Source organism: Zingiber officinale, chromosome 2A (genome assembly GCF_018446385.1).
Source record: "Zingiber officinale cultivar Zhangliang chromosome 2A, Zo_v1.1, whole genome shotgun sequence".
Classification (NCBI taxonomy): Eukaryota; Viridiplantae; Streptophyta; class Magnoliopsida; order Zingiberales; family Zingiberaceae; genus Zingiber; species Zingiber officinale.
The window spans coordinates 120,331,229-120,403,317 of record NC_055988.1 but is presented as its reverse complement, the minus strand read 5'-3'; the positions used below and the strand labels follow the sequence as shown (position 1 = coordinate 120,403,317).

At 39.9% G+C, this 72,089-nt stretch overlaps 1 protein-coding gene and 2 long non-coding RNA genes across 4 annotated transcripts; 1 reads left to right on the top strand and 2 right to left on the bottom strand.

The window, feature by feature from the left end:
- Nucleotides 1-42,977: 42,977 nt before the first annotated feature.
- Nucleotides 42,978-43,824, bottom strand: LOC122039957. The gene is made up of 3 exons (XR_006128455.1): nt 43,702-43,824; nt 43,426-43,632; nt 42,978-43,011 (listed from the first exon to the last, which is right to left on the bottom strand). It is a non-coding gene; the product is annotated as an uncharacterized LOC122039957 (long non-coding RNA).
- A 3,709-nt stretch (nt 43,825-47,533) lies between these two features.
- On the bottom strand, nt 47,534-50,281 carry LOC122039956. Of its 2 annotated transcripts, none has more exons than XR_006128453.1 (4): nt 49,849-50,281; nt 49,622-49,762; nt 49,356-49,520; nt 47,534-47,595 (listed from the first exon to the last, which is right to left on the bottom strand). It is a non-coding gene; the product is annotated as an uncharacterized LOC122039956 (long non-coding RNA). The 2 variants fall into 2 exon arrangements; XR_006128454.1 differs by lacking the exon at nt 47,534-47,595 and adding an exon at nt 48,900-48,959.
- A 6,596-nt stretch (nt 50,282-56,877) lies between these two features.
- On the top strand, nt 56,878-58,615 carry LOC122042113 (hydroquinone glucosyltransferase-like). Its single transcript, XM_042602064.1, has one exon. The coding sequence runs from the start codon at nt 56,976-56,978 to the stop codon at nt 58,395-58,397; it is 1,422 nt and encodes a 473-aa protein (XP_042457998.1). The 5' UTR covers nt 56,878-56,975; the 3' UTR covers nt 58,398-58,615.
- The last annotated feature ends 13,474 nt before the right edge of the window (nt 58,616-72,089 follow it).

Sequence of the window (72,089 nt, the reverse complement as noted above, 5' to 3'; positions counted from 1 at the left end):
TGCCAAGGAATTTCAGGTGCCTACAGAGAGCATGAACTCTAAGTTCTTGACAACCCTACCTTTCGGGGAAGTCATGGAGTACAACCAGTGGCTTTGGGCTGTACTAGTCAAAATTTCAGACCGAGAGCTATATGTTAATTTAGTAGTCCTTGCGATGCAGGATTTCGACGTTATTTTGGATATGGATTTCCTCAGTAAGTACAGCGCTTCGGTGGACTGTCGCAGAAAGAAAGTGATATTTAGCCCAGAAGGTGAACCATTCTTTGAGTTTACGGGAGTGCCGAAGAGGAATACACAGAAATTCCTCTCTTCCCTAACAGCTCAACAAATGTTAGCTAAAGGGTGTGCTGGTTTTATTGCACACATTGTGAATACAGAAGAACAAAAAGGACCCAAGCAGGAAGATGTTCGGGTAGTCTGTGAGTATCCGGAGGTATTTCCAGAAGAGCTACCTGGACTACCTCCCAACCGAGAAGTGGAGTTTGAAATTGAATTGGTTCTTGGCACCAGTCCAATTTCAAAAGCTTCATACCGGATGTCTCCAGCAGAGCTGAAAGAGCTACAAGAACAACTCCAGGAGCTGTTTGGCAAAGGTTTCATTCTCCCTAGCCATTCACCATGGGGAGCTCCAGTGTTGTTCATTAAGAAGAAAGACGGATCTATGCGGATGTGCACCGATTATAGAGCGCTGAACAAAGTGACAATTAAGAACAAGTACCCTCTTCCTAGAATAGATGATCTATTTGATCAGTTAAAGGGGGCAACAATATTCTCTAAGATAGACCTGCGCTCTAGATACCATCAGTTGAAAGTGAAAGAAAGTGATATATCTAGAACAGCTTTTAGGACCAGATATGGACACTACGAGTTTGTAGTCATGCCTTTTGGAGTGACTAATGCACCTGCGATCTTCATGGACTTAATGAACAGAGTGTTCAGAGAATACCTTGACAAATTTGTCATCGTGTTCATCAATGACATTCTGATCTATTTAAGAACCCCAGAGGAGCATGACACGCACTTGAGAATAGTACTGCAGACCCTTCAGCAAAAGTAGCTTTATGCCAAATTCTCAAAGTGTGAGTTCTGGTTAGAGCAGGTGGCGTTTCTAGGTCACATCATTTCTAAAGAAGGTGTCCAGGTGGATTCTGCCAAAATAGAAGCGGTCAACAACTAGAGTAGACCCAAGAACGCCAGGGAGATCAGAAGTTTCCTTGGTTTAGCTGGATATTACAGAAAGTTTGTGGAGGACTTTTCCAGGATAGCCTCTCCACTAACAGCCCTAACTAGGAAGAACAAGAAGTTTGAATGGACAAACAAATGTGAGTAAAGTTTCCAAGCATTGAAGAAAAGACTGAACAGTGCTCCCATTCTGACTGTTCCAGAGAGTAACAAGAGTTTTGACATATACAGTGATGCTTCCAAGATGGGCCTCGGAGCTATTCTCATGCAAGAGGGGAAAGTTATAGCTTATGCTTCCAGACAACTCAAAGACTATGAGAAGAACTACCCTACTCATGATCTTGAGCTGGAAATTGTGGTCTTTGCACTAAAACTCTGGCGGCATTATTTGTATGGAATCCAGTGCAGAATCTTCACAGGCCATCAGATCTTGAAGTATTTCTTTACCCAGAAAGACTTAAACATGAGACAGCGCAGGTGGCTAGAGTTAGTTAAAGATTATGACTGTGAAATTCTCTACCACCCAGGTAAAGCTAACAAAGTGACGAATGCACTAAGCCAAAAATCCAGTGCAACCCTGATGCACTTGGCATCATTAGCACTGCCACTGTAGAAGGAATTGTCAGACTTTGGAGTTGAAATTATTGATGGGCAACTCTCTGCATTGACCTTAGAGTTAACCCTGATTGAGGATATACAAAGAAAGCAAAGTGAAGATCCAGATATCCAAAAGATCAAGCAAGGGATACAAAAAAAAGAAAATTCAGAGCTTCGAGTATCAGACAGTGGAATCCTCTATCAGGGGAGCTGCCTTTGTGTCCCCAATGATGAGGAATTGAGAAAGAAGATTCTAGAAGAAGCTCATAGTACACCATACTCCATGCATCCTGGTTCCACCAAGATGTATCAAGATTTGAAGCAGAGATTCTGGTGGTCTAGACTCAAGAGAGATGTTGCAAAATATGTCAGTACTTGCCTGACATGCCAAAGGGTCAAAACAGAGCACCAGAGACCAGGAGGAGTCCTACAACCCCTTCCAATACCATAGTGGAAGTGGGAAGAAATATCCATGGACTTTATAACAGGTCTTCCAAGAACTACTAATGGATATGATGTGATATGGGTAATAGTGGACAGATTAACCAAGTCTGCCCATTTTCTAGCCATCATGGTGTCCCACTCTATAGAGCAGTTGGCACAGCTATATGTTAAGGAAGTGATCAGACTTCATGGAGTCTCGAAGACTATTGTTTCTGACAGAGATGGGCGTTTCACCTCTCATTTTTGGGAGTATGTTCAGAATGCATTAGACACCAAACTCAAGTTCAGCACAGCCTTGCATCCTCAGACTGATGGACAGAAAGAACGAGTAAATCAGATTTTAGAAGACAAGCTCAGGGCTTGTGCATTAGATTTTAAGGGTAGTTGGTGCAAGTATCTGTATTTAGCTGAATTCGCCTACAACAATAGCTACCAGGCCACTATCAAGATGGCACCGTATGTAGCACTATATGGTCGAAAGTGTAGATCACCCATTTGCTGGCAAGAAGCAGGTGAAAGGAAAGAAATGGAAGTGGAGCTGGGCATTCAGACAGAGATGATAGATGAGACCACTCAGGCTATCCAGAAGATCAGACAGAGAATTGAGACTGCCCAGAGCAGACAGAAAAGTTATGCTGACACACGACGTAGACCACTTGAATTCCAAGTAGGGGATTCAGTTTTTCTCAAAGTTGCTCCTATGAAGGGAGTGATGAGATTTGGCAAAAGGGCAAGTTAAGTCCCCGCTATGTAGGACCCTACTTGATCACAGAGAGGATTAGGAAAGTAGCTTACAAACTGGACTTACCTCAAGACATGTCAGCAATACATAATGTATTTCATGTCTCCATGCTAAAGAGGTGTCTTCACGACCCTAGCCATGTGATTCAGCCTCAGTCAGTGCAGATCCAGGAGGATCTTAGCTATGAGAGTAGACCTACACAGATAGTGGACAGAGAAGTTAAGAGACTAAGGAACAAAGAAGTACCACTAGTGAAGGTCATCTGGCAGAACCAGAAGCACGAGGAGGTTACTTGGGAGTGTGAGGACAGTATGAGACAGAAATATCCAGAATTATTCTAAGTTCGAGGATAAACTTTTTATAAAGTATGGGGAATTGTAACAACCCAAATTTCCTCATTTCGAGTCCTAATAGTACTTTAAAATATTTAGAAATGCTTTAGAAATATTCTAGAGAATTTTAGAAATTTCTAGAGTATTTTTATGTAATTTTCGGAGTTCGTTTGGTATTTTTACTAAAAGAAACAAGTTAGAAAAAAAAATAAAGAGGTTGAGCTGAGGTTCGAACCGGAGACCTCTGGTTAAGCAAAGCCTTAAGTTGTTTTGGATGGCCAGGAACCCAGTAGGGCCGTGCTGATAAAATAGATAGCGAAATTAATTTAAGCAATAGTAGATAACAGAATACTCTAGTTATAAAGAAAGATAAAGAGAGAACTTAGGGATTATTTTTCTGAGACCTAATTTCCTCTCCTCTCTCGCATGTGACGACGTTATTCGGGCAGAAGATGAAGCCGAAGCTAGGGCTTCGTCTCCGGCAGTCGGCGAAGGGAAAATCCCGTGAGCTCTTCACGCAATAGAGAACTTCTCGTCGAGGGAATCCGTAGGCACGAAGGAAAGGTTGGATTTTCAAGTTCTTCGCAAACCCTAGAAGCCTTCTTCTTTGGTGGTGAGTCCAAGAACGCAAAGGTAAGTGCTACTCACCTGCGGTAAGGGTAGTTTTGAGCTTCGATTTAGTGTTTCTTTTAGTTTTCGGAATATGCTGTAAAGAATGGTGGATTGCTAGGGATTTAGTTTTCTTTTGGCTTTCGGAATATGTTGTAAAGAATTGGGGCTGCTAGGGATTTTAGAGTAGATCCGAGATTTGCTTTCTCCTTGCATTTCTGCTATAGCATGCTTAAAGATTTCTGTGGCTCTGTAAAGGTATAAGCTTTGAACAAGTTTGCATAGATTTGTTTCCCCTTGCAGTTTTAGAATCATTGATGGTGAAGTTTAGCATTCCAGTACAGACCACTTTGTTAATTCTGAGCATGAACCACTTTAATTCTAAGCTTGAGCAAATGAACCACCAATTGTAGTGCAGATTTATCCTTTACTTGCTGGCTTTGTTTTAGTGTGAACGGTTTTAGGAAATAAGCTTTGTATGCAGATTTGTTAAGCTTTGTATGCAGATTTTTGTTAAGCTTTGTATGCAGATTTTTGTTAAGCTTTGTATGTAGATTTTGTTAAGCTTTGTATGCAGATTTTTGTTAAGCTTGTTATGCAGATTTCTGTTAAGCTTTGTATACAGATTTTTGTTAAGCTTTGTATGCAGTTTTAGAATCTATTTAAGTATTTCAGTTTTTGTACGAGGCATTCTTTTATTAGAATTATTAACAAGAACAAGTATTTTACTTGAAGAGGCTAGTACCCGACTTCCGAGGTTGTCGTTAAACAAATCCAGGTGACCGGTTCCGAGGTCTCGGCCCTGGTAAGACCAAGGTCTTTACCCTTGTAGGACTAGTGGCTCATTACCTCAGTTTCTATTAGGGAGCGCGCAAATAGTATTAAGCCTGGTCCCAAGAGATTATTATGATTATTATTTTGAAGTATAAAAGTATAAGTTTTGAACAAATGGAATAAGCTTCCCATAAGTTTAAAAATTAGCAAGCTTAGTTCTTTTATTCTTACATGTTTAGACTTTCTTATTGCTATTAGATGAGCATGAGTAGCTTTACATGTTTAGCATTTCAGTCTGTTTTGATTTCCTTGCTATTAGATGAGCATGAGTAGTATTTCTTTTAAAGCATTCAGTTCTTAGATTTCTTCTTGTTCATATGCATATCCGAGTTTTGTGAGTTAGATAGCGCTTACTAAGCATTCTGCTTATAGTTGCATTTTCCTCTTACTGCAGATAAAGGGAAAGGAAAGCTATAGTGAAGGAAGGCGACAACGAGATGTGAGATGGATGTGTGATGTCTGAACTATGGAAGCCTTGGGACCTTGCTTAAGAATTTATTAAGATTTTGTATTTAGACTATTGGGATTATTCCTTCATTGTAATGACCCGGCCCTTTGGCCTCTTGGGCGGCCCTTGCGGCGGCCCACTAGCGGCCCTTATGTCGTCGGCCTATTTGGCGACCTCTAATGTCGTCGACCGACGACCCTTTGGTCGTGCCGTTACTCACTAGGACTTTCCACCCCTGGCAATCGATTTTTACCTTCCCCAGGATTCGAACTCTAGATCTCCAGGTTATGTAGTAGAGTTTATGAATCCTGGTAGCCAAGTGAGCGCCACTCACTTGGCTACAAAGATTCATAAACTCTACTACTTAGCCTGGAGGTCTAGAGTTCGAATCCTAAGGAAGGCAAAAATCCACTAGTCAGGGGTGGAAAGTCCTAGTGAGTAACGGCACGGCCAAAGGGTCGTCGATCGACGACATTAGAGGTCGCCAAATGGGCCGCCAGTTGGGCCGCCACAAGGGCCGCCCAAGAGGCCAAAGGGCCGGGTCGTTACAATAAAAGGCGCCTTTTATTGTAACGACCCGACCCTTTGGCCTCTTGGGCGGCCCTTGTGGCGGCCCAACTGGCGGCCCTTATGTCGTCGGCCCATTTGGCGACCTCTCATGTCGTCGACCGACGACCCTTTGGCCATGTCGTTACTCACTAGGACTTTCCACCCCTGGCCAGTGGATTTTTGCCTCCCCCAGGATTCGAACTCTAGACCTCCAGGCTTAAGTACTAGAGTTTATGAATTCTGGTAGCCAAGTGAGAGGCAAATGGGCCGACGACATAAGGGCCGCCAGTGGGCCGCCGCAAGGACCGCCCAAGAGGCCAAAGGGCAGGGTCGTTACAATAAAAGGCGCCTTTTTATTGTAACGACCCGGCCCTTCGACCTCTTGGGCGGCCCTTGTGGCGGCCCAACTAGTGGCCCTTATGTCGTCGGTCCATTTGGCGACCTCTCATGTCGTCGACCGACGACCCTTTCGCCGTGCCGTTACTCACTAGAACTTTCCACTCCTGGCCAGTGGATTTTTGCCTCCCCCAGGATTCTAACTCTAGACCTCCAGGTTTAAGTACTAGAGTTTATGAATCCTGGTAGCCAAGTGAGCGGCTCTCACTTGGCTACTATGATTCATAAACTCTAGTACTTAAGCCTGGAGGTCTAGAGTTCGAATCCTGGGGAGGCAAAAATCCACTGGTTAGGGGTGGAAAGTCCTAGTGAGTAACGACATGGCCAAAGGGTCGTCGGTCGATGACATGAGAGGTCGCCAAATGGGCCGACGACATAAGGGCCGCCAATTGAGCCGCCACAAGGGCTGCCCAAGAGGCCAAAGGGTTGGGTCGTTACAATAAAAGGCACCTTTTATTGTAATGACCCGGCCCTTTGGCCTCTTGGGTGGCCCTTGTGGCGGTCCAACTAGCGGCCCTTATGTCGTCGGCCCATTTGGCGACCTCTCATGTCATCGACCGACGACCCTTTGGCCATGTCGTTACTCACTAGGACTTTCCACCCCTAACCAGTGGATTTTTGCCTCCCCCAGGATTCGAACTCTAGACCTCCAGGCTTAAGTACTAGAGTTTATGAATCATAGTAGCCAAGTGAGAGCCACTCACTTAGCTACCAGGATTCATAAACTCTAGTACTTAAACCTGGAGGTCTAGAGTTAGAATCCTGGGGGAGGCAAAAATCCACTGGCCAGGGGTGGAAAGTTATAGTGAGTAACGGCACGCGAAAGGGTCGTCGGTCGACGACATGAGAGGTCGCCAAATGGGCCGCGCCAGTTGGGCCGCCACAAGGGCCGCCCAAGAGACCAAAGGGCCGGGTCGTTACATTCATGTTGCTAGATTTGTTCATTGAATATTTTAAGTTTTAGAATTCTTCCTTTTATTTGCTATGCACATTCGTTCCGCTATCTGAGTTGTATTATTGTTGCATGCTTGTTCAGATTAATATATAGTTTTAGCATGTTCAAATTAATATATATAGTTTTAGTTGAGAACAAATAATTGAATTGAATGTTGAGATGAGTTATTTATGTTTCCAACTGTTACTTATTGTATCCTTTGAGTCGTTGAGAGTTTTAAGTATTGATATTTACATGTGAGCAACACTAGTTAAGAAAAGTTAATAGTACAGTAACGTCTCATCCTCACAGACTAGTAGAGGGTAGGGTGGGGTGTTACAGATTTAGGGTAAAATTGACAATAAGTTGTCAAACTCAAATCAAACTCAGATCAAACTTAAATCAAAGATTAAACTCAATTCAACTCAGATCAAACATAAATCAAACTTTGATCAAACTCAAATCAAACCAAGTTAAACTCAAATCAAACGCAGATTAAACTTAAATCAAAATATAATTAATTTTCAAACTTAATAATTTTCAAACTTAATTAATTTCAAAACTTAAGTTAATTTTAAAATCTTAACTAAATCTTAATTAATATTCAAATCTTAATTAATTTTTAAATCTTAATTAATTACACAAACTTAATTATTTTTCAAATTTAAATTTAATTTAAAATTTAAACTTAAATATTTTTTTTAAAAATCAAATTTAAATATTTTTTTATAAATTCAAACTTTAATATTTTTAAAAAATATTTTGAAATACAAACTTAAATATTTTTAAATTTAGATATAATATTCTCAAACTTAAAATCAACTTTAAAATTAAGATTAACTTAACTCCATCTCACACAAATTTATGAGCTTAACATGTTTGATAACTTAGAAAGGATGAGATGAAAAATCAGAAAAATATATAATTACTTTTATATATTTTAAACTTATATTTTTCATTCTTGGGCTCTAAGTCCATAGTCATTTACTAAATTTAAAGCTTATATTCCCCTTAAAATTAAGGCAATTACTTAGAGTAATTATATTACTTTAGTATTTACTTAAAAGTTATTCCCTTTTTTTACATTAATTAAGGGGAGTAAAGAAGTTGAGTTAAGTAGTATTTTTTTAAAACCTAAGTTTTTTTTTTTTTTTTGACCTAAGTACTCTTCTAAGTTCCAAGTTACACTTTTTAAAGGGGGCTGAGGATAAGCTAAGTATTTTTCCATAAAGCTAAGTATCTTTTCAAAAGTACAACTAAAGCTAAATACCTTTTTAAAAAATCTTCTGAGTAAAAATTTTCTGAGTAAAAGGAGTTAAAACTAAGTATCTTTTCAGAGAGATTCTTTTTAGATACACATACTTCAAGGAAATTCTTTTAAAGCTAAGTAAAAAATTCTTTTCAAAGCTATATATTTAGCCAAGTTTTTTTGTGTGAAAAGAAAAATAGAAAAGCTAAGTATTTTTTAAAGAAGAAAAGCTAAGTTTTAAAAAAAAATTAAATGACACTTTTTAGGAGGCGCTTAAAGTTAAATTTTTAGAAAAAGATTAAAAGTTAATTTTTTTAAAATTACGTACTATCTTTACAAGTTAATAACTTTCTCTCTACTTAGTATTATATATATGTGTGTGTGTGTCAAAGGGGGAGACAAAGGTTAAAAGTTAAGAAATATATAACTTAATAAATATGTTTTTTCAAAAGATTGAAGGGGAGAGTATTAAATGGGGGGGGGGGTATTTTTACTTTGTTAAATTGTCAAATTATTTTACTTATCGAGTATGTAGGATTTGCTAACTTGACGGGTCAAGAGGACCTGGCACCAGGCAGGAAGTCCATATGTGGGATTCTGGCAGGAGGTCAGAATGTTTAATTTTCAATGGGAGGAAGTCCAGATGTACTATTCCGGTAGGAAATCGGGATGTTCGATTCTCGGTTGGCGAAGTACAGATGTACGATTCTGATATGAAGACCTAGTAGGTCATATTAACATCAAGGAGGTAACTTGACACTTGGTAAATAAAGGTATGTCACTGGAGAAGAGTGACTCTATGAAGATGCATCCTGGTTGAGGGGACAATAGGCGTCGGTAGAATTTAGGTCCATTTCAAAAACCTAAATTAAGACTCTGATTAGATCCTGGTCTGGAGGATAGGGTTTAAGTCATAAATCAATCATATTATTGTTGTGCTAATCTTGTTTTTCAGGTTAAATATTTTTATATTGGACTAACACATTTTGCAGGGCAAAGGGAGCACAAAAGGCCTTGGGTAAACAGTACTTTAGACGCCTACCAGGCGACGGAAGGCTCCTTGAACTATTCATGGAAGGCGTCTTTCATTGGATAAAATCAAACTTCATCGACGATAAGGAGCGGGATTTTTTGGAAAGATTTTTGCCTATGGAAGGTGCCTTCAATGCTATAGAAGGCGGCTTCGACACCTTATAAAAGACCATCTCGACCAAGGCTTTCATACCATCAATTCTATAAGCTTCTATGTGTCCTTTTGGCATTCTAACTGCTCCGATTTCCTGCTACGCTCGACTGCCATTGAGAATCCATCCAACATTGAACGTAATCTAATCATCCTCATAAGTGTTGGGTAACAAAGTTCAATTCTGTACTTAATTCTTGAAAATGGAAAAGTGTAGTGTGTTACACTTGTTCCTACTCTTTTTTTATTCGATCCCCTCTTCCGATGGTTCCAAAAGAGGTTATTAGTAGATTACCCATCGATAGGTTCACAGGACCTGGGTCTTGGAGTAGGAGTCACCGAAGGCTCCGAACCAAGTAAAATCGAACGTGTGTTTCTCTTTTTCTTGTTTTCTTATTATTCTGCTACATTCATACTTAGTTTTAAAAAGAAAAAGAAAATTTTTTAAAACCACATGATTCACCCCCCACGTCCGTCTCTATCTAATAAGTGATATTAGAGCAGGTTTTGCTCTAAATTGGTGCAACCACCAATCAAGTTGGGGGAAATGTTTTATTTTTCGGATTTCAATTTTTCATATTTTATTTAAATTGGTAAAGTTTACCTCTTCAAATAACTCTTTCTCGTTTGATTTTAACTCAAAATTGGTACAACACCACTCAAGTCTTCGATATTTCTTTTTATCTCAAACTTTGCTAATCCAAGACCTAATCTTAGGACATTGTTTCTCTTCTATTTTTTTCAAGATAAGTCAAATGACCCAACTTGAGGGATACAGCACCGCTCGCCTTCCTCTCTTCAATGGAAATGATTTTTCATATTGGAAGAAGAGAATGGAGATCTACTTGAAGATAGACATCAAGCAGTGGTTCACCATCCGGCAAGGGTACCAGTTGCCTATAGATGAAGCAACTAAAGTACCCCTCGATCGAGAAAGATGGAACTCAAAAGATAAGAAGAAGTCCTAGATTGACTCAAAGTCATTGAACACGGTCCAGTGCGGACTCATGAAAGAAGAACTCAACCAAGTCGGCCCGCACGAGAACACAAATGAGTTATGGGACAAGCTCGTTGAATTACACGAAGGAACGAACGATGCCAAGGTAACTAAACGAAACCTATTTCTAAATTCCTTATTTAATATTTAAATTCAAGATAGAGAAACCGCAAGCCAACTATATGCAAGGATCAAGGATATCCTCAATGGCATACACATGATCGGGCATCAACTTGAGAACCGAGGAGTTATCAAGTACGCTCTAAACTCATTTCCTCGAATCTCACTATGGGCATCGATCATAGATACCTATAAGGTTTCAAGGAATCTTTCAAACTCAAAATTGGACGAGTTATTTTGTGAATTGGAACTGTATGAACAAACTAATGCCATAAAGGTCGAGAAAGGGATTATTTTTCTTGCAGGTACTTCGAAGGGGACAAAACCTGAGGTGAAAACTGAGTCTGACTTGGACTCAGATGAAGAAGAGTAGGTAGTGAACATGGTAAGGAAGATGCTCACTAGACGCAAGAAAAACTTCACCAAACATGACATGAAGAAGATGTCCAAGTCTGCATCCAACTCAAAGGCAAACGTCACATGCTATGGCTGCAACACGAAAGGGCACTTCAAACATGAATGCCCGAACAAAGACAAGATTAAGAAGACAAAGTAAAAAAAAAAAAAAAGAACTCAAGGTGACTTGGGATGAATCTTCCTCGAACGGATCAAAAGTTGATGAACCAAAGCAAGCAAGCTACCTAGTGATGATGGCAACTGGAGGCAAATCGGATCAAGAAGAAGAGTCCGAATATGAGTCAAGCAACGGATCCGCATCCGATTCCAACGAACTAACTGGGATAAAATTTAATTTTATTACAAAATTTTTCAAAAATATTTGTTGTTTAAATAAGAAATTAACAAAAACTGAGGAACACGCTAAACTCCTCCTTAAGGAAATAACATCCTTAAGGAACACTTGAGCTTGATATCCTTAATTGACCAAGTTCAAGACAGAAAATTAACTCAAGTTATAAATCTTGAAAAAGAAAATTCTATCTTGTAAAGTCAAGTTAAAGAGTTAAAAGAATAGTTAAAAAAAATACCTCAGGATCTAAGTATCTAAACATGATACTTGGATCACAAAGAACTGTGTACAATAAATTTGGACTTGGATACAAGTCTAACTCTACCTTTAAATCATTCCTAACTTTAACTCAAAATAAAAAAATAACTAAAACATGGGTTCCGAAAGCATGTCTAACCATGCAAGTAAGACTCAATCAGTATTATGTACTAAAAAATAAAATATGCTACCTAAAACCAAATCAAAATAACTCAACCTTAATCTCTAAAATTAAACCCTCTAAGCTAAATTCAATAAACTCAAATAAATCAAAAACTAAACATAAATTAAATAAATATGAAATTAATCTAAACTCAAACTATAACTAAGTTTATTATAACTATAAAGCAAATCGACATAAACCTAAAACCTAAACCAAAAGTTCAATAATTTAGGGGGAGACTCCAAATTAGTTGGCACCTCCAAAATAATAGCCTACCCATCTAGGTAATTAAGAATAGGTTAAATAGGGATAAAAATTTAACTTGATAAATAGTACTGGAAAAGTTTTAGATGATAGTAAATTAAGAAACCTCTATCTATACATGTATAGAAAGATATGGCTTCGACATGGTGTATTTAGCTTAGTGGAACTAACTGAAGCTACCCCTTACTAATCCTAACTGATTAGACCAAAGTTTTATACTAAGTTTAGTGGATAAGAGTATTTGGAACATTTTGAAGGTGTGGTTACTCTAATGATGTCCAGGTAACTCACCACATCTTAGACGTTTATCCAAAGAATACATGTTTGTTGAACACAAAGCTAAACTTGAATATAGCACAAGTTAAAGCAAACCCTAAAATTTAATTTAACTCATCTCACAAAATTATAGAATTTTCCTGATTGAAAATATAGATCGAGTGAGATGATTAAGATTTAATTAAATTAAATTAATTAATTAGTTAAAATAAATTAAATAAATTAAATTAAATTAAACGAAGTTAACACTTGAGCTAAATTTTTTTCTACTCTTTGTATAAATCTAAATGGATATTGGACAGTGGTTGCTCCTGACACATGACCAGGGATCAAACAATGTTTACAAAATTGACCTTCAAATGACTAGAAATAGTTGTCTTTGAAAATAACAACAAACTTAAAGTAATTAGAATAGGTAATATTGAACTGTAATCTAATTTCATTATTCATAAAGTACTACTTATTAAAAAATTTTAATTTAATTTACTTAGTGTTAGTCAGTTATGTGATTCAGAATATAAGATTAAGTTTACATCCACTGAATGTCTAATTAAAAATATGAAAGACCCCATAATAAAATTAAAAGGGTTTAGGAATAATAACATTTATACAATTAACCTAGCCAGCTCCTCACTTAAGTGTCACTTGACACAAAAGGAGGAAACCTGACTATGGGATAGAAGATTATTTCATACTCATTTTAGAAATCTCACCAAACTAAATGAATTAGTTAGAGGACTATCAAAACTATCCAACTTATACTCAACGATTTGTAATGCTTATCAACAAGGAAAATAGATCAAATCAACCCACAAACCAATTAATCAAACTCAAACCAATTCAACACTTGAATTATTACACTTTGATTTATTCAACTCACATGAAATTAAATCCATTAATGGAAATTTATACTATCTAGTAATAATTGATTATTACTCAAGATTCACTTGGGTAAAATTCTTAAAAAATAAAGATGAAACATTTAAAATATTTAGTACTTTTTATAAACAAACTGAAAATGAAAAAGGCTTAAAAATTAAAATAATTAGGAGTGATAACTGTGGAAAATTTAAAAACCATAGGTTTACTAAATTTTGCTTAGAAAATGAGTACCATCAAGAATTCACATGTCCTAATACACCTTAACAAAATGGAATAGTTAAAAAAAAAATCCTCCAAGAAGCCACTAGGACAATGCTTAATGAATACTAACTATCCAAATATTTCTAGGTAGAAGCTATTAGTATAGCCTCCTATGTATAAAATAGAACAACGATAAATAAGAAAATAAACTTCCATTTGAAATTTACTATAACAAATTACCTAATATCAAATATTTTAAAGTATTTGGGTATTCAACCTACATATTAAATACAAGATAATACTGAGAGAAAATTTACTTCAAAGTAGAAAATAGAATCTTTATAGGGTACTCCCTAAATAGTAGAGGATATAAAGTTTACAATAAAACTACTCTATGAATTAAGAAAACAACCAATGTAAAATTGGATGAAATTACTAACCCTAAAGAATCCAACTCAACCTCTATAACAACCCAAATTTCCTCATTTTGAGTCCTAATAGTACTTTAAAATATTTAGAAATGCTTTAGAAAAATTCTAGAGATTTTTAGAAATTTTTAGAATATTTTTATGTAATTTTTGGAGTTCATTTGGTATTTTTACCAAAAGAAACAAGTTGCAAAAAATAAAGAAAATTAGCTGAGATTCGAACCTGTAACCTCCGGCCCAACCAAGCCTTAAGCGAATCCGGTTGACCAAGTGGTCAAGCAGGCGATTCTGTTTAGAAAAGGTAGCAAAATTTATTTAAGATAGTTAACAGAATATTGGATTATAAAAGGAATAAGTTGATGTTGGATTTGTCTGTTTAGAAAAGGTAGCGAATTTATTTAAGATAGTTAACAGAATATTATAAAAGGGATAAGTTGATGTTGGATTTGTCTGTTTAGAAAATGTAGCAAATTTATTTAAGATAGTTAACAGAATATTGGATTATAAAAGGGATAAGTTGATGTTAGATTTGTCTGTTTAGAAAAGATAGCGAATTTATTTAAGGAGTTAACAGAAATATTAAGTTATAAAAAGGGATAAGTTGATACTCTGTTTTCCCATGACTTAAACCATTCTCTCCTTCTCTTCTGCGTACGATGGCGGAGCTCGAGGAGTTAGGGCATCATCTCCGGCGGCCGGCCAAGGTCCTAGAAGCCCTTTTTGTTCGGTTGTGAGTCCAAGAAGCAAGGTAAGTGCTTCTCACCTGCAGTAGGAGTAATTTCGGACATTTGTTCTCCTTGAATTCGAAGCATGAGAAGCGCTTATAATGCAGATTTTTAATTAAGCCTATAGTGCAGATTTTAATTAAGCTTATAGTGCAGATTTTTATGTAGGCTTATAGTGCAGATTTTAATTAAGCTTGTAGTGCAGATTTTTAATTAAGCCTATAGTGCAGATTTTAATTAAGCTTATAGTGCAGATTTTTTATAAGCTTATAGTGCAGATTTTAATTAAGCTTATAATGCAGATTTTTATGTAAGCTTATAGTGCAGATTTTAATTAAGCTTATAGAGCAGATTTTAATTAAGCCTATAGTGCAGATTTTTAATTAAGCTTATAGTACAGATTTTTAATTAAGCTTATAGTGCAGATTTTTATTTAAGCTTATAGTGCAGATTTTAATTAAGCCTATAGTGCAGATTTTAATTAAGCTTATAGTGCAGATTTTTATGTAAGCTTATAGTGCAGATTTTAATTAAGCTTGTAGTGCAGATTTCTTAGAGCTTAAAATGCAGATTTCTTTAGAGCAGATTTCTTTAGAGCTTGTAGTGCAGATTTCTTAAGAGCTTATGGTGCAGATTTCTTTAAAGTTTATAGTGCAGATTTTTAGTGGAACTTGTAGTGCAGATTTTTGGTGGAATTTATAGTGCAGATTTTTGGTGGAACTTGTAGTGCAGATTTTTGGTGGAACTTATAGTGCAGTTTTTAAAGAAAAAGATTATAGTGCAGTTTGGTTAAGTATTATAGTGCAGAATTTATGTTTGCATAGTATGCAGAAATAGTGTAGCATAGAATGCAGAATCTTGATTAGTATAGTATGCAGAATTTTGATTAGCATAGTATGCAGATTTTTGTTTATGCATTTCAAAGTTAGAATTTGTTTAAACATTTCAGTTTTTAAAGAAGCATTCTTTTATTAGAGATATTAACAAGTATAAGAAAGATAAAGAAAAGAAAGAAAAAGGTCAAGGCCTTAAGTAGATCCCAAAGTCAAGACTTTAGGGATTTTGGCACACAATGTGCTCGTTAAAATGCCAAGACATTTAAAGAAGAAGTAATTAAAGATAATAAGTATTTTACTTTATTTAAGAGGCTAGTACCCGACTTCTGAGGTTGTCGTTAAACAAATCCAGGTGTCCAATTCCAAGGTCTTGTCCCTGGTAGACCAAGGTCTACTCTTTTAGGATTGGTGGCTCGCTACCCCCAACCTATTAGGGAACGCGCATAAGATGGTACTACGCCTGGGCCCAAGAAGAAAGTTGATTATTATTTTGAAGTATTATAAGTATAAGCTTTTGAACAAGTAAAACAAGTTTTTACATAAGTATTAAAGGATAAGTTTTAAACAAGTGAGATAAAAGAATAAGTTTAGAACAAATGAATTAAGTTTCACTTTGTTTTAAAATCAGCAAGTTGAGTTTTCTTTTATGCTAGCATGTTATTTAGATTAGTTTATTGTTCTTTGCTATTAGAAGAGCATGAGTAGCTTTACATGTTTAGCATTTCAGTATGTTTGTGAGTTAGATAGCGCTTACCAAGCAATTTTGCTTATAGTTGCATTTCCTCTTACTGAAGATAAAGGAATGGAAAAGTTATAGCAAAGGAAGGCGACAAGGAGGTGCGGATGGATGTGTGATGCCTGGACTATAGAAGCCTTGGGATTTAGCATAAGAATTTATTAACAAAGAGTTGAGTAAAATGTATTAGATGAGTCATTTAGTTTTCCGCTGCTAGTTAATTACATGTTTAGAGAGTCTATGTATTGATCTTTACATGTGAACAACCCTAGTTAAGTAAAGTTAGTAGTCCAGTAACGCTCCACTCCCTCACGGACTAGTAGTTAGGAGGGTGGGGTGTTACAGTTGGTATCAGAGCAGTTCTTATTCTCCAGCATCACACATCAGCACCAACCTTGCCGTCTTCAAGTAAGAAAGTACTTAAATTATTTTTAGTATGCTTTTCTTTTTTTGTAGTAAAGAGAAATCTTTAGAAGTATTTGTTTATACATGCTTAAGCTAGATAAAAGTTCTTGTGTGAGGAACAGCATGAGGCAGAAATATCCAGAATTGTTCTAAGTTCGAGGACGAACTTTTTATAAGGTATGGGGAATTGTAACAACCCAAATTTCCTCATTTTGAGTCCTAATAGTACTTAAAAATATTTAGAAATGCTTTAGAAAAATTCTAGAGATCTTTAGAAATTTTTAGAGTATTTTTATGTAATTTTTGGAGTTCGTTTGGTATTTTTACCAAAAGAAACAAGTTGCAAAAAATAAAGAAAATTAGCCGAGATTCGAACCTGCAACCTCCGGCCGAACCAAGCCTTAAGCAAATCTGGTTGACCAAGTGGTCAAGTAGGAGGTTCTGTTTAGAAAAGGTAGCAAAATTTATTTAAGATAGTTAACAGAATATTGGATTATAAAAGGGATAAGTTGATGTTGGATTTGTCTGTTTAGAAAATGTAGCGAATTTATTTAAGATAATTAACAGAATATTATAAAAGGGATAAGTTGATGTTGGATTTATCTGTTTAGAAAATGTAGCGAATTTATTTAAGATAGTTAACAGAATATTGGATTATAAAAGAGATAAGTTGATGTTGGATTTGTCTGTTTAGAAAAGGTAGCGAATTTATTTAAGGAGTTAACAGAAATATTAAGTTATAAAAAGGGATAAGTTGATACTCTGTTTTCCCATGACTTAAACCATTCTCTCCTTCTCTTCTGCGTACGATGGCGGAGCTCGGGCAGAAAACGAAAGGGAGTTAGGGCATCATCTCCGGCGGCCGGCCAAGGTCCTAGAAGCCCTTTTTGTTCGGTTGTGAGTCCAAGAAGCAAGGTAAGTGCTTCTCACCTGCAGTAGGAGTAATTTCGGACATTTGTTCTCCTTGAATTCGAAGCATGAGAAGCGCTTATAATGCAGATTTTTAATTAAGCCTATAGTGCAGATTTTAATTAAGCTTATAGTGCAGATTTTTATGTAGGCTTATAGTGCAGATTTTAATTAAGCTTGTAGTGCAGATTTTTAATTAAGCCTATAGTGCATATTTTAATTAAGCTTATAGTACAGATTTTAATTAAGCTTATAATGCAGATTTTTATGTAAGCTTATAGTGCAGATTTTAATTAAGCTTATAGTGTAGATTTTAATTAAGCCTATAGTGCAGATTTTTAATGAAGCTTATAGTGTAGATTTTTAATTAAGCTTATAGTGCAGATTTTTATTTAAGCTTATAGTCAGATTTTAATTAAGCCTATAGTGCAAATTTTAATTAAGCTTATAGTGCAGATTTTTATGTAAGCTTATAGTGCAGATTTTAATTAAGCTTGTAGTGCAGATTTCTTAGAGCTTAAAATACAGATTTCTTTAGAGCTTGTAGTGCAGATTTCTTAAAGAGTTTATGGTGCAGATTTCTTTAAAGTTAATAGTGCAGATTTTTTTTGTGGAACTTGTAGTGCAGATTTTTGGTGGAATTTATAGCGCAGATTTTTTGTGGAACTTGTAGTGCAGATTTTTGGTGGAACTTATAGTGCAGTTTTTAAAGAAAAAGATTATAGTGCAGTTTGGTTAAGTATTATAGTGCAGAATTTATGTTTGCATAGTATGCAGAAATAGTGTAGCATAGAATGCAGAATCTTGATTAGTATAGTATGCAGAATTTTGATTAGCATAGTATGCAGATTTTTGTTTATGCATTTCAAAGTTAGAATTTGTTTAAACATTTCAGTTTTTAAAGAAGCATTCTTTTATTAGAGGTATTAACAAGTATAAGAAAGATAAAGAAAAGAAAGAACAAGGCCAAGGCCTTAAGTAGATCCCAAAGTCAAGGCTTTAGGGATTTTGGCACACAAGGTGCTCGTTAAAATGCCAAGGCATTTAAAGAAGAAGTAATTAAAGATAATAAGTATTTTACTTTATTTAAGAGGCTAGTACCCGACTTCCGGGGTTGTCGTTAAACAAATCTAGGTGTCCAATCCCAAGGTCTTGGCCCTGGTAGACCAAGGTCTGCTCTTTTAGGATTGGTGGCTCGCTATCCCAACCTATTAGGGAACGCCCATAAGATGGTACTACGCCTGGGCCCAAGAAGAAAGTTTATTATTATTTTGAAGTATTATAAGTATAAGCTTTTGAACAAGTAAAACAAGTTTTTACATAAGTATTAAAGGATAAGTTTTAAACAAGTGAGATAAAAGAATAAGTTTAGAACAAATGAATTAAGTTTCACTTTGTTTTAAAATCAGCAAGTTGAGTTTTCTTTTATGCTAGCATGTTATTTAGATTAGTTTATTGTTCTTTGCTATTAGAAGAGCATGAGTAGCTTTACATGTTTAGCATTTCAGTATGTTTGTGAGTTAGATAGCGCTTACTAAGCAATTTTGCTTATAGTTGCATTTCCTCTTACTGCAGATAAAGGAAAGGAAAAGTTATAGCAAAGGAAGGGGACAAGGAGGTGCGGATGGATGTGTGATGCCTGGACTATAGAAGTCTTGGGATTTAGCATAAGAATTTATTAACAAAGAGTTGAGTAGAATGTATTAGATGAGTCATTTAGTTTTCCGCTGCTAGTTAATTGCATGTTTAGAGAGTTTATATATTGATCTTTACATGTGAACAACCCTAGTTAAGTAAAGTTAGTAGTCCAGTAACGCTCCACTCCCTCACTGACTAGTAATGAGGAGGGTGGGGTGTTACAACCTCTATACCAACTAATCGATTTTGTTAGAGCTAGCACTGATCTATGGAGAGCAAGTGAAAACTTAAATAAGTAGATGAACACGAAGATGAACAAAATCTACCACAAGAAAATGATCAGATACAAATTAAATCTAGAACAATAAGAGTCAACTCAGACCACCCAATTGAACAAATAATATGTGACCCAAAACTAAGGGTTCAAACTAGATCATCATTTAGAAACTTAAGTCAAATATCTTTAATATCTAAAATTGAACCCAAAGTAATAAAAGAATCTCTACTTAACTTAGAGTGGATAATTGTCATGCAAGAAGAACTAGCCCAATTTGAAAGAAACGAAGTCTGGAACTTAGTTTCTCTATCCAAAGATAAAAAATTTATTGAAACCAAATGGGTTTTCAGGAATAAGTTAAATGAAAAGGGGGAAATTGTTAGAAATAAAGTTAGACTAGTAGCTAAAAGTTTTAGTCCAGTAGCGAGACTTGACTATGATGAAATCTATGCCTCAGTAGCCATATTTGAGTCCATTAGAATGCTATTAAGCTATGCAGCTCATAAAGGATTTAAACTCTACCAAATAGATGTCAAATTAGCCTTCTTAAATGGGTTAATAAAAAAATATATGTACGTCAACCACTTGGATTTGAAAACTTAAAACACCCTTATTATGTTTTCAAATTAAAAAAAAAAAGGTCCTATATTGTCTAAAAAAAGTATATAGGGCTTGGTATAAATGATTATCAACTCATCTGATTTCAAAAGAATTCAAACAAGGTCGAATTGATCCAACCTTGTTTGCAAAAACCTTTAAATCTGATATTTTTGTCATCCAAGTTTACGTCGATGACATAATTTTTAGATCCACAAATTCAGACTTTCTACAAGAATTTATAAATCTAATGGACAAGAAGTTGAAATAAGTCTAGTAAGTAAATTAACTTTCTTTTTAGACTTACAGATTAAACAAACTAATAAAGGTAATTATGTATATCAAGAAAAATATACAAAAGAACTACTTAGAAAATGTAGAATGGAAAATTCTAAAGAAATAAAAGCACATGGCAATAAATAAAAATATAGATAGTGATCCCAATAGAACACTAGTAGATCTAAAGTATTATAGAAGTGTTATAGGTATTCTGCTATACCTAACTACAAGTTGACCTAACATACTATTTAAGTTAGTATGTGTGTTAGATATCAAACCTGTGCTAAGGAATCCCATCTGAAAAATATTAAAAGAATTTTTTGTAACGACCCAATTTTCCCTATTTCAAGTTCTAAAAGTCCATAAAATATTTGGAAATACTTTTAAAATATTCTAGAGATTTTTAGGAATTTTTAGAGTATTTTTACGTAATTTTTGGAGGTCGTTTAGTAGGGTTACAAAAAGAAATAAGTTTTAAAAAAAAATGTTGAAGGTGAGATTCGAACCCACGATCTCAGGTCGGACTGACCCAAGCAAAACCGGCCCAACCAGTTGAGCTACACGGTTTTTGTTAATCATATATGGAGTGAAATGTATATATACAGTAGTTGGAACGTTTAAGATAAATTGGAATTAAAAGTGCGCGGCTGAGGGATTGAAACCGAGACTCGTTGATTCGGTAAAAGGCCAGCTAACCAACTGGGCTAGCAGTTGTTACTTAATCAAATAAAGGGAGAATTTTATTTAATGAGTAGAAGTTAATAACAAGAATTAATGGGCAGAAAATGGTTGCAGCCGAGTTTCGAACCCGCAACACGAGCCTTAAGCAAAACGCAGCCAACCGACTATGCTAGCGATCGTTTGTTATTAAAAAAGGAGAAAAATTCCATTTAAGCTATAGTTGGAAACGAAAATAACCTTGAGTATAAGATTTAAATCCTTTTCCTAAAACCTAAAATTTCTCCTGAAATTCCCTTTCTCCTCTCTCGCGAACGGCGACGACGGCGGCGACTCCACTGTTCGGGCGGAGAAGGCGACGGAGCTAGGCCATTTTTCCGGCCGGTCTTCACTCAACCGTGACCTTCTCACCGTGGAGAGCACGCGGATGCAAAGAAGCCGCTGGGGATCTTCATCTCTCCGAAACCCTAGAACCTCTCTTTCTCGGTTGTAAGTCCAAGAAAACGAAGGTAAGTGCTTCTCACCTGCAGTAGGAGTAGTTCCGAATTTTCGTTCTTCTTGTTTTCGAGTTTTCTTCTCGATTTCGAAGCGTGCGGTGAAGATTGGTATATTAAAACTTGCTGCCGTGAGTCTTATGAAGAAAAAGGGAATTGTTTAAATGGGCTAAAATTGTTGTGGTTCTGGGAGGGTTCAGTGGATTGCAGTGCTTCATCTAGACCTGACGTTTTTTTTTTATTGGTCAACCTGCTGTTAGAATCTTGTGTGGTTGGTCCTGTACATACGGTTTTAGATCCATTGATAGTGTAGATTAGTATTTAAATTTGAGATTCCTTTATTAAATCTGAGCATGAAACCAATAGAAAGATTGTTAACCTACTATCATGCACAAATAGATTTTATGCTCTAGATATCACAGGCCATAGATGAATGTAGTTAGTGAAAGAATCGGATAGTAGATTTGATATTCTATTCCACTTGTTAGTTGTAGATTCTGAAGTTTAGATTGTATTTATCTGCTGTTAGATGTACAGCTTTCGGTTTCTATTAGTTGAACAGTTTTAGTTTCATTGCTATCAGTTGAGCATGTGTAGCAAATTTAGTTTATATGGATACTCATGAGCAGTAGCAAATTTAGTTCGTATAGAATAACATGAGCATGATTCACTTGCAGTAGTTGATCTTGTAATTGAATTTAATTTCCAAGATGTATTAGTTCTTAATTCTTTAGTTTTCAGCCTTTAGTTATTTACAGTTTCAGATTTCATTAAAGCATTTAGCTTTAGTTTTCTCTATATATGCAGAATTTTGTTAGCTTGATATGCAGAATTTTGATTAGTATAGTTAGCATTTCAGATTTGATGTATTTTAGCATGAAGAATTGATATACATGTGTTGGTTAGCTTTTAATAGTTCTCTAATCTAAAGCATACCGTTAGATGTCTTTGCTATTTCAATGAACCTGAACAGCCATTAACTTAAGCATGCACGATTTAGCTTTCCTTGCTACTTAATGAGCATGCACAATTTGGTACCTGACATGTTTGGTTAGATCTTTTATGCTATGCATAGGGCAAGAACATCCCTCATTTTTAAAGTATGCAATTTAGATTTAAGTTTCTTTACTACCTCATTTAGCATGAACAGATCTACTTTTGGATTTAGTTATGATTCTCTACTGAATTACCAAAAGATAAGTAAAAGAAAGATAAAGAAAAGAAAGGAAAAAGGCTAAGGCCTTAAGAAAAATCCCGAAGTCAAGACTTTAGGGATTTTGGCACACAAGGTGCTTATTAAATGCCAAGACATTTTATTATAAGAAGTATTTAAAGATAAAAAGTATTTTACTTTTAAAGGGCATGTACCGGACACAAGGTCCAAGGGATGGGCTCCAAGATGCCCCTAGGCACAAGGCCTAGAAGTACCTTAGTAGTTTCGGGATTAGCTACCTCGACTCTTATTAAGGATGCGCGCAAATTGGTAAAATACCAAAGTGGTACAATGTCGGGCCCAAGAGAAGTTGATTATTATTTTGAAGTATAAAAGTAAAAGTTTTTGGAAACAAATGAAACAAACATCAAATATGTTTAGAATTAGAAAGTTTAGCTTCTTGTTATTTGAAGCATGCAGTATCAGTTTTCATTTGCTTCCTTATGAGTTTATTTGAGCATGACTATATGTCTTATCATTTAGTTGATTGCTTGCTATTAGATTATTTAGCATGATTAGCTTTATTTGCTTTTCAGCATGCAGTTATAGTTTTATTCTTGTATAGCATGAGTAGCTTTACATGTTAGCTTTTCAGTTAATATGATTTCTATGCTATTTATGAGCATGATTACATGTTTAGTATTTCAGTTAATCTGATTTATTTACTAGTAGATGAGCATGAGTAGCTTTCTTCTAAGCATTCAGATTTAGCATGTTTTTCGTTATATACATGCATATCGAGTTTTTGTGAGTAGGCAAGCACTTACTAAGTTTTTAGCTTATAGATACTACTTTCCTCCTACTGCAGATAAAGGAAAAGCTAAAGCATGAAAGGAAGGCGACAAGGTGGTGGTGATGAAGGTGTGTGATGGCTGGACTGTGGAGAGATCATGAGTTTGCTAAGGAAACTGTCAAGACTCCTTCTTTGGAGTTTTCTTTCCGTTATTAAATTGATAGAGATTGTTTTAGTAGTTTCCCTTTGTCTATGTTAAGTTTATTCCGCATTGTAGTTGAGTTATTTCCTATTGTTGGAGTTCTTTTGTTTACTATTGCTAGGATAGTTTATTTTTAGTTATATATAAACTGCGTGGTGATGTTATTGCTTTGTATATGTATGTACTTATGATTATTGTCACCGGTACAGGGGAGACTCTGCCGAAATTTTTCGGTAGGGATTCCTTGTAGTTAAGTAGCGTACCGGTTAAGTAGAGTTAGTAGTTAAGTAACGGTCATCCTTAGAGTGTAGTAGCAGTAAGAAGGGTGGTCGTTACATTTTTAGATATCTAAAAAGCACACAAAATATAGGAATGTAGTACCCTAGAATAACTAATTTTGACCTTTTAGGATATTCTGACTCAGACTATGATGGTTGTAAATTAGATAGAAAAAGTACTAGTGGATGTCAATTACTTGGACCATCACTTGTTAGCTGGTTTAGCAGAAAATAACATTATGTTGCTTTATCTACAATTGAGACAGAATACATAGCTATGGGTGAATGTGTAGAATAATTATTATGGATGATGCACATTGATCCTATCTAAAGGCTGAGGAGATAATGTGCTGGCTCGGGTGGATGGTTTGCTGATGAATAGGTGACTCTTTGATCTGGGATGAAGCTCCTCAATGATCCTGCGCACAATCAACCGATCCCACAAACAACGCTAAATTTGATCATGTCTGAAGGCTGAGGAGATGGCGCGCTGGCTCAGGTGGATGGTTTACTGATGAAGAGTTGACTCTTCGATCTAAGATGAAGCTCTTCAATAATCCTATGCACAATCAGTTGATCCCATGAAGTGTTAGTTGCCAAAGATCAGGGAAGGGCTCCTTAGCAAGGTCCTCCGATGCTCAAGTCAGTACCAGGAAGAAGAACAATAGTGGATGCATGAATAAAGGTTTTATATGCGAAAATTGTGTACCCTACCAACAGAGAGGACCCCCCCCCCCCTTTTTATACCACCTCCCACGATCTCCGTGACCATGAGGTAGCTTCGTGTGTCAGAGTTTGTTAGGTAGTTCCTCAAAGAGCTTCTGAGGAATCTTTTTTATACCCACAGATGTACCTCTTTTGTTGTTTATAACTTAAACCTTTCCTGAAGTCATTGAAGGGAGATGTCATTATAGATGAATCATCAATGAGAAACCAGATAGACTCTGGATGAGTTTTCAAAGGAATATTCTCTAATAATTATGTCATATTGTTAAAATATTGTCGGTTGTTTGTCTGCTGAATATATCTTAGACAGTTTGCAAGGCCGACTGTATTACTGTCATTGTATTCTATCATATTGTCTTGGTCGGTCCATAAGGTTGACCGCATTCCTTGTCATTGTATCAATCTGTTCTGTCATATGTTAAGTACTATAAAGATTCGTTTAGAGATTAATATAGTGCCTATAGGATGTCAAATCTTTATTCAAGAAGTTATATGATAAATTATGTATATTAGAGCTCTATTTCAAGGACATTGTGTCATTGGGTAACTTAAACTTGGTAGACCTATGCTCGACTGAGTGGATATGTAGAGTTTCCTAAGGATAAGTGTTTTTAAGCCCGTCCGATCTTTGCTCATCTGAGCAAACACAGATATCCTTATGCTAGACTGGCTTCTATTCGGCTAACCTTATACTAAGAACTTTATAAGGCCAAGTATCCTTCAGCCCACCCGGTCTTTACTCGGTCGGGCATGTACAGATAACCTTGTGCTCGATTGGCCTTCATCCGGCCAATCTTATACTAAAACTTTTATAAGGTCAAGTGTCTTTAAGTCTGCCTGGTCTTTACTCGATCGGGCATATACAGATAGCCTTGTACTCAATCAGCCTTCATCCAACTGATCTTATACTAAGATTGTTATAAGACCAAGTGTCTTTAAGCCCGCTCGGTCCTTACTTGGTCGGGCGTGTGCAAATAGCCTTGTGCTCGATCAACCTTCATTCAGCCGATCTTATACTAAGAGTTTTATAAGACCACGTGCCTCTAAGTTCATCCAGGCTTTACCCGTCTAGGTGTACATGGAGAGTCGCATGTTTAATCGACCTTCATCCGGCAGATCTCATACTAAGAATTTTTATAAGGCTACGTGTCTCTAAGTCCGTACGAATTTTACCCACCTGAGCGTACATGGAGAGTCGTATATTCGATCGGCCTCTATTCGGTCAGTTTTATGCTAAGAGGTTTTCAAAGAGTTTAAGTGTTTAGAGCTCGGTCAGAATTTTACCTGGTTAAGCTCCATTACATTCATCTAGCTACTTGACTAATCAAGTATATTATTTCTTGATTTTCAAAGTAAAATGCTAGAGCCCTTATATCCAATCAGTTTTATAGCCGGTTGGCTTTATTTGAGCATCCTACTTTGTAACCACTAGATTATGACCCTAGAATTTTATCGTGGGGCGATCGACAAAATCATATGAGAAGTGCTCCCTCATTCTGACTTTGACCACCACCTTACCTTAACTTTGACCATCATGTCATTCTCGAAATCCGTTCGCTATAACTCATATCACACATATTACAAGACTTTAACTTAAATTTTAAACATACAAAAATCTTTATTGATAACATAAGTTTAATAAATTTAACCAAAAATCCAGTGCACCATTCAAGAACTAAATATATAGAAGTTAAATACCATTTTATAAGAGATTATGTAGCCAAAGGAGATATTGAACTTAACTATATTGAGTCAAAATTAAATTTGACTAACATATTTACTAAATCATTATCCGAACTTGAATTTAGCAACTTAAGATGAAAATTAAGAATGTATGTGATAGATTAGGACTATTATTTTTCAAAATAGCTTTCAAATGGTTTGCAAATTCTAGGAAAATTATTTAAGAATATATTTTCCAAAAATTATCATTTCCATAGTATTTCAAAATATGTTTTGGCCTTAGTCTACATCGCACCCATAGAAAGTATGATCCTATAAATCTAGGTAACGAGCATCTCACAAACACACTAAGTCTACCTTGATTGTGGATTCAAAAATTAAGAATGGCTTGAGATGCATAGGCCTATTGCCTGGATTTCAGATGCTTATATCAGTGCATCACCATAATTCTGGGTGAAAAATACCAAAATTACAGTGATCAGGTTAAGGAATTTATTTTAGTCGAACACTAACTGGATATATTTTCTTAACTTGACTAATCAAGTGAACAGTGAACACTAATATTTTTTGATAATTAATTAGTAACTAACAGTTAGACATTAGATATATATATATATATATAATTTTTATAATAATGTCAAGTTCAAGGGGAGGATATTTGAAAATCATTTTCAAAAATTCATTTAAAAAAATATTGATTAAAAATTCTTTTGAAAGCATACTAAAACTTACTTCTGAAATATTTTCAAAACTATTTTGTTCAAAATGATTTCAAACTTTTCTTTAAAAATTTACTTTGAAACATACTATAAATCAAATGGAAGTGTTTTGAAATTTGCTTAAAAATACTTTTAAAAAAAAATTGAAAGATGGTTTTAAAAATACTTAAAAAGTTTTTAAAAGTTTTTCTTTAAAGGTTAGTCTTTCACCTTGAAAACTAACTTGTGTTTATTTTGAAAATAACTTGTGTTTTCAAAATAACTTGCGCTTTGAAAATAACTAATGGTTACAAATGGTTTGTTTTGCAAAATCAACCTTCAAAATGTTGAAAACCTTTTGAAAATTCATAAATTTTTGTCTAAATTACTTTGAAAATATTATTCAACTCCTCCCTCTAATAGACATGTAAGTTTACTTTAAACAATTTATTACTTGCTTGTGTATTTACAATTTCATAATTTGGTATCTACTTAATTTGATGAATACCAAAGGGGAAGACTTAGGGTTTAAGTAAGAATACCAAAGAAAATCTGAAAAACTTAACCCTAAAATGATAAAGAGATTAAACTTAACATCATTTTTTATATATTTTGCATATTTTTCTAACTTTAACTCAAGTTGTCATTACATCAAAAAGGAGAAGATTATTGGTGCATTTGGCACAAATGATCAAACCTGAGTTTTGATTAATGACAATTGGATTAAAGTTAAATGTGTTGTTGATCTAACCTTATTATCGAGCGTGCAAGGTTTACCAACTTAACAGGTCAAGAGGACATGAAACCAGGCAGGAAGTCTAGATGTGGGATTCTAGCAGGAGGTCGGAATGTTCGATTTTCAATAGGAGAAAGCCCAGATGTGTGATTCTGATAGGAATCGAGATGTTCGATTCTTGGTTGGCGAAGTCTAGATGTGCGATTTCGGCAGGAAGACCTAGTAGGTTAGATTGACATCAAGGAGGTAACCTGACACTTGGTAAGTGAAGGTAAGTTACTGGAGGAGAGTGACTTTGTGAGGATACATCCCAATTAAGGGGGCAATAGACGTTGATCCAATTTAGGTCTATTTTAGAAATCTAAATTGAGACCCTGACTAGATCCTGGTCTGGAGGACAAGGTGTAAGTCATAAATCAATCATATTATTATTATGCTAACCTTGTTTTGCAGGTTAAATAATTTTATATTGGACTAACACATTTTACAGGGTAAAGGAACCACAAAAGATGTTATTATACCAATTCTCACTAAGAACGAAAAACTGTAAACAAACAAACAAAATATAAACAAGCTTGATTGGAGGTTGCATCAATTTCAAGGATCTCACTCTGATACTCATTGTCGGATCGAACAAAGCGTTAGAGGGGGTAAATAGCACTTTGTACGCATTCAAAAATCATTTAAAAAATAAAATCATGCAATAGAAAGATAAAGACTAAATTGAAAATGACACATTGGTTTTACTTAGTTCACAACCTTATGGCTACTACTCCAAGGCTTGCAGTCAGTTTGACCACTTTTGTTGAGTAATGACTATTAATCTTCTTCTCAAAAGAGAAGAAGGTTCATTTCTTTTACAAAGATAGGGTGTGGTAGTAAGTTTACTGATCCTTGAAATAAAAGTGTACAAAAGAAATGATAGTATGAAAAGAAGAAACCAACTATGTGTTACCAAAGGCTAGGCATTATTGGTGCAGAGAGTACCAGATGATCGAACTTGTATTTTGATAATGGCAAAGGGGTTCAAAGTTAAGCTATATTATTGTCTAACAAGTTGAACTAAGTGTACAGGAAAGTACTGAGTGATCTTAGGCAAAGGAAAGTCCTAGTTGCGGTTAGGCAGGTAGAAAGTCCTAACTGCGGTTAGGCAACGAAGTCCTATTCCAGGGAATTGGGTGAAGTCTTGGCGGGTTGAGGACATTGGGCAAAATCCTAGAGTCGAGGACTCTAGATGAAAATCCTGGGGGTCGCGAACACTAGGTGGAAGACTGGACAGGTCGTGGATTGGGCGTTCAACATGAAGACATGAAGTCTTGGACGCTGAACAAAAGTCTAGATGGTTTGAAGAACCGATTTGGTAAAAGATAATTTCTCCTGAGAGAAGTAGATGAGGGCGCGTTCCCCGAAGAGGAAATAGTAAGCATCAATCTGACCTAAAGTTTCAGCCAAACTTAAAGTTACGACCGGACAGTCAGAATGTTGTCAAAATCATACCTTATTTATAGCATTTTTCCTTGACTAACTTTATTTTATAGAAAACGTTCATTGTTGGAAAAAGTTGGTCTAGGCACCCGGAAGGAGTCTGGGTGCCTAGGAGACCTTTGTTGAGCTGCATCTTGGGCGAGGGCTAGGCGCCCTTACGGTCCTGGGACCCGGAGCTGGTCCGGGCACCCGGAGCTGGTCTGGGCACCCGGAGTTGGTTCGGGCACCAGGACTACCAAAGTTTATCTGCTTGCCAAGATGGAGCGTGCTGATTGAATGATTCTACGTCACAGTCCAAGCACCCGAGAGTGGTTTGGGTGCCCGAAAGTGGATAACTTTTGTCGATTGACTTTTGGCGAGAGCACACCATGTCAACACAATCCAAGCACCCAAGATGGGATCCAAGCGCTCAGAATAGGATATAAAAGTAGGATTCTACTAGTGGCTTCATAACAACATTCTGAACAACTTCCGCTTCTTCGGGCTACTCAGAAAATGCCTCCTCGGCAGCAAAAAGCTACTCCGATGACAACTGCACTAAAGATTTGATTATCCAAGTTATCTGTATTGTTTACGTATAAATTTCATGTACTTAAGTTGTAATTATTCTTATAATCATTGGATTGATTAGTATTTGTCCATCGAAAGCACTCTCATGCGCGGGCCTTGGAGTAGGAGTCGCTACAGGCTCTAAACCAAGTAACTCTTGGTGTGTTAGCGCGCATTGTCTCTTTCTTTCTTTCTGTCTTTATTCCACTTCCATTTTACTTGATCGATTCTAAATGAACGTGAAATTCATAAGCACTATTCACCCCCCCTCTCTAGCGCGCATCGATCCTACAGACTTGTTTGAGTTCATAGTGGCATCACATCGTTGAAGCTTGAGTGTAGAAATTATAGTATGAAAAGAAGCAACCAACTATGCATTACCAAAGGCTAGGTTTGTTTGAGTTCATAGCAACATCGCATCGTTGAAGCTTAAGTGTAGTTGCAGAGTCTCATATTCGGAGAGGTGTAAGAATGATGTCATTATCGTCAGAGCTTTGGAAAGAAGTGGAAGAGGCACAAAGGATATCTGAAGCTGCTATTCAAAGGCCTTTTTAAAGGAGGTTCCGGGTGCCTAGATCAGCCCCGGGCACCCCTAGCATAGCTTATCTAATCCACCTCCGTTGGTGAGTTAGCCAACTCTGTGGCTCTGGATCCCTTCCAGATACTTGGACTGTTGATGTGGCTGCATCTAGACGAAGCCTATTCGCACCGAATTTATCCCTTCCCGAGCACCTGGAGTCCTTCCAGGTGGCTAGAAGTTTATGTGCACCGCCTAATCACGATGTGCCACATCATCTAGATGATAGCTGGATTTTGAGCAATATGGGCGCCTGGACTCACTTGAGGAGCCCGAACGTCCGATCACCTGGATCCACTCTTGGCTCCCGGAGTTCTCTATTTCTGATGAGCTCCCATTTGTTGCTTCCTGCATCACAGTGTTATCACAGGCATAATAAAAGTATGATTGATAGTTTTTCAGCTGTCCAATCTCAACTTTAGTTCTCTCGTGAAACCTTAGGTTGGACCAATGCCTACTACTCTCCTTCTAAGAGCATGTCCTCACCACTCCACTTGCAAGAATTTACTTGGTGTCAAACCTTGATCCACCTGACTAGACCCAATCTCGATTCAGAACCACCAGTTCAATAGCTCTTGGGGATTGACCTTTAACCCTAACTGTCCAAGACAGTTATGATTAACGATTCAAAATTGTCGGTTCACGGTTCATGTACAGTTCATCACAGTTCTCCATAGTTCAATATTATTGTATTAAAAAAATTCAAATGGTAAATTTATAAAATAAAAAAGACTTGTACATATTTAGTTTGTCTATGTATCTGCTTAGGGTAAAGGAGAATCAAAGCTCATGTAGCTATCTTACATTTTTACTCTTTTATCTTATGAAGTGACATTGTTAATAAGTCATTTGTTAGATTTCTTTTGATTGTTAATGAAGATAGTGTGGAAATAATGAAATGAACTTCTAATTCGAATTTAGAGAATAATGAATACTAAATCATAGTCATTAATATAAAAAAAGTAAATAATCTCAATCATTAATATATATATATATATAGAATTTTGATCTCCTGCGCGATGCGCACAGTGCGCGACTGTGCGCGTCGCACAGGAGATCAATTAATAATTTTTTAAAATTTTTTTTAATATTTTAAATTAAAAATAATTAATTAAAAAAATTAACATTTCCTTATATAAATTTTTAATACATTAATATATCCCCTCAACATATTACAATACTCAATAAATACTTAAATTAATTTTATTTTAATACTTTTTTAAAACCCAAACACTATAACCTAATTGGGAAGCCTAACCCCTAGAGGTAAAATCTAAAAAAAAAATAACTTTGATACTATAACCCAAAGCCTGAACCCTAGAGGTAAAATCTAAAAAAAATAGCTTTGATACTATAACCCAAAGCATGAACCCTAAATAGCTTTAATACTATAACTCAAAGCCTGAACCCTAAATAACTTTAATACTATAACCCAAAGCCTGAACCCTAGAGGTAAAATCTAAAAAAAAAATAACTTTAATACTATAACCCAAAGGTTCAACCCTAGAAATAAAATTTTTTAAAAAATATTTTAATTATTTTTTTTTAATTCAAAATTTAAAAAAAAAAAGAAAATAAAATCAGTGATATCCTGGGCGCGCGCACAGTCGCGCACTGTGCGGGCGCAGGATATCAACTTTGTGTGTGTGTGTGTGTATATATATATATATATATATATATATATATATATATATATATATATAAAATTCATTAATACATATCAATATTAATTTTATGTTGTTTAGTTGGTTAGGAGACTTCACCTTCTAAGAGAAGATCCAACGTTCTATCCTCCAATTAAACTACCGGTTCACGGTTAATTGTCTCGTTGAACTATAAGTAGCCTGGCCCCCTACCAGGTAGGCTACAGTTCAAGCCTGGTAACTGGGTCAATGGGTAACTGGTTCATTGACACAGTTATGAGCCTGGGTCGGGTCCAGTTCAGATCCTTCCAGGGGCAGGTCTACACCCGTTCTGTTTGGACTTTTGCTTAGTTTGATCTTGACCTTCGGGATTTTCCGCTAGACCTCCGATTCTCAACCCGTCTAGACCCTGGAAAAAGAAAATAATATATATTATTTTTATAATAATAATAATAATGAATAATGCTATTTCCATTTATTTAATCTAATACCCACAAAAATAAAAATTTATTCATTTCTAAATAGTTTCTTATTTAATTCTATCCAAATCCAATGGATTTGGATAGAAAAGGATAATACATTTACATATTTACCAAAGAGAATCTTTTTTTACACCTAAAAAGATTCAATGTCCTCAACCCCCCGGGCTTCCTGCTAGATGTCCACAATTTACCAAGACTTCCTGCCAATCTCTTCAATCAGGACTTCTTTTCCTAACCTTAACTAGGATTTCCTTGTCTAGTCTCAACGAGGACTTTCCTGTAAACTTGATAAGTACGTTAAACTTCAAACAAACTTAACTTTTAACTATTTGTCAACATCAAAAACTTATGTTCAATTGTATGATGCTTCTTACACCAATGTTGAGTCCTAGCTTTGGCAAATTAACAAATAAATTTTCATTAATGAATAGTTGACTTGAGAATATTTAGTTGACGGACTGCCCATTGCAAATACTTTTTGATTTAACATAGTAGCTGGTGGAAAACTTCCATAGGACCAAATTAGTGAATCTCATAATTAGTCGACATAAGTTAGATACTTGATGTCAACTAAAAAAGAGATAATTTAAAAAGTAATACTTTTGATTCCAATAAAAATAAACATCTTTTGATTTTGGGCAAAAGTCAAAATAACATTTTTTTTTACAAATCATCAAAAAGGCATCCTATTCTTATTTTTTACCCAAAAAGGCACCCCATCTCACTATTGAGCCATGTATAATTACCTAACTGCCTGATCCGGCGGTAAGAACAGGGGACCCCCGTTCTGGGGAGTCAACGCCACGTGGAAGTCAAAGGGTCAGGTGGCCGACCGGAGATGGGTGGGTCGAACGCGCGGTCGGCTGACCGGTGTCTAACTGATGGCAAAAGGCGCCCCAGCAGGAAGCTGGGCCCCGGCGCTCATGTAACAGGATTGTAGGGCCGAGCGGAGGGCGGCGGTAAGAAAAGGGGACCCCCGTTCTGGGGAGTCAACGCCACGTGGAAGTCAAAGGGCCGGGTGGCCGACCGGAGATGGGTGGGTCGAATGCCCGGCCGGCTGACCGGTGTCTAACTGATGGAAAAAGGTGCCCCAGCAGGAAGCTGGGCCCCGGCGCTCATGGAACAGGATCGTAGGGCCGAGCGGAGGGCACACTCGGCCGAAGACATGAGGTAGCATACTGCTAACAGTCTCCACAAAGCACATTACTGAGAATCTCCCAAGTAGACCACTATATGTGTCCGGCCGAACGTAAGGCAGAGGCTGGCCGGCCGGACGCCTGGCCGGAAGCAAGGGGAAAAGGACAAGGGACATCTTTTTCTGACAGCGGGCATGTTCTACGTTTAGGCCATACTCCAAACCTTACGATAGGAGGTTCCGCTGTCCCATCAAAGACGTGCTTGGACTGTAGCAGTATGGGGTCAGGTAAGCTCACTAACAGACCCTTACTGGGGTATGGGCTGAGGACACATGTACACCTCGGTATGTGTGCACTCGCTTCTCCACAGCCCTATATAAAGGCCCTCATCCTTCGCCGGAGGTACGCGTTCTACGATTCTTGGAGCCACTATCTTGTCGTTGAGCTTCGCCTGACTTGAGCGTAGGAGGGTCATCGCCGGGAACCCCTTTCCGGCCCGACTTCTGTGCAGGTTCACCGGAGGTCCGGGCGGATAGTCGGGAGATCTACGTCAGCCGCTGGGAGAGCGCCACGTGCCCAGCGTCTGTTGATCAGCTTTCGAACAGGATTAATTTGGCGCCATCTGTGGGAACGCTCCTGCATCCGATCGGAAGCAATGGACGAGGCTGGACGACCGCACACGGTGATGCTCTCCACGAAGGAGCCCGACGCTCTAATCAAGGCAAAAGCAGCTAAGCTCGTGGAGCAACAGAGAGAGAATGCGCAAGCCGAGCGGCTGAGCAACAAGCGACATCAGCATCAGGGGGTCGAGCGGAAGCACCGACTGCCACAGTCCCATTTCCCTCAAAAGCAGATACTTCATCTCCCGAATTCAACTTATAGCAAGCCCCTCCTTCTGGAACCTCAAGAGCGGGAGTTTGATATCAGGCGATGGATCGACCACATAGGAGGAAGCTGGGTGGACGAGCTGCCGAGCGGAGGAAGATGGATTGGGACTTGGATCAACCATGAAGCGCAAATTATCTCCAGCCTTTCCGGGGCAGGGTGAAAGGTGCGCTAATGTAATGTATACTGTGTATTTTCCGTTTGGCTGTATATTCGAAATGCAGGAAGCAAAATGTTAAAAACGCAATTGGCATTACCGGTCGAGCGGCCTATCTCCATGATATATAAGATCCAAGCCACCGACTCAATGGCGAAGACCCCGTGCCGATCGGCCGGGCGTATAGTTACACATCAAAAGCTCGATGGCGAAGACCCCGTGTCGTTCGGCCGGGCGTAAAAATTATCCGAGCCAAGTCATCGAAGACGAAGACCCCCTCGCCGCTCGGTAGGGCGTATATTGGCAGTGTTAAAATTAGTCTTAAAGACCGTCGAGCTCCGACGTTAAAAATCGAGAGACGAGTCGGCGTCTATAAACCCTCCAAGCGGAAGACCGTCGAGCTCCGACGTTAAAGATCGAGAGACGAGCCGGCGTCTATAAACTTCCGAGCGGAATACCGTCGAGCTCCGACGTTAAAAATCGAGAGATGAGCCGGCGTCTATAAACCCTCCGAGCGGAAGACCGTCGAGCCCCGACGTTAAAAATCGAGAGACGAGCCAGCGTCTATAAATCTTCCGAGCGGAAGACCGTCGAGCTCCGACGTTAAAAATCGAGAGACGAGCCGGCGTTTATAAACCCTCCGAGCAGATGAGGCCAATAAAAATGACTGCAAGTGTCCAAGAAACGCGTCGTCAATATCGTTCGACCGTCTCTACGTTCCGCTCGGCCCAGTACCTAAAGGTACTTCATCGGCATCTAGCGAGAGATCTCTGCTATCAAAGCGGAATATTACATATTTAGCCGAGCGGAAGGGTCACGCCAAATACTTCGTAAAAATCCCTTTCGGATGCTAGAGGTGTGATAATAGATGAGCGGGCAACACATACATTGCCTAGCAAAAGGGCAAAGTACGCGAAAGGAAAGCATTGCATTAAAAATAAAACTTTAAGCCGAGCGGCTTAAGTACAAAAAAGGATCATTTTTTGGCCAAGCGGCCTAATTACATATAAAAACGTCTACTCAATATAATCATAAAGGTCCTTGGGAATGTTGTTCAGGAGCGCCACTTGATCGCCGGCCGGAATAGTAGTAGAGTCCGGAAGAAGACCCTTAGACTTCAGATACGTAGTGGTGGCGGTAATAGCCAGGTCGAAGGCCGTGTACATCCACTCGCAGACTTTCTCCGAGAATTCAGGCGAGCAGATGTAGCTTTGTCTTAGGGCAGCTACCCGACTCAGCTCGGCCTCTTGGTATTCTTTGAAGGCCAATTGAGACGCTTCGAGGGACTCCTGAAGAGTTTTCAGCTCGTCTATATGCTTCAGTGCGTCAGCCGAGCGGCCTGCTTTCTCGCCATCGAGCTGGTCCATCAGCCCCTTTACCTTCTGCTCTAGGCCCCGAGCCTCCACATTCTTTTTCTCCAGATCGGAGATGGCCGTGTTTTTTCGAGTGGTGGCCAGGGTTATTTTTGTGTCGAGCGACTTGACCTGTCGCTCGGACTCGGCCAAGGCGTGGGCCTGATCGGCCGTCTTCACTACAACAAAAACCCTCATAGACATCGATTTTCCACCGGTGTCTATTACATTTTCGACCGATGTCTATGAAGGCGATGTAAAAGGTCTGCCATTTTAGACATCGGGTTAAAACCGGTGTAGTATCACTTAACGACACCGGTGTTTGAATCGGTTATTAACCGGTGTAGTATCACTTAACGATGTCGTTTCATCAACGGTGTAAAACCGATGTAATATTACATGTTAATAACACCAGTTTTAGCAACGGTATATGATCGATGTAATATTAGTTAATGACACCGATTTTGCAGCGGTGGAAAACCGATGTAATATCAATATTTTTTAACAACACAAATTTGATTTCTAAAATAGTGATAAACTGACAGTAACCAAAAAAATACACAAATATTCATAAATTACACAAATATTCTTCATTCAATAGTATCCATAAAATACATAAATATTCACAAATTACATAAATATTCTTCTTACAACAGTATCCATAAAATACACAAACATTCTTTTTACATCAAAAGCTAATAGATATCATAATCAAGGTAGAACATTCTTTTAACAACACATCAAGGTATAACATCATGAGTCAAAAATCAAGCTAAGGCTACATTAAATTATGAGAATCAAAATCTGTTCAACTTGCTATACTGCTCCATTCTTCTTGCGCCTTTCATTTCCCTAATCTCACCGCTTTTCACTTTCAAATGCACGCCTAGTTTTCTGAGTTAAAACATCCACTGTTCTAATCTGTCAAACAAAAGTATCATTTGGTCTACTTAACTACAGCAAAGAACAAAAATAGAAGAATTATACATGCTGCAAAAGTCCTAGAATATCACCATCAGAAAGAAATTGACATGGGACAATATACGCAATTTACATTCCATGCAAATGCATGCATCATCCAAAGTTTTTAAAAATCAAATGCCTTTCCTACTCAAATGTAATCTAGCATGCATTCAACCCACTCGAACCGCACTTCATCAATTTCAAACTCTGGAGTACTTGAGATTTGTAAACTGTAAAAACACATAAATAATATATTAGTAAACCAAGATAAAAAATCATAGTTGAAAAAGTAGTAAGAGCACCAGGTAACAAGATGACTAATTTGAATGCTTAAAAAGAGACACATTCATCATTTATCTCAACCACATCATATAGTGATAGATCTATCATTCCTAGGAATTTTAAGAATGCAACAATAAAGCTCTATGTTTGTCATTGAAAGCAAGATAAAATTCTCCCTACACTAATAGGATACCTCAACAAACGTGAGCAACTACATAAATATAGAACCAGATAAAACATAACAGCATTACCATATAAAGCTATTCATCAATTCACAAGATTTCTTTACATAAAGAACTGTTGAATATCCAAATCTAAGAAGTGATCTGCCTCAAAATAGTTAACTAGACCAAAATGATATTACAAGTATTACACTAAATTTGTATATAATAAGAAAAGCATAAAATCTTAATGCAGGTATTACACTGTTGCTCACTATGTAAAGAAAGAGAGAGAGAAATCTAAGAGAAGCATAGTGTAGTAATAATCATATTAAAATTTAAATCCAGAATCAATCCATCACAATCTTGGATGAAATTTTTATTCTGATTTCTTGAAGGTTGAGATGAGATCAAATAAACAAGGATGCATTTTGTTTAAATTGCATGCAAGCCTATATATAAGAGCTGATAAATAAAGCAGATAGCCAGACACTCAGACAACTTCAGGTTATAGTTGCACTCTTGTTCCAAAGGCATCTTTACTAGAACTTAGACACCAATTGCTTGAAGAGAATACTGATGTCAAAAAAGGGGATGTTGAATGTCAAATCCATAATCAGTAAGTGACTAGAGGTTGTAGTTGCTTGCAAATGATTTTCCCATGGAGGGTTGCTCCCATGTGTCACTAATTATAGTTATTATAGAATGATTGAATGGTTTTTTATGTTTTGATGATTTGGATGCCTTTTATTAAGTTTGAGTTGGACAAATATTTCTTATTGTGTAGTTCAGCTTGGCTCAAATTTTGGGTTTTTTTATTAAATTTGATTGGATTTATATATATTGTACTGATTGGATTTATATATATTGTACTAGATGACAACAAGGAAAACAACATAATGATCCTCTATTGATGTATCATTCTAGAAGCATCAAATTTCAATCTAGAAAGAAGAGGACTATAAGAATGCCTAGAAAAAAAAGTAAAAATAACTGTTACGTTGAAAACCAATGAGATCAAAAGACCACATTCAATATCAATGAAAAAAGAATTTTAAGGGGATCTTGGCCAAATTACTTACTCAATCTTTCCATCTTCTCAATTTGCTCTCGAATAGTCTCAGGATCCTTTTTCAAGATGTCAATCTCACGGACCTTCTTCCTTTCTTTCTTGTTCTATCATAGAAAATATGTTAAGGTTAGAATAATAAATACAATCATAGGATTTAAAAGATGACTGTTTATCACAGTCCACACTATAAAGTCAAATGAAATAAAATGACAAAGTCGAGAGAGGACTCAACCATAGAAAAATTACATATATAGACATGTACATATAAATATACATGCATACTAAGTAGGAATAACCATGTACGACAAGATATTAAACTCATTTGATAAATTTATAATATTAATTAACAGAAATTTGAGTCTTAGAACAAAACACGATGAGAAATAACCAACATGATTATTTGTGGTGGTTTAATGTCAGGGCAAAAAACTAGTACTTAAAATAATAAATAAAAACATATCATCAAATAATTTTTAGTTTTTCTTTCTAAAATCTTTTATGATATTTCTCTTATAATTAATATTTATCCCATGCACTTAAATGACTATGAAATTTCAAACAGCAAACCTCCATCACTTTTTCCTATTTTATCTATTAGTTAACAGGCACGAATGATATTCGATATCACAGAGGCAAACAATATAACTAGCAAGTGGTGTTAGCCATTAATGACTGACAATGCAAGTGGTGTTAGCCATCAAGCACCTTTATCATGAATTATCTCATAACCAATCAGAACTAAGAAGCTAAGACACTCTTCTAAATTCTAGACTAAGAGAATTACCAGTTCACCGCCTATTTGCTTCATGCAAATCCCATCTTTTGGTTTGTCTCTTTCATGTGAATTCTGATAACCTTGTTAATCCTCTCAAAGAATAACGCAATGACTGCAAACCAAACCTAGACCACAAAGTACAAGCAATAATAATGATCCAAAGTTTAAATGCTTATAAGTGAGACTCTGGTCGATGAAGAGATGAGACTCGCATGAAGTGTAGGTGAATTGGTGAGACTGTTATCTAAATATTGTGGTTGAGATCCACAAGATAAAGTACCTTCTGATTCAGACTCTTGGTTTGATTTCAAAGGCATAGGAACATAGTCAAGGATGTCTGATGAATTTAGCAGCACAGTTGACGCGCAGGAGGTGCTGGCGATGGACGAGCTTTTAACCAACAGTTTATGGTGATCATTTTGTTTAGGAAATTGAACCACTGAAGATGAAGCATGGAAAGAACGTTTAGCTGCTTTAGGAGAATCATTTGCTTTCACCGCAACCAGACTGTGGCTACTCATGCTTCCGACCAATGCCTCTTACTCAAAAAGCTGTTGAATCGAGTCTTCCTTGAAGCTATGAATATGCAAAAACAACCATGTACTGTTTATAAGCCAACCAACACCGAAAGAGAGAAGAGAGCAAAAATAGCAAATACAGTTGCAGGATGATACACAATAGAAATAGGAGGCAATTTTCCTTTCAGTTTAAGAAAGTAATCTTAAATACAATAGTAGCTTAAGCATTAATATATACATCATCGACTATGGACATGACAGTCATCTAACTTGGCTAAGTTTCTTAAGCAAAATTACTGGGAAGTGGCCTTGTAGTCGTGTGTTTTAGTCTTATTCTCCCCATAGGACAAAAAAACTACCTTTTTGAGGTTCCATTAGGATCCCATCTTCCCATTATCGGTCTTCCTTTCCTACAGAATCCCTCTCAGTCTTCCTTTCCTACACGCAACATCAAAATAAGATTTTTTTGTAAACTTGCTGGTTCTTGAATAGAGCATCATGCTCATCTATCGGAGTCGTAGCCAAATTGCTATAGCTCATGGGTTTCAAATCAAGAAAGGTTCAGTGGGAAAAAAAAACTTCCTAATCCTTTTAGTCACGCAACATCCAAGCAAGATTTTTCATGAACAATTGAAACACAATCACCTTTCTACCTGTAAACTTGCTGGTTTATCATAGTCGTGGCAGAATTGCTATGACTCGTAGTTTCAGATCGAGAAGGGTTCATAGTGGCAATAAGCTTCGTGATCTCTCAGGAACCCAAAAAAATAAAAAAACAAAAAACAAAAAAAAACAGAGAGAAAGAATAAGAAAGTCTTACAGTTCTCAGAAGTTGGATCCAAAGTTGCACGTGCTGCAAGAACTTACAGATGGTCGAAATCTTGCAGAAATGAAGACAAAAAAAATGCGTCTTTTTGTTTTACTCACCTTCTTCTTGTACGAAGCAGCCTCGTTTTGATGTCGTTTAAAGGATAAGCTAGATCCGATGGCACTAAAAGGAAGGGAGACCCTGAGGTCGAGAATGAACTAGCGAAAATGGAACCAAATCGTGTTTCTTACCTGTTTGATCTCCTTCCTTATCTCCTTCCGGTAGGCATCAGTGGGGTTCATCACCTTTCCCACTTTGGTTGTCTTCATCTTGCCTCCCTCCACCGCTACTACTCTGAGATCCGACGACAACAAAATCCTAGAAATTAAGACCAACTCATCACCGCTCCTTTCTCAAAATGTGAAGAAGGGCTCCTCTTCTCACCCAAAGGGAGGAGGTGGAGGAGATGCGGTGTGGTTGGATGGAGAAGCAAGGGCGTTGTGTCTTGATCCTGATCAGAGGAGAGGAAGGGGTGTCGATCTAGGAAGGGGAAGAGGGAGATGAGGTTGAGAGAGATGGTTGGAGGTTTAGGTTTAGGTTTAGGCTGAGAGAGATTATCCGAGGAAGGGGCGCGATATAGATTTAGGTTTGGAGGAAACTTCACAGTGTTGTAAATTTTGGCTGGTGGAAAAATTAAAATATTTTATTTTGGTTCATTAACACCGGATTTTAAATGTCACGCCCCAGGTAGTCTCTGCCAGAAGAAATTTCGGCAGCATCTCCCCTGTACGGCGGACAATATGAATCTCAGTATACATATATCTCTACCTCGGCCACACTCGGCCGGAACAATACACACAAATAGTAAACAATCCACACAGTTATATTCAACAATTCTACACAGATATAATATGAACAATCCACGCAGTTATATAAGGAAAAGATGATATAGAAATCAACGAAGATATACGTACACATCCTACTCCACTACAACGAAGAAATGAAATCCACGAAGTAATGAAATATTCGCAGCGGAAAACAAAGTAACAAACCCAAATGTTCGATATAAAATCCACAATACAAACCTACATCACAAGTATACGGATAAGAGTGAATACAGAAAACGATATCTAGAAATCCTCACGACAAGGGGGCTAGCGACTGGAATCTCTCCTGACGGCCTCAACCTGAAAAAAAATAGTAACAACGGGGTGAGTTCAAAGAACTCAGCAGGTAATCCAATCGATATGTACAACAATATATAACTACTAGCAATATCCTAAGGTACAGTCTCCTAAACCATAGGATCTATAGTACAGTTTCCTAACGGTATAACAGATATGCATAGCTGAAATAAACTGTAATAACCAGCAATAGGCATAAAGTACAGTCTATAGCAAGAATAGTAAGAAAATGCATAACTGAAATAAACTGTACTCACCTGCGAGGCTTGTGCAACTGACTGTGAACATACACAGATAAAAATAGTCAGAGCAAAAGCATATAACCTGTATGCATGTCAATCATATGCAAGCACCAAAATGCATCAATCACAAATAACGCAATCTGTGCATATGATGCAAATGGCATGTCCTGGTCACCCCTACTGCCATGCTCAGTCGTCTCACACGCAATGGCGAGACCGAGTGGGTAGGGCTATGACAACCGTGCACTCTGCCGTCACTACCCCTGATGAGTGACCGACTGGACGGGATGCTGTCGGAGTACACCTATCCTCCTACCCCAAACATAGTGAGGGAGCGTAACGCTCTCATCTCCCGGTACGCAATGACGGGGAGGGACCCCGGTGTGCTACCACGCTCCTGTCACGCTACCCATGAGCGTCCTAGCGGAGCACTACCGGGCAATCTACCCTACACACCCTGAGTGATGTTCCACTACCCATGCAGTGAACACGTTGTGTGCGGGTCCATGTAGCCGGCCGACGAGCTCAACAATAATGGAGTCCTCAATCGCCCAGCATGCAATCATGCAATATGGTGCATGCGGCTACAGTATGTCATACCTGATCATATCCTCCTCCATATGTGTAGGTGCCAAAAAGATAAACACATATATAACAAGGATAATAAACCACATGAATCCAATATCACATATCCAATATATCTATCAACTAATCCAGTATAGAGGGAAGCACAATAAATACCTCTATCTCTATGAACACAGATAACATAGCCAGAAAGAAAAGCATACTAAGGTATAGCAGCTAACAGTAGAACCATGTATCAGGTATCAACTAAACTAAAACCCGGGGAAGTACTAAAACTACCAATCACTAGTAACCGCCTACAAGTATCGAATAAACTATAACCAAGGAAGTGATAAATCTACCAATCACTAGTAATTATATATAAAGTGCACATATTATAAGACAGTATCAAAAGATAAGTCAAAGGGTACCCGCCTCCAATAGAAGGTACAGTCAATCCAAATCAGAAGCCGAGACGCCCGTCTCGAATCAGAGTCCTGTGTCAAACAATATATATATGTTTTATTTAGCTAAATCCAAATGAAATAACTAAATAAAATTCCTAAAACTAAATTAGGACAAAACCCTAATCAACACAACCTCAATCTACCTAATTAATTTAATGGTTAATTAGGATTAGTTACCTAATCCTTAATCACCTATTAGCTTAGAAATCCAATGGTTGACTAGGGTTAATTACCCTAACCATAACAATTCCATTAGATTAATTCTACACAAATAAATCCAAACATAATCACTAACCATCTAGTAATCATGTAATCCAAATCATACCTAAATCTACACATCAAGTATCAACCTAAATTCCACTAATCAATGTGATCCAACTCATCTCTAATTCATCAATACATAAACCTAATTCCTCAACATGTAACAAAATGCCTACACTTTACCTCGATCAAGCTTCTGGAATGGGGTTGCTGTCGAAACAGGAACACACAACAGAACAGAACAACCTACTGGGATCAACTCCTCTATTCGGATCAAACTTGCTGCTGGCAACAAGAGAAGTTGCTGAACTAGAACGCTGCTGTAAACCACCTCAATGACCACAATTCCAGCATCACAGCAACACAACCTCGCTGCTAAAATCCTTCCTACTGATCAGATGAAGATAACATCTCAGGCGATCAAGAAATCAACACCATAGAAATGGAACAGAACCTCACCTTGCTGCTATCAATCGGATCAAGCAGGAATCCAGCAGGAAGACTACTGATCAAGCACAACCATAGCTCAAGAAAACCTCTTCAACTGAATCCCCACAGAACAGACTCATTGATCCCCTCCAATCCGTGACCTAATTCAGCCGTAAAGAAGAATGAGGATCAAGATCTGATAGGTTAAACATCTAGCACCAATGCGAAGGGGCAAAGCACCGGCAATGGATCTAGGGCATGGATAGCAACAAGAACGCAACCACAGCGAGAAAGAAGGTTTGATTGCTTACTCGTGGAACCCTAATTGTCCCTTCACGCCGGTGATCGGCGATGGGACAACTTGATCTAGCGGCACCGAACCTCGTTCCTCACCGTGCCCTAGCCACCAAAGGGTCGTCGGATCATCCGTGAGAGAACAGAGAGATCAGAGCGAGAGGAAGAAGGGCTTCGGCAGGATCGGAGCTCAATGGATGTCAGTGCCGGGGAAGAAAAATCACCGGAGCTGGAGCATCCCTCGCGTCGGCGTCGCTTGTTCGCGAGAGAGGCATAGCAGAGTCGGGGGAAGGAGAGGGTTCGGGCAATCGGCGTTTTAGGAGAGGAAATAAGGAAAAAGAATTTATATAATAAAAACATTTCCTCACTTAAACGGGTATCCCAAACAGACTTTATTTGTACTCGGAATTGATCCCCTCAAAACTCGTCGTACGAGCTCCGAAAAATTCCCAGAAAATTTCTAAAAATTCCGGAAAAATTCTATAAGGCTATTTTCTCAAATAACCCTATTAATTAAATTTTTCGAGATCTCACATTAAAAATCGCTGTTAAAATCGATGTCTATTAACGAAAAAAAGGCGCTCATAGACATCGCCTAAAAAACCGATGTCTATGAGCGAAAATCTGTACTCATAGACACCGGTTTTTGGAAAAACCGGTGTAAAATACTCAAAGACATCGGTTTTTGCTTAAAACCGTTGTTATTCCACCGATGTCTATGAGGGTTTTTGTTGTAGTGCCTCTTCTGCTCGGCCGCCAACAAATCTTGAGCTTTCTTCAGCTCCTTTTGCAGCTCGGCATATGAAGGGCCTTGAGAGCCGGGCGGACCGACTGCCGCCTTCAGTTGCCTCAGTTCTTCATCTACCAAGGCCAGGCGGTTGGAGACAGCAATCTCCTCCACCCATCTCTGACAAAAGAAATAAGAAGTTGTTATTGGTCGATCGGAAGGAATGCATACTAAGCTTGGGAGAAAATAAACTTACCCCCGTGGCCTGCTGCATATGGCTATTGGCCAAATTTCGGAGGGGGATCAGCGCGACGCGTGCCTGAGCGTCGGCCCACATCTCAGCTAATGGGCCCTTCAAAGTGATAGTGTGCTCGGACGCTGTCGGTTGGTCGGCCTCTGGCAGCAGCTCTTTAGTCAGAAGATGAAGAGTGACTCGTATCGTGCGGCCATGACCTGGGGTCGTCCGACCGGCGGTCGGAAGAGGATCAGAAGCCGGCGCCGAAAACTGAGATCGAATGGTCGAACGCTGGACTGGTTGAGGAGCGGGCGGAAGGGAACTGACTGGAACAGCCTCAATAGGGGCCGCCGGCTCGTCCCATTCCGAAGGAGTCCGATCGGACGAAATGGCTTCGACCTCCGGAGCCTTTCCGCGAGCACTTGCAGTGGCTCGGGCAGAGGGTTGAACAGCAGACGTGGCTGATCGGACGGGAGTCTCCACTGTTAGGACCAAAAGTAGCTAGAGGGGGGGTGAATAGCTCGTCGCGTTCGCTCGGTGCTTGGCGTTGCTCGGCGTTGCTTGGCGTTGATTGTTTCTTCAAGAATATGCAGCGGAAAATACAGAAACAAATACACCCACGCTAACACTAGGATTTTACTTGGTATCCACCTCCAAAGGAGGTGACTAATCCAAGGATCCACACCACGCACGCACCCTCCACTATGAAACACTCCTTTTCGGTAACTACCGAGGGCGGAGAAGCCCTACAAGACTCTCGGTACAAGAAGAAGGAAAGGGAAACAAAATACAAGCACAAAGCTTACAATGAGTGCAGAAAACCCTAACCCTAGCTTCTCTTCTTACCTTTGATCCGCCTCTTGACTCGGAGAGCTTCCAAGAACCTTCAAGAACTGGCGATCACGAGCTTTGAGAGTGCTGTGGAGGAGCTGGCGAAGATATGAGATGAAACCATGAAGTGATGCCGCAGCCATCACACGCCTGCAGCTATAAACGACGCAACGGTGGGATCCCGATCGATTCGAATATTCCCAATCGATCGGAGGCTTTGGATCGATCCACGGATCGATCCATACAGTAGCAAACGCGGTCGATCCACGGATCGATCCGGCGCTTATCGCGCGAAGGCACCCCCAATCGATCCATCGATCGATTGGGACCTCGATCGATCCACGGATCGATCCGGAGGCTCTCTTGAGAGCTCCGATCGATCCATCGATCGATTCAGAGCCGGATCGATCCATCGATCGATCCAAAGACTTGATTTTGTCCAAAACCAAGTCCCAAACCTCCCAAACCAACATCCGGTCAACCTTGACTGTTGGTATGTCATGCCTAGCATCTAGTCACCCTTGACTGCTAGGACTCCCTTACCAAGTGTCCGGTCAATCCTTTGACCCACTTGGACTTTTCTGTGCCAAGTATCCGGTCAATCCTTTGACCTACTTGACTTTTCTTTCATGCCAAGTATCCATCAATCCTTTGACCTACTTGACTTCCCAACACCAGATGTCCAATCATCCTTGATCCATCTGGATTTTCCCTGCCCGGCTTCACTCACCAAGACTTTCACCTAGCTTCACTCACTAGGGTTTTCCATCCGCCTAGCTTCACTTACTAGGACTTTCACCGCCTCACTCACTAGGATTTCCATCCGCCTAGCTTCACTCACTAGGACTTCCTTCTGGCTTCACTCACCAGGATTTTCCATCCGCCAGCTTCACTCACTAGGACTTCCTTCCGCCTGGCTTCACTCACTGTGACTTTCCTTCTGCCTCACTTCACTTTCTTCCTCGCTTCACTCACCAGGACTTTCATACCGCCTAGCTTCACTCACTAGGTCTTCCTCGGCTTCACTCACCAGACTTTTCTTCTGCCGCTTCACTGGACTTTCCTTCTGCCTGGCTTCACTCACCAGGACTTTCATACTGCCTAGCTTCACTCACTAGGTCTTTCATTTTGCCTAACATCCCAGTTAGGACTTCCCAGTCAAGTATCCGGTCAACCTTGACCTACTTGACTCTTCTTCAATCAATATCTTATTGTCAAACATCTAAACCCAAACCAAGACTCAGCTTGGTTACCCAGGTCAACCTTGACCTGAGGGATATTGCACCAACATCCACTTGGTGCCTTTTCGGGTGAGGCTGTTCTTCTTCCGGAGCTGAGCCGTCACCCCGAGCGGAGGGCTCTTGGATGATGGTTGCTCTTGTCACGCCCCAGGTAGTCCCTGTCCGAAGAAATTTCGGCAGCATCTCCCATGTACGGCGGACAATATGAAGCTCAGTATACATATATCTCTATACCTCGGCCACACACGGCCGGAATAATACAATACAAATAAGAAACAAACCACGCAGTTTATATCAACATTCCACACAGATATAATATATGATTAATCCACGCAGTTTAATAAAGAAAGACGATATAGAACCTCGAAGATATATGTAAACAGCCTACTCCACTACAACGAAGAAACAAATCCACGAAGTAATGGAAATACAACCGCAGCGGAAAACAAAAGTAGCAAACCCGAATGTGCAATGTAAAGTCCACAATACAAACCCACAATACAAGTATATAAGATGCAAAAGCAAAATATAATCCGACAAAGGAAATCCTCGCGATAATGGGGCTAGCGACTGGAATCTCTCCTGACGGCCTCAACCTGAAAAATAGTAACAACGGGGTGAGTTCAAAGAACTCAGCAGGTAATCCAATAGATATGTACAGCAACATATAACTATCAGTAATATCCTAAGGTACAGTCTCCTAAACCATAGGACCTACAGTACAGTCTCCTAACAATATAACAGGTATGCATAGCTGAATAAACTGTAATGAGTAACCAGAAGCATGTAATACAGTTTACAGCAAGAATAATAAGAAATGCATAACTGAAATAAATCAACTCACTGCGAGGCTTGGGCGAATGACTGTGGACATACATGATAAAGATAGTCGAACAAATACGCATGTATCCTGTATGCATGTCAATCATGCAGTCATCCAAGTGCATCATCCAATATGCAACAATCACAATAAATGCAATGTGCATATGATGCGATATGACATGGTCACCCCGACGCTAGTCAGCCGTCTCACACGCGATGGCGAGACCGAGTAGGTAGGGTTGTGACACCGCACTCTGCGTCACTACCCCGATGAGTGACCGAGTGGACGGATCTTGTCGAGTACACCTATCCTCCTACCTCAAACATAGTGAGGAGCGTAACGCTCTCAACTCTACACGATGACGGGAGGGATCCTCGTGCTACCACGCTGCAGCACACTACCCATGAGCGGACCAGCGGAGCCCTGACAGATGCCATACACACCACAGGTGCCGTGCCACTACCCATGCAGTGGTCACGTGGTCCATGTAGCCTACCGACGAGCTCAACAATAATGGAGTCGTCAATCGCCAAAGATGCAATCATGCAGATGGTGCATGATGCTAAGTATGTCATACCGAACATAGCCTCCTCCATATATGCGGGTGCCCAAAAGGTAAACGCATATATATAACCATGATATAAACAGCATAAACTCAAAGATATCACATATAACAATGATGTAAGTATCATGAATCCAAGAGCATGTATCCCACATGTAAAGCAACTAATCCGGTAGAGTAGAGCACTATAGACATGCATCTCTATGAACATATATATACATGGCAAGAGGTAAATATCCAATCCTGAAGTAAGGCAACTAACAGATGAAGCATGTGATAGGTATCAACTAGCTAAGACCAGGGAAGAAATAAATCTACCACCTATCACTAGCAACTATATATAAACTATACATATCATAAGACAGTATCAAAAGATAAGTCAAAGGGTACCCGCCTGCAGGTATCGAATAAACTATAACCAGGGAAGTGATAAATCTACCAATCACTAGTAAGTATATATAAACTGCACATATCATAAGACACTATCAAGAGATAAGTCAAAGGGTACCCGCCTCAAAGAGAAGGTACAATCCAGTCCTAATCCGAAGTCGAGACGCCCGTCTCGAATCAGAGTCCTGTGTCAACAAACAATGTATATATTTTATTTAGCTAAATCAAATGAATAGCTAAATAAAATCTCTAAAACTAAATTAGGGCAAAACCCTAATCACATCAATCACAACTTACCAATTTAAATCTAATGGTCGATTAGGGTTAGTTACCTAATCCCTAACCACCAATTAGATTAGAAATCCAACGGTTGATTAGGGTTAATTACCCTAACCCTAACCATTTCATTGGATTTATTCTACACAATTACATCTACGCAATTTAACAACTAGTTACAACATGTATCAAAATCCCTCCACATAAACCACTAAGTAAAACCCTAATTCCAATCTAGAACAAGATCATCTAGAATTCAACTCCGAAACATGATCTACAACAAGATCAATTATCCTATTCCTTACCTCAAATCCAGTTGTTGTTGTTGCTGGATGGTTTACTGCCGAAATCAGAAAGTTCACAAATAGAACAGAGCAGATCGAACCTACTGTTGATGCTGGATTGAGGTGATTGTTACTGCCAGAACCAAACACAATTCCACAGCAAGAATGGAACCTCACCTCCCCTCACTGGAATCAATTGGATCAAGAAGGAATCAAAACAAAGATCACATATCAACATGAAATGATGATCTCTGATCAAGCAACACATAATTTCAACAAGAACTCACCTTCAATTCGAGACCTCAATCAACAGCAAGGAGGTGGAGGTCCACTGATCCGATCAAGGGAAAACCTAGCACGAGTCTGATCTGATTCCTTCCCCTAATCCAACAACACCTCCCTGATTCCAACCTCTCCAAATCCGTGACCTAATTCCACCGCCAAGAAGATGAGGATCGGTAAACAGAGAAGAAAACCGAAGCTCTAATATCCACAGCTAGGTTTAATAGATTACCTTCGAAACCCTAGGTCATCTTCAAGCCAGTGATCGAATCGGGGAAGAAAGGATCGGCAAAACCCAGAAGGATCGGGGAAGGAAAGGCTCGGGGAAGACCTGAGAACATGAGATCAGGAGGATCCGCCTCCTTGTTCGACCTCTAGCAAGGTTCCGGCGACCTCCTCCTCAGGCGGTGAAGACGATTGCAAGCCCCGTCGGCGTCGAGTTGTTTGCGAGGAACAGAGAGAGGAAAGGGTCGGGGAAAGAGATGTCAGCAGAGGGTGATCGCCGGAGCTGAAGCCTTGCTCCCGTCGGCGCCGATCGTCCGTGAGAGAGAACAGAGAAGGAAGCGAGATCGGCTTCGAGCAGAGGGGAGATCCGGGGAGGAGGAGGAGAAGTCGGGGAAGAAGTGAGGGATCGGGTTGGGTTCAGCGTGTGGGGAGGAAAAAGAAAAAGGAAGTTTATAATTAAAAACATTTCCTCACTTAAACGGGTATCCCAAACAGGCTTTATCCGCACCCGAAATTGATCCCTTCAAAACCCGTCTTACGAGCTCCGAAAAATTCCCAGAAAATTTCTAAAAATTCCGGAAAAATTCTATAAGGCTATTTCTGAAATAACCCTATTTATTCAATTTTTCGAGATCTCACAGCTCTAGCCACTGACTCTGGGAGAGAAGCCTGAGTGGCCGACTCCCCGGCATGTGTCCCGCTCTCTTCTTCATGCGAGCCGACCGGTTGGATACCAAGCGCTTCCATTTCTTTGGCTGCCGCGGCTTCGAGCACCGCCGCCTTTCTCTTCAGAATGTCGGCCATTACCGACTCCATGACGATGTCCGCTGCAAAGGAAAGGAGAAAAATCAGTTAGCAATCAAAGCAAACGCTCAAGTAAAATTCTTACCGAAGCCCCTCGGAAGAGGAGTCTGTATGGGACTCAAACCGAAGATGTACATCACTCCTTCGTGAAGAAGCTTATTGATGTCGAGCCATAGACCGGCTAGCATATTTGCAGCATGGAGGTAGTCCGGTCGGGTCTTGAACTTCTTCAGCTCTGGAGCGGGGGATAGGTCGATCTGCCACTTTGTCCGGAAATTGGCCCGATCGGGCATACGAATATAGAAAAAATACTCCTTCCAATGTTTATTGGAAGAAGACAGTTTATTAAAGAAGACTAAGCCGGGCCTAGCTTGGAACATGAAGGTGCCCGGCTCGGACTGCTTGGGGTAATAGAAATAATAAAAGACTTCCGGACAGAGGGAGATGTTGTGGATTTTGAACAAAACAACAACCCCACAGAGAAGGCGAAAGGTGTTGGGTACTAGACTGCCGAGCGGAACACCGAAAAAGTTACAAACATCTATAATGAAAGGATGTACAGGGAAACGCAGACCGGCAGTAAACTGGTCGCGAAAGACACAGAAAGCTCCGCGCGGCGGCTTGTGTGGCCGAGCGGAGGGACCGGCTAAAAGAAGTTCAAAATCATCGGGGATTTCAAAATTATCGGTCAGAATATCAAAGTCATGCTGATCGAATCGTGATTGCATGGTAGTGTACCAGGGGCCGAGGGGCTGGTCTTCAGGATGAGAAGAACTAGCCATGGTCCGATCGGAAGAAATCGAAAAGGCAAAAAGGCAGAAGAAAGACGACAGCAAGCGAAAAGAGTACTCTGGAAGCGAAAATTGGGGAAAGAAATGTAAAGAAAGCACCGGAAACAAGAAAGAAAAGAGGAGAACCTTACGAGAAAAAGGAGGATCGAAGGAAGAACACTGGGGATCGACGGAAGAAGGAGAACACGATCGCCGGAGCTCTAGAACGCGAAGGATAACCGGGGGCACGCAAAAGAAGGAGTGAGGCGACGGAGGAGAAAACGAAGATTTAATAGGGTGGAGGCCGGACGACCTCCACCGTTGGATCCAGGTCACGGGAATCAAAGTTCACATCGCGCCGTTCATTTTGAACCGCTTCGATCCCATCAAAGCCCCAAGCTGCCGCCGCCGTACGATGACGACAGTGTGCCACGTGGCATTCAGCCATTCGAAGCATTTAATGAGTGCATGCTCAGCCTTAATGTCGAAGATTGGCGCAGATTACGAGGAGGTTCAAGGAATGTGGCTGTTGACTAACCTTAAGGCCATCCCTGCGGTAGGCCGAGCGAAGGATAATGGCACAAAGGCGCCGCCCTGCTAGACTCGCAGTCCAGTCAGTCGGACTAATCGCCTCCTTCGACTAGACTTGAAGGAGAGGCAAGTGATCCGGCGGTAAGAACAGGGGACCCCCGTTCTGGGGAGTCAACGCCACGTGGAAGTCAAAGGGCCAGGTGGCCGACCGGAGATGGGTGGGTCGAACGCCCGGCAGGCTGACCGATGTCTAACTGATGGCAAAAGGCGCCCCAGCAGGAAGCTGGGCCCCGGCGCTCATGGAACCGGATCGTAGGGCCGAGCGGAGGGCGGCGGTAAGAACAGGGGACCCCCGTTCTGGGGAGTCAACGCCACATGGAAGTCAAAGGGCCAGGTGGCCGACCGGAGATGGGTGGGTCGAACGCCTGGCCGACTGACCGGTGTCTAACTGATGGCAAAAGGCGCCCCAGCAGGAAGCAAGGCCCCGGCGCTCATGGAACAGGATCGTAGGGCCGAGCGGAGGACACGCTCGGCTGAAGACATGAGGTAACATACTGCTAACAGTCTCCACAAAGCACATTACCGAGAATCTCCCAAGTAGACCACTATATGTGTCCGGCCGGACGTAAGGCAGAGGCTGGTCGGCCGGACGCCCGGCTGGAAGCAAGGGGAAAAGGACAAGGGACATCTTTTTCTGACAGCGGGCATGTTCTACGTTTAGGCCATACTCCAAACCTTACGACAGGGGGTTCCGCTGTCCCATCAAAGACGTGCTTGGACTGTAGCAGTATGGGGTCAGGTAAGCTCACTGACAGGCCCTTACTGGGGTATGGGCTGAGGACACGTGTACACCTCGGTATGTGTGCACTCGCTTCTCCACAGCCCTATATAAAGGCCCTCATCCTTCGCCGGAGGTACGCGTTCTACGATTCTTGGAGCCACTTTCTTGTCATTGAGCTTCGCCTGACTTGAGCGTCGGAGGGTCGTCGCCGGGAATCCCTTCCCGGCCCGACTTCTGTGCAGGTTCACCGGAGGTCCGGGCGGATAGTCGGGAGATCTACGTCAGCCACTGGGAGAGCGTCACGTGCCCAGCGTCTGTTGATTCAGCTTTCGGACAGGATCACTGCCCTCCATGTATAATTACCTAACTGCCCTCCGTGTATAATTACCTAACTATCCTCCAATACTGTTCAGTATTATTCATATAATTATCTCCCACCTAAATCTTGATCTGGTCAAACACATTGTAGCAGCTATGGTTTCATAGCTGCTACAATACATATTTAACCTGTTCAAAAATATTCACATTATAGCAGCTATGATTTAACCATAGTTACCTATCAATTTTGTTCTAGTAGCCACAAAACTATAGTTGCTATAATTTAAATTTGACATGTTCACCTGACATTCATGTTGTAATAGCTATAAAATTGTAACTACTACAACATGTGTAGTAGCTACAGTTTTGTAACTATTACAACAATCCGATCAAATCATAATTTAGACAAGAATGAAGACAATTGGATAATTATAAAAAAAAAAAAATCAAAGTGTACCCCTTTAATGATTTGAAAAAAAAAAGAGAGCACTTTTGATTTGTACTAGGGATGATAATTTTCTTTGAACCCAATGGAGGATCCAATATCTGATCCAAATGAAGGAGGGTATGAAACAATTTCATGCTTGACTTACACGTATATATATATAGGAGTTTGTTAACTTGCACACTCATCTGTGTGCGACTCCGTGGGTGACTGAGTGAACTTGGGGTACCCGAAAGTGAGTTGGGCATCCCAACTGACTTTCCGGCATTCTGAGTTCATTTAATCACCCACGGAGTCGTGCATGGGCGGATGTACAAATTAAAACTTCTATATATTTATATTTATTTTTGTTACACTATATATATACACTTTAGTATTGATTTTTTAATATCAGTATTGCATGTGGTATTAAATTTCAATTTATTTGATTTAACCAAATTAAAAATTTTAAAATCGAAATCAAATTGAATTATCTGAAATAACATAATTAAATTTTTAATTCGGTAGGTTAATTCAATTTAATTGAACTTTTGCTCATTCCTAATAGAGGATATTTGATCCTCTAATGAGTACGAGGATGGATATTCGATTTCTTGATAGATATGTAGATGGAGATGAAAATTGAATACTTGATAAGGATGAGAATAAATATAATAAATAAAAATGGGACGACATGAATTCGATTCATTATCATTCCTAATTTTTACCTTAAAACTTAACTTTAAGATCATGCATGTTATCAAGTGTTTTTGTGTGAATTACACAAACTTATCATCACCGATTTTAGATTTAGATGAGAGAATTAATCCAATACTTAGTTATCATTACTTATCAAGCTAATTTATTTATTAAAATATTCAGATCAAAATTAATAATTTTACTCATCTAACTCAAAATTCACAATTTGAAACTAAATTGAGATATCATAATCTTCCAAACTGAAAGTTTGAAATCCTACAAGTTCCCAACTCAACTTATAGATCAGACTTTTCCCAACTCAATATAATTGACTTAAAATATTTGAGGTCAAGTTAGTAATAATTCACTCATCTAAATATCTGCAACACATATTATCATGACATGAGATTAAATTTCCATGCATGTATTCAGAGGAAAACTCTTCCCACCTTTTAGTTATTTATTCGTATAGTATAGAAACGAATTGTGGTATACTTGCGATGAATATAATAACAATAATATGAGACTAATTTGGCATTATTAATGTTTGTCAAAATTTAATATAATTTGTAAATATTGCAGTAATATAGAAAGACTTAAAGATTTACCAAGTCTAAGAAAATAACAAATATGTATTAAATGTATATACCGATTAGTTTCGTATGCAATTATTTTATTCCACACTCGTTATTTTATATTTCACTTCGCAATTACATCATTTTTCATATTTTATTTTATTATACCTGTGCATCATTTTTCATATTTTATTAAACACGTGGATATATCATACAAATTTTTATTTAACCTGTCTGGCTGTCTTTTCAATTATATGCATTTTTTTTAAAAAAAAAACTTAAATATAAATCCATATTTATTTATTTGGATGGAAATAAAAGACAATTATATTTTTAACGTACTTGCATAAATTGAAATATGTAATGGAAGTATCATTAAAATCTTTATAACCTCATGAATTCATATGATTAAAATAGATTTACTCAGATCTATCTAGTATTATCCGTAGATTTTACTTAAAATTTACTTAATGGACTTAAATATATTAAATTTGATCCTTTCAAGTGCTTTGAATTTTTGAGACTATGAGAATATGACGATGCCTTTCATTATTTATTTTGATTTTCTAAAAATATTAAAATGTAATAAAAAGAATCAATTCTAAATCTCAATATGGGCATCATATAAATCATATTAGACTCACGTTTAATTTGATATGGAATCATATCAAGTCCAATCTTAAAACGAGCATGATATAGAATTATATCAAGCACAACATGGGTATGATATGGATTCATATCAGACCCACGTTGGACTTTAGGGTTGATTTTTTCTTATTATATTTTAACATCTTCGATGGAGTTGAAATAAAAAATGGAGGACATTGTTTGACTCCCCGCAATCTCAGAAATCCACAGAATCTGAAATAGGTCCAATCAGACATGTCTAGGTACATTGGTAGATTTTGGTCAAAATCCATCGATGTATCTAAACATGTCTGATTGGATCCATTTCAAACCTTTGGATTTCTAAGGCAGTAAGGAGTCCATTGGTGCCCTCCATTGTTTATTTCTGCTTCTCTAGAGATATTAAAATGTTATTGTAAGAATCGACTCTAAACCCAACATGGGTGCACATTGGGTCTGATATAGAATCAATACCGGATAAGTCAAAATAAGTAATGGAGGGTGCTGTTGGACTCCTTACAGCTCAAAAAGCTAATGGATCTCAAATGAATCCAATTGGATATATCTAGGTTAAAACTCACTAATCGGTCTAAACATGTCAAATTGGATCTCTTTCAGATCCTTTGAATTTATGAGACTACGAGAGTACAACGATACCCTTCATTGTTTATTTTAACTTTTCCGAAGGTGTTAAAATGTAATAAAAAAGAATCAGTTCTAAACTCCAATATGAGCATGATATGAATCATATCAGGCTCACGTTGAACCTGATATGGAATCAATATATCAAACCCAATATTGAAGAGAGCTTAAAATGTAATTTTAACTGGATAAGTCTAAATAGACTCATTTTAGATTTTGTGAATTTATAAGACTATAAGAATTTCAATGATATTCTATATTATTTTATTTATTTCGACTTCTTTAAATATAATCGCGTGGAAACTTTATTTATATATATATATATATATATATATATATATATATATATATATATATATATATATATATATAATCACGTGGAAACTTTTTATATATATATATATATATATATATATATTCATTCATTCATGTCAACTTGAGCATGAATATTTTGTATACATGTCACAAAGGAAAGAGATGAAAAACAGAAAGAGTTAAGGAAAAAAAGAAAGAGAAAAGTCAGATTTGACCCGAATATGAAAGGAACAACGCATAATTAATGTGACCTTCACGCTTTCGATGAATTCGGAAAACTGTCTGGTAGATTACCTTTGTTAGATTACCGATAGTAAGAACTAAAAGAGATATATTTCCATTCAATGCGTTTACATAATAAAAGGAAAGTAATTACTATAGTTTAAATACTTTTAATTCCATCCAAATAATAAAAAATAAAAATAAATGCAAAAACTTTTTTAAAAATTCTGCTGTCTTTTTTTTTTCCGTTTCACTTACAAGGAATCCGTTGTCCATTGGCGCAGCTTTCCATCTGGACCGTTGAAAAAATCGTGTCTTTATTTTGAGCCGTTTAAACTCTATAAATTGGGCCAATCAAATCGGTCTGTTGTTTCATCATTTCCTGTCGTCTACTCGTCTTCCTATTCCTTTCCCCTTCCGTACGCCATGGAAGTCGGCAGCGCGGCCTCCGCCGTTCAGCAACGCCGCCCTCGCGTCGCAGTCTGTATGACTCCCGGAATTGGCCACCTCATCCCCATCATGGAGCTCGCCAAGGTCTTGATCGATCGCCATGGATTCTCCGTCACCATCATCACCCTCGCCTTCTCCGCCTCCGCGACTCAGTCCTCCATCCTGTCCTCCCTCCCCTCCGACCACTTCTCGCACATCTCCCTTCCCCCCGTCCCCCTTGACGACCTCCCCGATGATGTCCGCATCGAGACCACCATGTCGGAAGCCACCGTCCGGTCCCTTCCTGCCCTGCGCCACGCCCTCTCGGCCCTCCCCGACGTCGTCGTCTTCATCTCTGACCTCTTCAGTACCGACACGTTTTCCGTCGCCAGTCAACTTGGCCTCCCCCATTACTTGTTCTTCCCAACCAACCTCCTCGCTCTCTCCCTCATCCTCCACCTCCCGGCCATCGAAGCCGCTGCCACCGACCACGACCACCACCTCCCCGACCCGCTCCGCCTCCCCGGGTGCTTTCCCATTCCCCGTCCCGACATCCTCCACCCGATCCAAGACCGATCCAACGACGCTTACCGCTGGTTCGTCCACCACGGGCGCCGCTACCGCGAGGCGCAGGGGATCCTCGTCAATTCCTTCGACGCCATCGAGCCGGGAGCCGCGGCGGCTCTCTGCGAGGCCGAACCTGGTCGGCCGCCGGTCTACCTTGTCGGGCCACTAACGCGGAAGCCCGAGAAATCCGGTGATGAGGAAGCGGAGTGCCTGCGGTGGTTGGACCGCCAGCCCCCCAGATCCGTCCTGTACGTGTCTTTCGGCAGCGGAGGAACGCTGCCGAAGGCGCAGTTAGCGGAGCTGGCGCTGGGCCTCGAGATGAGCGGCCAGCGCTTCCTGTGGGTCGTTCGGAGCCCCAGCGACGGCGAAGAGAACAGTGAAGCCTTCTTCACGGTGCAGAGCAAGGCAGATCCGTTCAGGTTCCTGCCCAACGGATTCGCAGAGCGAACCCAGGACGTAGGACTGTTGATCCCGTCGTGGGCCCCCCAAACGGCCGTGCTGCACCACCCCGCCACTGGGGGGATCCTCAGCCACTGCGGGTGGAACTCGACCCTGGAGAGCGTTGTTGCCGGCGTGGCTATGGCGGCGTGGCCTCTGTTCGCGGAGCAGAGGCAGAACGCGGTGATGTTGGCTGCGGGCGCGGGTATCGCGCTGCTGGCGAAGGCAGGAGAGGGAGGGCTGGTGCCGCGGGAGGAGGTGGCCCGAGTGGTGAGGGAGATGATCGAGGGGGAGGAGGGGAAGGCGGCTCGGCGGCAGGTGGAGGTGCTACGGGAGAAGGCGCTCAACAATCTGAAAGTCGGCGGCGCTGCGGAGAAGGCGCTTGACGACGTTGTCAAAGAGTGGAAAAGATGAGATGAGATCCTCTGTAGCAAAAAACTGACGTGTCTGTGTGTCTCCTCGTCGATCGGAAGATCATAACATTCTAATCCGTCCGATCGACGAAAGGGGAACACGTCAGTTTTAGACAGAGGATCTCAACTCGGAAAACAATAGACGGGCGTACTGTAAGTGGGGCTCGCCCAATTTGTCTCTCTAAAAAATCATTTTTAATATTCAGATGAAATAAAAAAAGGGAATCATTATTAAAATTCAGAATTAAATTATTACCGTAAGATATATTTCTAATGTAAAAAGAAAAAAAATAGAGCTTTGGCATAATGACATTTTCTCCACGTCTGCTCCAATTTAAAGCTCTTAAAAATCGATGACAAAAAGGAATGAAAGGAAACAGAGCTATTATTTATCTAATTGTAGCAAAGTCTCAGTCTCCCCTTACACTTCGTCCCAACCAGTATGTGAAGGGAGGCTATTTGTAAGGGTGGATTTAAAAATTTTATTTAAGAGGGCACCATTCATATAAAATCATAAAAATATAATTTATAACAATTCAAAAGATAAGTAGAAAAATTATAACATTATCATTAATTAGAATGTAACTTACAGTTAACTTTTAAAATTTTTTATTTTTCAATCATTCGATAAGTTACTAAATATATTTTTTTCAATATATATCAGGAAAGAGTCATTTAACTATTAATCACTCATTTTTATGTAAAATTGATTTTTCACAATCTTTATAACTGAAAATTCTCTCTCGACTGTAGAACTTACAACCAGCAAAATCAAAGCCAATGGTAAAAGTTTGTAAACCAATAGATATGTTATGTTTTTCTATTTTTCATCACCAGCCAAGTAATGTGATTCAATCCTTTCAAATTTGAGCACACATATATGATGAAAGTTTGAAACTGATGTGAGAGTTCTAAAAGGTCAATATCAAAAAAAAATCTCTTAGATAGAATTTGACTAATTGAATCAACTTTTGATTGTCCAAAGAAGCAAATGAATTAGATGAATTTAAGCATGCAACACAAAACAACAATTCAATGTTGATCTCATTAAATTGACTATTTAGCTATTGTAATTGTATATTAATGAAAGTGTTGAATAATTTGATATGATAGTTGATCGGTGGTAAAGGAGGGGAGGTCGTCCGATAGAAGGTCAAGGTGGTCAACGCCTTGTAGGCGCCCGATCGGGCGAATCACCACCCCGATCGGCGGAAAGTCGACCCGACATCTCGGCTCGACTCGAGACCGAGCTCCCGACGCTCGGCGAGTGACTAATGCGGCTTAATAACAGGGGATGAAGGCTGAGCTGTTTTCGTATCGACCGAACGGGAACCATGGCCACCGAGGTTCTCCCATTCAGTCGAGCAACACCAGGGCCTTCGTATGATGGGCTGAGTAGATGTCCCGCTCGGCCAATCGCAACATTAGCCGAGTGGACCGAACGGGAACCATAGCCACCGAGGTTCTCCCGTTCGGTCGAGCAGTGCCAGGGCCTTCGTATGATGGGCTGAGTAGGTGTCCCGCTCAGCCAATCGCAACGTTAGTCAAGCGGTTCTTCCGTTCGGCTTGGTATGAGACAAAAGGGGCAGGTGACTCTATCCTCCTCGAGACAAGTGTCGTCGACAGACAGCATGGTAGGCGGCCGGATCAGATAGAGAATCGTACGACCGAAGTTTCCACTGTCACGTCAGGGATATGCTCGCGTTATTGAGGTATAGCGTCAGGCACGCTTTTCTGACACACTCATTATAGGTATGCTTTGAGAAGTGTGCACGTCTCGGTAAGCTTGAACGCGCCTTCAGGGAGCCCTATATAAGGACCCCCAGACTCCAACGGAGGTATGCACGATTCATTACTGTAGCTACAGTTCTCGTCATCCTCTTTCGATTTCTTACCGCCGGAAGCTGACTTGAGCGTCTGAGGGTCGCCGCCGGGAACCCCTTCCCGGCTCGGTTTTGTGCTTGCAGGTTCTCGCCGGAGGTCTACGTCACCCAGAGGGCCACACGGAGTCAACAAGAGCGCCACATCACCAGCGACCATCGACTCAGCACTCGGACATGATCAAATTGACGTCGTCTGTGGGAACGCCCCAAGTCTAGTGGAAGATGGAGGAAGTTGGAAGGCCTCACACCGTGATGCTCTCTCAAGAGGAGCTCGATGCGCTCATCCAGGCACGGGCGGCAAAAATCGTTGAACAGCAGCAGCAAAAGGCATTAGCCGAGCGAATGGCGCAGCAAGCGACTTCGGCGTCAGGAGGTCGTGCAGCGCATGAGGACCGACCAGAGCAACTCTCCATATGGGGACAAAACAAAGGCCCGACCGGTACTCAGGCAGAAGCGCTGCCCACCCCGATACCATTCCATAGGGCCTTGTTCCAGACGCCCTCAGAAATTGCACAAGCTCATCAGTGTTGGAACCTCAAGGTTGTTTTGGTGTGATCAACAAGTTAAGTTATGTCCTGCATTGTTTCTAACCTTGTGTCTAAGTGTGCAGGAACTTAGGAGCACAGGTACTCGAGTGGAAGACGTAGCTAGCGAGAAGGACGGCACGCTGTGTGTCCGAGGGACGAGGTGCTGCGGAAGAGTACACCGGCGAACGAGAAGGAAGTGCGCGCGGTGGTTCCGAGGTACGAAAGCCGGAGCGGAAGATTGCTCGGGGAGCAAGAGACGCAGCTAGCGCGAAGGTCGGCACGGGGTGCGACCGAGGGACGAAGTCTGCGGATGAGTACGCTGGTGGACGAGAAGGGACACGCGGTAATTCCGAGGGACGAGAAGCCGGAGGGAAGCACGCTCGAGAAGACCGGAAGATGGGTTCGGGTGAGCCCTATTCCGGATGTCAGAGATCACCCAAGCAAGTGGAGCCGGAGCAGAAAGACCCGGACCAAAGGCGAGCTGAACCGGAGAAGAGAGCACGGACCAAAAGTCAACTGGGTTGACTTTTGGCTCCGAGGCGCCCGGAGCTGTCCGGGGCGCCCGGAACTGTCCGGGGCGCCCGAAACTGACTTCTTCACAGGATCGAGCTTTGACTCGATCCAACCGTTGGGGGATAAATTTTATCCCCCCAGGGCGCCCGGAACCCTTCCAGGCGCCCCGACCAAGGCTATAAATATAGCCTTGGTCTAGAAGCTTTTCAACAATCACGATCATTCTTTTTCCAAACACTTGTATGCTTTAGTTGTTAAGCTTCTGTTTTCTGTGCCTAAACACTGTAAGAGGCTTCTCCGCCTGAAGCAGTTTTTGAGCTTAATCTTCCTTGGATTAACAACCACATCGGTTGTAACCAAGTAAACATCTGTGCCTCGTCTTTTCTTTTATGCTTTTATTTATCTGCTTAATTCATTTTACAAGTGTTAGCTTAATCGTTCGAGGAAGGGTTGTTTGTTTTTAATTGACAGGTTATTTACCAACTCTTCTAGCCGGCCCAACGGTCCTACAAGTAAGATTTTAGGGCACGATGACTAACTGAAGCAACAATGGCCGGAGCTAGCGACTACCCACCAACATTCGAGGGGGAGCTTTCTTCATGGAAGCAACAAATGAAGGTATTTCTTAACTCTGATATTGGTATTTCTCTAATAATGAAAGCAGGTTATGAAGCACCGAAAGACACGAACGGAGAGAAAATCGGCATACGCCTCTGGAACGAGAAGCAACGTGAAGAGTCCATGGCGAATTCTCGGGCAGAGTTTCACATTCTAAGCGCAATACCAACTAAAGATTTCGACAGAGTCGGAGAGTACAAAAGCGCGAAAGAACTTTGGGAAAAGTTCTTAATGCTCTAGGAAGAACCGGTTGAAGTCGTCTCCTCAATAGACATCGAGCCGTCATCAGAAGTACATCCTGAGATCGATGAAGGGGGAGAATCTTCGGAAGAAATTAATTCAACAGAGGGAGAACCAACGACCAAAAAGGTAAGTCAGGTATGGTCTCCATCTTTTAATCAATTGGTTAAACCAATCGAAAAATTGCCTAAGGAGTCTTTTGAATCAGAAATTGAATCATCGAAAGAATTTTTCGAATTAGAAAATCAATTGTCAAACCTGTCTTGCAAATCAAAAATATTATTTAAAGAATTTTGCAAGTTAGAAATTTTATCGAAAAACTTTTGTAAATTGCAAAACATTTATTCGAAATAATTATGCAAATTAGAAGTGTTGTCGAAAACTTTCTTCGAATATTTTTTCGAATTACAAATTACTTTCGCGAAAGAGTTTTGCGATTTAGAAATTGAGTCATCGAAAAAGTGTTTCGGATTAAGAAATCTTTTATTTATAAATTCCTGCAAATTAGAATTTTTATCACAAAATATTCTTTCAAACGAATTTTGCACATTGCTGAAAGAATTTTTACAAATTAGATTGTCGAAAAATTTTATCAAGTTTATGCCATTGAAATATTTTTGTGAAGTAGAAATTCAAAAAATTATAAAAATTAACATGATACAATTTTTTGCACGTTTAATATTTGTGACTTTAAATTTGAAAAAGTGTGATTTAAGAAGTTCTAATAAATTGAAATGGAAATTTAAAACTATTTGATATAAGTATTAAAATAAATAAATGCATAGAAAATTCTTTTAATGTTATCAATCTTCCTAAATTTTCTTGCATAATTTTTTTTTTTTTTTTGCTTAGAAAGTTTTTTTTTAGTGAAACTTAGAAATTTTTTAAGTTATTCTTTGACTTAGAAATCTTTTTCCTTAACTTGGAAATATGCTTTCTCGAAAAATCATTGAAATAGATTTCTATAATCTTTCTAAGTGTCAAACCCTTAGATTTTGGTTGTTCCCCATTTTTATTGTGATCAAAGGGGGAGAAGGAAAGTATAAGTCTAGGGGGAGGTAGAAAATTGAAAATTAAAATTTGGAATGTTTGAAATTTAATTTTTTCTATCATGTTGCATGTTATTGCAATAAACTATTTAATTTCATATCTATTGTTGACCCTAGCTTAACTTGGGTTGATCACACCAAAAAGGGGGAGATTGTTGGAACCCCAAGGTTGTTTTGGTATGATCAACAAGTTAAGTTAGGTCCTGCGTTGTTTCTAACCTCGTGTCTAAGTGTGCAGGAGCTTAGGAGCACAGGTACTCGAGTGGAAGACGCAGCTAGCGAGAAGGACGACACGCTGTGCGTCCGAGGGACGAGGTGCTGCGGAAGAGTACACCGTGGACGAGAAGGAAGTGCGCGGTGGTTCCGAGGGGAGAGCGGAAGATTGCTCGGGAGCAAGAGACGCATTAGCGAAGGTCAGACGGGTGCGACCAGGGGACCAAGTCTGCGGATGAGTCTGTGGTGGATGAGAAGGGACACGTCGAGGGACGAGAAGCCGAGGAAGCACGCTCGAGAAGACCGGAAGATGGGTTTGGGTGAGCCCTATTCGGATGTCGAGATCACCCAAGCAAGCGGGGCCGAAGACCCGGACCAGAGGCGAGCTGAACCGAGAAGAGAGCACGGACCAAAAGTCAACAGGTTGACTTTTGGCCCGAGGCGCTGAAGCTGTCCGGGCGCCGGAGCTGTCCGGTGCCGGGCTGTCGGGCGCCGGGCTGAATCTTTTTTCGAGGATCGAGCTTTGACTCGATCCAACCGCTGGGGATAAATTTTGTCCAGGCGCCGGAACCCTTCAGGCGCTGACCAAGGCTATAAATATAGCCTTGGTCCAGAAGCTTTTCTACAATCACGATCATTCGATTTCCAAACACTTGTATGCTTTAGTTGTAGTTAAGCTTCTGTTTTCAGTGCCTAAACGCTGTAAGAGACTTCTCCGCCTGAAGGAGTTTTTTAGCTTAATCTTCCTTGGATTAACAACCACATCGGTTGTAACCAAGTAAACATCTGTGCCTCGTCTTTTCTTTTATGCTTTTATTTATCTGCTTAATTCATTTTACAAGTGTTAGCTTAATCGTTCGAGGAAGGGTTGTTTGTTTTTAATTGACAGGTTATTTACCAACCCTTCTAGCCGACCCAACGGTCCTACAATCAGGACCAAGGATCTTCGTCAGATAAAGCTCCAGCTCGGGATGCGAAGAAGGGGAAAGCTCCCCGAGCCGATTTGTCGCCTGAGCGGATCCATCGCCAATTCTCTGAAGCAATTTTACAGGATCCGCTACCCAGGCATTATGCTCCTCTGGCGATCGGGGAGTATAATGGATCAACAGACCCAGACGACCACTTGGACAAGTTCAACAGCGCAGTAACTCTTCATCAATACACGGATGGAGTCAAATGCAGGGTCTTCCTTACAACGTTATCGAGCTCGACACAACGCTGGTTCCGGAGGCTGCCAGATGGATCGATCAAAAGCTTCAAGGACTTACGAACGACTTTCCTCCACCATTTCGCTAGCAGCCTGTTGGTGCAACATTCCTCAGGTCAAGGTTGACCTGGTTGACCAAGCTTGAGTCTTGGTTTAGATTTCGATGTTTGACAATGCAAGGTTGATTGAAGAAGAGTCAAGTAGGTCAAGGATGACCGGATACTTGACTGGGAAGTCCTAACTGGGATGTTAGGCAGGAGGAAAATCCTGGTGAGTGAAGCCAGGTGAAAGACCTAGTGAGTGAAGCTAGGCAATTGGGAAGTCCTAGTGAGTGAAGCTAGGCAGGAGAAAAATCCTGGTGAGTGAAGCCAGGTGAAAGACCTAGTGAGTGAAGCTAGGCAATTGGGAAAGTCCTGGTGAGTGAAGCCAGGCAAGAGAAATCCAGATGGGTCAAGGTTGACCAGACATCTGGTGAGAGTCCAAATAGGTCAAAGGGATTGACCGGATACTTGGCACGAGGAAGAAAAGTCCAAGTAGGTCTTAGGGAGTGACCGGATACTTGGCAAGAAGAGAAAAGTCCAAGTGGGTCAAAGGGATTGACCAGACACTTGGTGAGAGAGTCCTAGCTGGTCAAGGGTGACCGGATGCTAGGTCTTATGTACCAACAAGTCATGGTTGACTAGATGTTGGTTTAGGGGGCTTTGGGCTTGGTTTTGGGCAAAAAACCAAGATCTGGATTGATCAGCCGATTGATCCAGCAGGTTTGGATTGATCCGTGGATTGATCCAGCAGGTTTGGATTGATCCGTGGATCGATCCAGCAGATCTGGATCGATTCGTGGATCGATCCAGAAGATCTGGATCGATCCACCGATCGATCCGGTGAGTCCCCGCGAACAGAACCCCTCTGGATCGATCGGTGGATCGATCCAGAGGTCCCAATCGATCAGTGGATCGATTGGGACTCGATCGATCAGCCGATCGATCGGGATCGATCCTTTTTCGAGCATAAGCGCTGGATCGATCCGTGGATCGATCCAAAGCCTCCCCGATCGATTGGGAGCATTCCAATCGATCGGGATTCGACCGTTAGCGTCGATTTAAGCCGCAGGCGTTCATTTCCTTCGGCAGTACTTCACAGATTCATTTCAGATCTTCACCAGCTCCTCCACAACTCTTCTCAAGCTCGAGATCGCCAGTTCTTGAAGGTTCTTGGAGGCTCTTCCAAGTCAAGAGGCGGATCAAAGCAAGAAGAAGAAACTAGGGTTAGGGTTTGTGCACTCATTGTAAGCTTGTAAGCTTGTATTTCTTTACTACCCTTTCTTCTTCTTGTATTGAGTCTTGTAGGGCTTCTCTGCCCTTGGTAGTTACCATAAAGGAGAGTTTCATTAGTGGAGGGTGTGTGCGTTGTGTGGATCCTTGGATTAGTCACCTCCCTTGGAGGTGGATACCAAGTAAAATCCAAGTGTTAGCGTGTTTGTATTTGTTTCTTTGTATTTCCGCTGCGCATCCTTGAAGAAACAAGCAACGTTGAGCAACGAGCATGCGAAGAGCTATTCACCCCCCTCTAGCTACTTTTCGGTCCCAACAAGTGGTATCAGAGCGAGGCCGCTCTTCACCGAAATCATCGCCGGAAGGGTCAAGCATAACAAGAAGAGCTAGAGGGTGAAGAAGTTGAAGCAAAATTGTCAAAGTCAAAGAAATTCAAAAGCTCAACTTCTACAATGGAATTCCGAGATGGGCTCGGATTCGACACGAGGGTGGCTCCACCATACACTTCCACGAGCTTCGATTCTTGGAAATCAAGAATCGAAAACTTTCTTATGATGGAGATAGAGCAATGGTTTGCTCTAATGGAAGGATTTGAAGCTCCAATAAACTCCAAGGGCAAGCTTCTCAAGAAAAGCAAATGGAGCTCGGAGCAAGTCCAAAGGTGCGAGGCCAATGACAAAGTGACCAAGCTTTTGGTAAATTTATTGCCAAGCACCATCCTTTGCAAAATTGGAGAATTTGAAGATGCAAAGGATTTATGGAGTAAATTGGCCAAGCTTCATGAAGAGATCCCCTCCACTGTACAAGAGCAAGAAGTATCCAGAGAGGGTGACTCTTTGGAGCAAGACCAAGAGGAGGACTCCAAGGTTGAGAGATGCTCAACCTCTGAAGAAGAAGTCCAAGAAGAAGTTTCATCCTCAAGGGAATGCATCGAAGGGAACAAGGAGGGAGCATACTCCTTGTTTCATATTCAAGATGATGAAGCCTCCACCTCTAGGATTGAGGGGGAGCAACTCTTGGTGACACCGGATCAAGAAGAAGGAGAATCCTCCACATCCGGGTCAAGAGAAGAAGAGGATGAAGAAGCTTCCACCTCCACAAGTCAAGATGAATCAATTGGAGGGAAATCGATTTCGGATCAAGAGGAAGCCTCTACATTCATATCAAATGGAGGAAAAGATGCCACCCTTACAAGCAAAGGTATAAATATTTCAATTAATAATAAAAATCATATTATATGCTTTGAATGTAGAGAACATGGGCACTACAAGAGCAAGTGCCCTAAATTGGCCAAGAAGAAGGGCCAAGTGGCACCTAAGGGCAAGGAGAAGCCAAAGGAGACCATCCCCGGAACAAAGAAGAGCAAGGAGCACATTGTGTGCTTCTCTTGCAATCAAAAGGGGCATTACCGGAGTCAATGCCCTAAGGGGAAGAAGATGGTCAAGGCTCAAGGAGGAAGCTCAAGTCAAGGGGGAGCCTCTAAGGTAAAAAGGAAGGTAACTTTTATTGAGCCTATCCCTTTACATTATGGTAAAAAGCATGCTAGTTCTAACTTATATCATTTTAATGCTATTACCATAAGAATAGAGAGCATGGTAAAATTAAGGAAAATAATGTAGCTTACCATGCTAAAACTACCACACCTAGGATTAGGAAAGTAGATAAAAATCTAGGCAAACACACTAAGGACCTTAGCTACAAGCCTAGAAATAAAAATGCTCATAAATTTAATGGAAAACCAAAAACTAAGGACTTAGTGATAGAAAATCAAGTCTTGAGGTCAAGGCTTGATAAAATGGAAAAGACCCTAAAAAGGATGGAAAATATCCTAAAAGGGCAAAATGAGCATAGCCTAGGTCTAGGAGCACAAAGGTCATCTAATGGCCATAGGGGTTTGGGATACAAACCAAAGGCTAAGAAGGATGTAATCTCTTACCATAGGGTTCCATATAGTTATGGAACCAACCCTAGGTCTAGTGGTCAAGCCAAAAATACAAAGGAAGTTATCCCTAAGAGTATTTTTGCAACAAATGTGACTAAGACTTCTAAGAAGTCTAAGAAAGTCACAAAGAAGGTTACAAGGGAAGCAATCCCTAGAGTTGACCTAGAAAAAGTGACCAAGACTTCTAAGAAACCACACAAGGTCACTAGGAAGGTATCTAAGGAAGTTATCCCTAGTGAATACCTAGAGCATCCAAGGAGCACCAATAGGTTTTGGGTTCCTAGGAGCATTTTCTCTATCCCATAGATGGGTTAGAGAGTGTCAACTCTGAGAAGAAGGGTAGTTAACCCAACTTTGAAGAAATTGACACTCAAGGAGCATTTTCAAGGTTTCTGTTAACCTTTGAAAATGAAATGGATTTATTGTTACTCTTGGAAAGAGTAAAATGTGCTATAAAGGAAGAAATTTGAGATGACTTTAAATGACACAAGAAATCAAGTGTTAAGAAATACCAAATTGGGACTTTGGTATTGTCTTAGGAATTTAAGGCAAATCTAAGCCTTAATTTAAAGTGATTACTCTTATGGGAAAATGAAATATGCCAACATTTGAGGAATGTTTTAAATTTTTAATTGGCATAATTAATTCAAGAGATTAAAGAAATGTCAAGTTTGGTTTTGGTATTTTCCTAAGGAAATTGGGCAATCTAGGGTTTATGCTTTAGGATTAGCTAAGGGTTAAGGATATTTAGATAGATAATCTAAGTATATTTTAATTATGCAAAATCTTGCCATGTTTGGTTGCCCATTATATGCCATGACATCATGTTTTATTTGTGCATTCATGACTTATTATGAAAAACTCAAAAATACCATGTCATGACATACATACATCATGTAGTTATAGGAAATTTTCTTCTGAAAATTATTTCTTTTTGATGTATGCCATAACATTATCATGCATTATGTTATTTCCTTAAAATTAAGGACAAATGGCAGTTATCATCAAGTGGCATACCAAATGACATCCTAGGTGGATGGTCAATATCCACAAGATGACTAGATAAATATGCATGAACCCTAGGTTAGAGCAAAACCAAAATTAACATCTCACAAAGACCTATAAGATGACTTGTATGTGTTTTATGCACAATAGATACAAGTGAGATGTTAGGAAGACGAACAAAACTCAACATGCTGAGTTAGTGCATTTCCTTGAGTTTTAAGTTCATCAAAACACATAGTTATGTGTTTTCTCATCATTGGGAAAGCTAATGTACAAGTCATGTGCATTAAGCCCAAGGAACATGGTGGGATATTGGTTTTGAAAATGTTTTCAAAATAATTTTGGAAAACCTTGGTGAATGCTATCTTTTGATAGTAATCACCATTGAATAGTTAGACACAAACTTGAAGAAAACACTAAAGTTTTTGCAAGTTCTCAAGTTTGTGTCAATCTTTGAAAATATGATGTATTTTCATAGAAAACTATTTTTCCATGATAAATTATACCCTAAATAATGTCTACACAAATTTTTACGATTTTTAGAATTTTGTAGAATTTTCTAGGGGTTTCTGAAATTGGCTGAAATTGAATTTCAGCAATTTCAGGCCTCCAATCGATCAGTGGATCGATTGGAGTGCCTCAATCGATCAGCCGATCGATTGAGAAGGTATTTCTCGCGAGCAGAAGCTCGCTGGATCGATCATCCGATCGATCCAAGAAGATTGAATCGATCAGTGGATCGATTCAGCAGGGTTCAATCGATTGGAACCCAACTCCAATCAATTGAAGATGCTGATTTTGGCTGGGAAAGCTTATTTTCAGCATTTTGAACATATTTTAGTCTAGGTAACCATTCCAAACCCCTGAAAATACATTTGTATACATAAAAAGGGTGTTTTCGTGTGGAAAACAAGGATGGATTGGTTAAGGAAGGCTAAGTTGAAGTTTAGGTTGAGGTTTGTTTCAAATTTTGAATATTTGAACCTCAAAACTTCTAAAATTGGGTTTCCTAAAGTTTTGGGGATTCCAAGTCATTGTTGGTGCAATGACAGAAGTTACCACCATGTCTTTATGGGGAGGGATTCTTTAAAGACATAAAAATTATTTTTCATGAACCTTGGAAGGTGGTTAACCTTCCGTTAAGAACATGCTCAAGGTTGAGCGTTTGAACTTTAATAGGGAGTGGATATCCTCATTGTTCAAGTGGTTTCAAGTGGATAATGCTCAAGGATGGGCATTTGCTTACATTGGGGGAGAATGTAGGGTTAAGGTTAATGAAGGGTATGAGACCTTCATTATCGTGCTGATCACAACGAGTGAAGTTGTGAACGAGGATGAGCAACTCTTCAGGGGAAGAGTTTTCAACAAGTGAATCTGTTGATGTGTGCCCAAAAATGGGGCATGGTTTGATGTGTGCCAATAGGGGGAGAATGAAAGAGAGTAAGTTAGGCTTTTATCACCTAGAGGGAGTTTGCCCTCTTAGGGGGAGAATGAAGGGCTTAACTTATGTATTCATTACCTAGTGGCATGAAGAAGGTTTAGGCTATGGGATTAGCCTAACTTACATGTGGTATTGTAAGTGATAGTGTTGGTATTGTCAAACATCAAAAAGGGGGAGATTGTTGGTGCAACATTCCTCAGGTCAAGGTTGACCTGGTTGACCAAGCTTGAGTCTTAGTTTGGATTTCGATGTTTGACAATGCAAGGTTGATTGAAGAAGAGTCAAGTAGGTCAAGGATGACCGGATACTTGACTGGGAAGTCTTAACTGGGATGTTAGGCAGGAGGAAAATCCTGGTGAGTGAAGCCAGGTGAAAGACCTAGTGAGTGAAGCTAGGCAATTGGGAAGTCCTAGTGAGTGAAGCTAGGCAGGAGAAAAATCCTGGTGAGTGAAGCCAGGTGAAAGACCTAGTGAGTGAAGCTAGGCAATTAGGAAAGTCCTGGTGAGTGAAGCCAGGCAAGAGAAATCCAGATGGGTCAAGGTTGACCAAACATCTGGTGAGAGTCCAAGTAGGTCAAAGGGATTGACCGGATACTTGGCACGAGGAAGAAAAGTCCAAGTAGGTCTTAGGGAGTGACCGGATACTTGGCAAGAAGAGAAAAGTCCAAGTGGGTCAAAGGGATTGACCAGACACTTGGTGAGAGAGTCCTAGCTAGTCAAGGGTGACCGGATGCTAGGTCTTATGTACCAACAAGTCATGGTTGACTAGATGTTGGTTTAGGGGGCTTTGGGCTTGGTTTTGGGCAAAAACCAAGATCTGGATTGATCAGCCGATTGATCCAGCAGGTTTGGATTGATCCGTGGATTGATCCAGCAGGTTTGGATTGATCAGTGGATCGATCCAGCAGATCTGGATCGATCAGTGGATCGATCCAGAAGATCTGGATCGATCCACCGATCGATCCGGTGAGTCCCCGCGAACAGAACCCCTCTGGATCGATCGGTGGATCGATCCAGAGGTCCCAATCGATCAGTGGATCGATTGGGACGCTGCTGCTTCGCGCGATAAGCGCTGGATCGATCCGTGGATCGATCCAGAAGTTTTTCCAGAGCACAGAGGCGCTCTGGATCGATCCGTGGATCGATCCAAAGCCTCCCCGATCGATTGGGAGCATTCCAATCGATCGGGATTCGACCGTTAGCGTCGATTTAAGCCGCAGGCGTTCATTTCCTTCGGCAGTACTTCACAGATTCATTTTAGATCTTCACCAGCTCCTCCACAACTCTTCTCAAGCTCGAGATCGCCAGTTCTTGAAGGTTCTTGGAGGCTCTTCCAAATCAAGAGGCGGATCAAAGCAAGAAGAAGAAACTAGGGTTAGGGTTTGTGCACTCATTGTAAGCTTGTATTTCTTTACTACCCTTTCTTCTTCTTGTATTGAGTCTTGTAGGGCTTCTCCGCCCTTGGTAGTTACCATAAAGGAGAGTTTCATTAGTGGAGGGTGCGTGCGTTGTGTGGATCCTTGGATTAGTCACCTCCCTTGGAGGTGGATACCAAGTAAAATCCAAGTGTTAGCGTGTTTGTATTTGTTTCTTTGTATTTCCGCTGCGCATCCTTGAAGAAACAAGCAACGCCGAGCAACGAGCACGCGAAGAGCTATTCACCCCCCCTCTAGCTACTTTTCGGTCCCAACACAGTCGACGTTATCAGAAGACAAGTTGTTGGGGTTGCAAGGTTGCAAATATAGTCCCATATTGGAAACACATGGGAAAGATCATGGGTTTATA

What these genes read in the sequence shown, in the direction of transcription:
- LOC122042113 (XM_042602064.1), top strand. Translation starts at nt 56,976, where the DNA reads ATGGAAGTCGGCAGCGCGGCCTCCGCCGTTCAGCAACGCCGCCCTCGC.